Below are 72,089 nucleotides of genomic sequence, written 5' to 3'. Positions count from 1 at the left end.
TCAGTTAGGATCGTCACTTTATTTTAAGAAAGTGAAATGTCAGAATAATAGTGGAGAGAATGATTTATTTCAGCTTTTATTTCTTTCATCACATTCCCAGTGGGTCAGAAGTTTACATACACTCAATTAGTATTTGGTAACATTGCCTTTACATTGTTTAACTTGGGTCAAACGTTTCGGGTAGCCTTCCACAAGGGTCATTGTCATTGTCCATTTGGAAGACCCATTTGCGACCAAGCTTTAACTTCCTGACTGATGTCTTGAGATGTTGCTTCAATATATCCACATAATTTTCCTTTCTCATGATGCCATCTATTCTGTGAAGTGCACCAGTCCTTCCTGCAGCAAAGCACCCCCACAACATGATGCTGCCACCCCCGTGCTTCACGGTTGGGATGGTGTTCTTCGGCTTGCAAGCCTCCCCCTTTTTCCTCCAAACATAACGATGGTCATTATGGCCAAACAGTTCTATTTTTGTTTCATCAGACCAGAGGACATTTACAATTTGTCCCCATGTGCAGTTGCAAACTGTAGTCTGGCTTTTTTTATGGAGGTTTTGGAGCAGTGGCTTCTTCCTTGCTGAGCAGCCTCTCAGGTTATGTCGATATAGGACTCGTTTTACTGTGGATATAGATACTTTTGTACCTGTTTCCTCCAGCATCTTCACAATGTCCTTTGCTGTTGTTCTGGGATTCATTTGCACTTTTCGCACTAAAGTACGTTCGTCTTGCTCAGCGGCAGGACAACAATTTTTTTACCTTGTCAGCTCAGGGATTCGATCCAGCAACCTTCCGGTTACTGGCCCAACGCCCAACCACTAGGCTACCTGCCGCCCCTAGGTGCACCTTGTGCTGGGGACAATGAAAGGCCACTAAAATGTGCAGTTTTTCAGCCAATACAATGCCACAGATGTCTCAAGTTTTGGCATGCTGACTGCATGAATTGAATGTTCATTTCTCTACCATAAGCCGCCTCCATCGTCGTTTTAGAGAACTTGGCAGTATGTCCAACCAGCCTCAAAACCACAGACCACGTGTAACCACGCCAGCCCAGGACCTTCAAATGCAGCTTCTTCACCTGCGGGATCGTCTGAGACCAGCCACCCAGACAGCTAATGAAACTGAGGAGTATTTCTGTCTGTAATAAAGCCCTTTTGTGGGGAAAAACTCCTTCTGATTGGCTGGGCCTGGCTCCCAAGTGGGTGGGCCTATGTATGTTGCATATTGCGTTTATATTTTTGTTCAGTATAGTTCCACTTTGACATTATGGGTTATTGTGTGTAGGCCAGTGACAAACAATCTCTATTCAATCCATTTTAATTTCAGGCTGTAACACAAAATGTGGAAAAAGTCAAAGGGTGTGAATAGTTTCTGAAGGCACTGTATTTTGTGCTAGCACAGACTAGCAGATGCTTCTATATATTCTTTTCACTTGCTTGACCACTGAATATTTCATATTTAACCATGACCTTTACATCAAAGCCAACAGGTAACAAGAAAACCTTGTCTTGTTCCACTACAGACTAGGGAAATCATGGAGAGCTCTGCCACTGTACCACCATAGCATTGGATGTTATTTCCTCTGTCTATCTTAGCATGTTTCCATCCACAATTTTTATGCGACTAAAGTCATATTGAACAAAAAGACAGCTTTGATGGAAACAGGAAGTTTCGGTACAATTTTACAAATGCCTACATAATTTGCTCGTTTGACATGGTGGGATATTTTTGTGTCTGTAAAATGAAGTATGCGAGAAATGACGGTGGAAACTCAGCAAATATTGAATAATAACCATGATATCGAAGCAAACTTAGAGTCACTCAAAAATATGGCGGTTGGTCTATGACTCGGGAAACTATGCCATTTATTAAGCTAAAGATTAAATACATTCTGATGAACTTCACAGGGTGGTGAAAGTGGACGATGAGCTTGATGCTCCTTTCCAACAAATATCGAGGGTCTTGACATGATGAACGATGCTTGACTGCCATTTGACAAATTAAACTATTCTTGCTCTTATTCATAATAATCTCATTATGTAGACTAGCCTACCCGCACTGTATCTGCAAGCTGTTGGCTCGAACGCACGTGCCAAGACCAGAGTAGACACATTTGCTATTTAAAGCAACAGTTTTTGTGACAAATCTATCAGTAGAATTGAAAAAGCGATGGAAACACATTGAACTTTACGTTTTTATTCGGTACATGAAAACGTTAGTGAAAAAGTACATTTTGTGTGCACTATGTCATCACATACTGMTTTTTATCCGCAACAATTCAGTTTGTTGGAAACACCACTGGTGGGAAAATGTGCATATTTTCTTTATGCAGATTTTGGAATATTTGCATGAAAATCTGTCATCAATTGGATGGAAACCTAGCTATGTATACATACTATTTCATTTTCATCTATGGTTAATATTGTTGATTTTCATCACAATTTTTATCTACTTGTTCCTGCATTATATTTCCTTCCTCAGTTTTGCTAAAACAGTCCATGCAAGGGAGGGGTTAGTGGTGGGGAGGGAGGTCCATTAGTGAAAGTGTGGGAGTCTGTCATGTCAGCCTCCTCTCTGGTGACCTCTAGCCCTGCACCTCTCTCAAGTACAGATTACTGCACCACTCCTCGGGGCTCCATGCTAATCAAAACTAAGTGTGGCTTTGGCATTTATTAATGTACTGTTGTTTCCAGTATTGGACTATTTTAGGATAAATAGGAGTACCCCCCAGTACAGCCAAGATATATATAGTATATATGTCGTTAATTAGATTTATATCAATGACCATATCAGTAAAGATGTCATGTTACAATAGTTATGGGTGGCTGTTTTCCAGAATATCACCACAAAAGAAGCTCATATAAGGTGCATTTTGTGCAGCATGAACAGATCACTTAGTTGGCTAAATGAACATGGCATTGGGACAGCAGTATACCCTGCTGCAAATTAGGTTTCTGTTATGTCTCACTGTTGTTCCCATGAGATGCTGACTGGGAGGGAAGAAGAGAGTTCCTGAGTGAAAGAACAACTCAGTTTACTCAATCTGAGTCAGCATACTTGCGTACTATTGTTTGTACAGATGAACGTGGTACATTCAGGCATTTGGAAATTGCTCCCAAGGATGAACCAGACTTGTGGGAGGTCAATTTATTTTCTGAGGTCTTGGCTAATTTATTTTGATTTTCCCATGATGTCAAGCAAAGAGGCACTGAGTTTGAAGGTAGGCCTTGAAATACATCCACAGGTACACCTCCAATTGATTCAAATGATGTCAATTAGCCTATCGGAAGCTTCTAAAGCCATGACATAATTTTCTGGAATTTTCCAAGCTGTTTAAAGGCACAGTCAACTTAGTGTATGTAAACTTCTGACCCACTGGAATTGTGATACAGTGAATTATAAGTGAAATAATCTGTCTGTAAACAATTGTTGAATAAATTACTTGTGTCATGGCACAAAGTAGATGTCCTAACAGATATGCCAAAACTATAGTTTGTTAACAAGAAATTTGTGGAGTGGTTGAAAAATGAGTTTTAATGACTTCAACCTAAGTGTATGTAAACTTCCGACTTGCTATTCACGATTATCATTTGGCTGACCAATTACCGTCATCCAAAACACACACACATCTCTCTCATCAAATACCAGCTCCAACATGTCAAATGGGGTCATTTTACTTTGTTCTATTCTTATCAGAGTGGCTCTGCTACAGAACAGCAACAGGATAGCCTCTGCTGAAGGCCAAATTCTATTATGCAGATTATCTAAATTACATTGATGTCCCCAGTCATTGAATTCCTAAGACATACATTGCTTAATTACATGTGTGGAAATTGGCCTATATGGACAGGATAAATTGAAATGTTTCTTACAGAAATATGCAAATCATATGCATACCCATGGTAGCTATTAAAAGGGAACAGTTGAGATTATGGGGAAATTAATAGACTAAAGGACAACAGTTCACCTGACAAGACAATCCAAACATTACTGTTGATTTTATGTGCATTTTACATTTACTGTACTTTGACACATTTGTTGGTAATGAAATCTGAAAACACTGGATAMATTCAGTAACATAAGAAAATTCTTGGAAAATTTGGGGTAGGTGCAACATAAGACAAATAAGGGTTTGAGTGAGAGGACTAACTGGTGTCTCCAAATGGTCACACACCTCTCCAAAGTGTGCACAGTTCCTAAGTAATTTCAATACACTTATGACTAAAAGACGAGTCTTCAACTATAAGGTGCTTTTTTGTCTCCTAGATCTGCGGTTGAGGAACTAGAGCAAGAACACTTGTTTGGAACACAGCCCTGCATCCCCGCCTTTACACAGTTACTGTTAACACAATCAAAAATCAACCCATTATAAATCACAATCTGGGTCAGGTGGGCATAACTTGAAAGCTTGTTCTATTGCCAACATGACTAGCAAAATTATAAAATATGATCTTAGAGTGCTAGGCTTTCTCAAGACAATCCAAAGCAGGTCATAATTGGTGAGCATAGAATGGAGTCAAGAGTGCATTCAGATGTGTGGTAGACCGGAAATCTTCACAATACAACAAACATGGTCTCATTCTGTTCAGTACAACCCAGGGTATAACGCCATAACATCTAGTACCTGTACATCAAACAGTGATTATAAWCGTTGACACTATATTACAAGTTTCATATGGTAATATGAAGTACCCACTTGTACTCACAGGTGTTTGGCTTGCTTGTATGACATCAAAGTTGTATATATAACCCTCATCTGTATATATAGTCCTCGTAATTTACATTTTTTTCCTTCTAAAGATGCCCAATTAGGGGGAGGGATGGGGCACCTTCTTGTCCTACGCGGTGCAAGTTCAGAACAGCTGTGTCAAAACCCATAAGAAGCGCAGAGCCAGAGCTCTGATCTCATGTATAGCAGTCCAATTTAGACTTGTACGTGTCCAAATCTGCCATTTTCAACCCGTATAAAGGTAGACAGATACTGCAAATCAACAACCCAATGAAAGGGTAACCATTGTCAAGGTCCAAGAGCCAATTATTAACAATTTGTACCTCTGACAAAAAAAAAAAAACTTTTGATAACACCAGCAAGCACTTTTGTTATTTTGACACAACAGCAATTTCTCAGAATGGTTAGAACACTTAGGATGCAAAAGTTTAAACCTCTGCCATCTGAGGACAAGTACTCCCAATACCACAGTTGCAACATTCCATTTGAAGCGGGATGTGGTTAGTCAGCTGGAGAATCAACAATAACTACAGCATGTTTATTCAGCTTTATTATTCAAGAAAAAGTTAAAACATTGAAAAAGCTCTGTTCACTGTGTGGGGCAAAATAAATGCTAGAGTTTAAGGGCCAATAGCATAGTATTTTGTGCACTTATATCAAACAAAACAATAGATGATATCCTATCAGCCATGGCTCGATCAAGATCTCTGTCTAGCCAGAGAAAACCTCAATAAGCCAGCCTTGGGTTTTAATTGCTGAGCGCTAGCAGCTTCCCCCTCCCTTTACAGCTCCTCTAACGATTATGACTTTTTGCAGTTCTGCCGTCAAGGGACTCCGTAATTGGGTTCATTGATTAAAGCCCAGTTATTACTGACAACACCACCACTGTATGTAATAGTCCAGATAACATAAACAGAGACACGTCTGGTCTCCAGTGGCTGCTCAGTATCTTCAGACACCAAACTGACATGATCTATCCATTTTTGACAGACAGCTCAGTGAGAAACTGTACACTGGAGCACCATAGAAATTAAATTGTCAGTGGACCATAGAAATCATAGAAAACTTTTTTTAATCAATCTTTGCCATACAATAAGCCAAGAGAAAATAGTTCAATTTCTGTTTAGACTTGATATGAACTGAAAAACAAAAAACATTGGAAGCCACACCTTGTGTCCCTTGTATCAGATTTGTCTGAAAACAAAACAAGCCCTTATTAAACTGGGCGCGGRTAGGAGACAGTACAAAAAGAAATACCCATCCCTACTCAGAAGGGGACCATTCAAAACAGTTGAATGACAAAATGAAAAAAGTCCTTCATCACAATCACTCTTTAGTGTCCATGACCTCTTTAGCGTCCATGCTCTCCATTTCTGCATCATCATCATCATCATCATCATCCACCTCCAATTCCACCTCCGGCATCTTCTCATACGCCTTCTCAGAAGGCTTCACTGTCACTCCATCCCACGTGGATGTCTCCACCACCAGATCTGACCAGAGAGGACAGAACAGGTAAAGGCGTGTGGGGGAGAAAGTTCAATCACTAATAAAAGGGCTGTAAGTGCCTCAAGTTAAGGTGAGTTGACTTACGGCTAGCGTCTCCATCCAGACCCAGAATCTTCATGTAGCCGCCATGAGACAGCAACCTCACCAGGGTCTGAGCAGTGAGGCACACCATGTCCTGGACAGAGCAAATATTATGTTAGCATCTTGGTATGTGGAGAACACACTGAAAATGTATTGTTTGATACACTAGTATTATAAATTAGGCCACGACTACTGTCTTGCAGACTACAGTTTAGACAAGCTAAAAAAATGGAATATTCAGAAAGTTCAGGTTTACACTCTTACAAGATAAGATAAGAGGCGGGCCGGCAGATAGCCTAGTGCTGAGCCAGTAACCGAAAGGTTGCTGGTTTGAATCCCCGAGCCGACTACCTGAAAAATCTGTCAATGTGCCCTTGAGCTAGGCATTTAACCCTAATTGCTCCTGTTAAGTCACTCTGGATAAGAACATCTGCTAAATGACCAAAAATGTAACGGAGCGAGGCCAGCAAGCAAGTACCTGTTGCTCCAGGTTCATGACAGTGAATACACGGTAGTGTCCATTCTCACAGGGGTCTGCGATCCCAGCTGAACCAGGCAAGAAAAGCCCTGATGACAGCATCTGCAAGCTCCGCCTGAAGGCCACATTGAGGGCTAGCGGCTGTCTGCTGGGGTTGTTCATGACTGCAGAGTGACCCTGGACAGAGAGAGAAACTGAAAATCTTCACCACGGAAAAACAGAATAGGCAGGCAGCATCTTGTGCCAGTACACATATTGACTGTTTCGTTTCAACGCTAAAATAGCTGGGCAGGCCATTTCTTCGGCCTCGTAAAGTGCAGTTCGYGTGGGTAATAAATGACACCTAGAGACCCTTGAGTGCGTCTCCAACTGCTGAGCAGACCAAAACCTCTGCTCCAAAGGAAGCTTGTCAGGAACAGGCCCACTACATGAGGTTCAGGAAATCCAAATTAGGCCCGCACTGAAGTCTAATGAGCACACTAACATATGGGAGTACTTTTTACACCTCTTCAGGTTCAACAAACTTTCCAAAGAAGACAACCAGTTTGCTTAAATAGGGTCAGGACAGACATACAACATAAATCGATAAATTGAGTGTATGCAGACAGTTGTGCATGGGGCTCACCAATAAGTCCAACATCCAGGGGGTAAGGGGTTCAAACCCTGGGAAGCGGGTCCTCAGGTCCTTCAGCAAACGGACCAGGACTTTCACCCTGATAGGACAGAACCAGACCCCACACACACAAATTGACATGTTTGGATAGGTATATTTAACATCAACAATATTTCCATTCTCTATTCATTCCAAAATTGACCATTAAAAAAATAAACTACTGATGAAGCCATAGGTGGGTGGGTGTTCGCATTGGCAGCTCACGTGGAGTGGGAGGCATTTTCTTCAAACCAGCGAGCGTGGCGAACAGCAGCCAGGGAGTTCTGCAGGAGCTTCATATCGACTGTGGAGAAGGGAGACAGACAGAATCACTCAATATATCTGAGTGATGACATTGATGTTTTAGTCCCTCATGTCAGCTATAACAGCAATATTTCAGCGACTGGCTTCTTCGATCAGAGGATACACAGTAGAGGTGAAAGGTTAACAGCTAAACCATCTCCACATCTCTGGTTGCCTCCATCCCCCCATCCATTGTAAGAGTGCGACAGTTAATCCTTGCTATACGCACTGTGCACATCAGGCTCCAGCTTGCGCATGTTGTGGGGCACGGTGGCAATGAGGATCTTCACGGTGGCGTCAGCCGAACTGATCTCAAAGCCCGTCTCGTTGGGCAGCATGGAGAGTACTGGCGAAACATATTCAAAAATACTGTAGATTACCAATGTAATCATCTCAGAAAACCAGACCTAAAATCGCGCATAATTGCACCAGATACTTGATTAGGTTCTAAGACCGATGATAACGCAAAGAAAAGTGATGTGCATTACCTTCCGAAGGGTCCTGTGTGCGTAGGGTCTCCACCACCTTGGTTCCCAGAGCAGTCACTGTCTCCACTGGGAGAAACGGTCATATTAGTGGTCAGTTGACCGTGTTCCATCCACTACCCCATTTCCTCTGAGTAGCGATCATCACGTAATAGTGACATTAGAAATGCATTTAGGTAAAAACTTACCAGAAGGCAAAATCTTCAGAATGACAGCAAGGTCTGCAACATTGTGTCCTGTTGTCATGGTGCCTTTCTTGTAGGAGCCTACCTGTCTCATTTCCTCAATTTCCTAGAGTTAGAAAAGTATGAAAACAATGTCACATTCAACTCAACTAACTGTTTTGAAATTCCCTCATCCCTGCATTTGTGGATTCACCAAACTGTATTTCTCTGGTGAGATCAAATCTGACACTGTAGTACGTACCACTTCATCAGCCCCAGCTGAAACGATGAAGTTATCAATGACGTTGGTAATTTTGGTGACCAGTGACAAGATGGATGACTAGAAGAAAGAGAGAAAAGGTAAAGCTACTGTCTGACGGCAGTTCTAACGTGCTAGTTTAACTGGAGTCATCCTGGACACTGGTTCAAAATTGTTTAACTTCTTTGGGGTAGGAGGCAGTATTTTCACATCCGGATGAAAAGCGTGCCCAGAGTAAACGGCCTGCTACTCAGCCATAAAAGCTAGAATATGCATATTATTAGTAGATTTGGATAGAAAACGCATAAGTTTCTAAAACTGTTTGAATGATGTCTATGAGTATAACACAACTCATATGGCAGGCAAAAACCTGAGAAGAAATCCAACCAGGAAGTGAGAATTTTGAGGCTGGTCGATTCAACTCTGCTCCTACTGAAGATACAGTGGGATATTGGTAATGATGCACGTCTAAGGCTTCCACTAGATGTCAACAGTCTTTAGTACCTTGTCTGATGCTTCTACTGTGAAGTGGGGCTGAATGAGAGGGGATTGAGTAAGGTCTACCATGACCTGAACATGCGGTGACCATGTGAGAGCGAGCTCTGTTCCATCGCACTTCTGAAGACAAAGGAATTCTCCGGTTGGAACATTATTTTAGAATTATGTTAAACATCCTAAAGATTGATTCAATATTACGTTTGTCATGTTTTTACGGACTGTAATATACCTTTTTTAACTTTTCATTATGTAATATACCTTTTTTAACTGTTTGAATGATGTCTGAGTATAACAGAACTCATATGGCAGGCAAAAACCTGAGAAAAAATCCAAACAGGAAGTGAGAATTCTGAGGCTGGTCGATTCAACTCATCGCCTATTGAAATCCCAGTGGAATATGGATCTGTTTGCACTTCCTACGGCTTCCACTAGATGTCAACAGTCTGTAGAACGTTGAATGAAGCTTCTACTGTGAWGTTGAGCCGGATGGGAGCTGTTTGAGTCAGGGGTCTAGCAGAAAGCCAGGTCCTGGTCATGCGCATTCCACATGATGGAATTTCCATCATGGAAATGATGGAATTTCCATCACGCGTTCCATTACTTCTATAGACACAAAGGAATTCTCCGGTTGGAATGTTATTGAATATTTATGACAAAATCCTAAAGATTGATTGTATACTTAGTTTGACAAGTTYATTCGACCTGTAATATAACTTTTTGAAGTTTTCGTCCGAAGTTCGCCTGGACCTGCACGAGCGTTTGGATATGTGTACTAAACGTGCTAACAAAAGTAGCTACTTGGACATAAATAATGGACATTATCRAACAAAACAATTTATTGTKGAACTAGGATTCCTGGGAGTGCATTCTGATGACGATCATCAAAGTTAAGGGAATATTTATAATGTAATTTCGTATTTCTGTTGACTCCAACATGGCGGAGAAATTTTGTTTCTATCTGAGCGCCGTCACAGATTATTGCATGGTTTGCTTTTTCCGTAAAGTTTTTTTGAAATCTGACACAGCGGTTGCATTAAGAACAAGTGTATCTTTAATTCTATGTAAAACATGTATCTTTCATCAAAGTTTATGATGAGTATTTCTGTTATTTGATGTGGCTCTCTGCAATCTCTCCGGATATTTTGGAGGCATTTCTGAACATGGCGCCAATGTAAACTGAGATTTTTGGATATAAATATGCACATTATCGAACAAAACATACATGTATTGTGTAACATGTCCTATGAGTGTCATCTGATGAAGATCAAAGGTTAGTGAATAATTTTATCTCTATTTCTGCTTTTTGTGACTCCTATCTTTGGCTGGGAAAATGGCTGTGTGTTTTTTGGACTTGGCGGTGATCTAACATAATCATATATTGTGTTTACGCTACGCTGTAAAGCATATATTTTTATTTTTTAAATCGGACATGATGGGTAGATTAACAAGAAGTTTTACCTTTCATTTGCTGTATTGGACTTGTTAATGTGTGAAAGTAACATATTTCCCCAAAATATTTTTGAATTTCCCGCGCTGCCTTTTAAGCGGAATGTTGTCGAGGGGTTCCGTTAGCGGAACGTGTGTCCTAGAAAGGTTAAGGAGAAGTGCATCTAAAATTCCATGCAAAACACTTGTATTTTCATCAACATTTATAATGAGTATTTCTGTAAATTGATGTGGCTCTCTGCAAAATCACCGGATGTTTTGGAACTTCTGAACGTAACGCGCCAATGTAAACTCAGATTTTTGGATATAAATATGAACAAAACATACATGTATTGTGTAACATGAAGTCCTATGAGGGTCATCTGATGAAGATCATCAAAGGTTTGTGATTAATTTGATCTATATTTCTGCTTTTTGTGAATCCTCTCTTTGGCTGGAAAAATGGGTGTTATTCTGTGAATAGGCACTCACCTAACATAATCGTTTGGTTTGCTTTCGTCGTAAAGCCTTTTTGAAATCGGACACTGTGGCTGGATTTACAACAAGTGTATCTTTAAAATGGTGTAAAATACATGTATGTTTGAGGAATTTTTATTTAATTCTGTTTTGAATTTGGCGCCCTGCAGTTTCACTGGCTGTTGAAGAGGTGGGACGCTACCGTCCCAAGTACCCTAGAGAGGTTAAGAAACACTGGTCTATGAAGCACACAGCTGGAGTGAAGTAACACATAGGGCGCCACTAAACTATGGAGTAGGCTGCCACCAAGTGTCTGAAATCAAACTGCCATAAACACACACAACTTGTTGAGCAGTTGAAATCCACATCCCTGCCACAACAGTTCTTGCCCGAGAACATTGCAGACATGCCAGATCTTTCAACATATTAGGTATTTGTAATGGGAAATTATAGTAACTATTTTCCTGTATTTCAGTTACTGTGGATATGGATCGATAAATAAATGTTTATTACCTAACTAGGCAAGTCAGACATTTTTTATCCGTCATGTAATTTACTTGCATAAAAAGGTTGGATGGAAACCTGGTTACTGTGTGATTCTGTAGCAGCAGGTGTGTATTCATTACGACGATTCCAAACAGAAAACAAGTTTCTATTTGACAAATTCAAGTAGGTCCTTCCCCATTTCGTTCCATTTTCTTATTAAAAGGTAAACTGCTTCCGCTGCAAGACGTAATGAAAATACAACCCTGATGTTGTGACTTCCTACAAGCCTCTCGGGCTTGTGTTTAAAGAACATTCGGTACGGTGTGATTAATATAGAAGGGCCTTCTCAGAGAAGGCTTGTTAGACATTTTCTCTGCTCCTGTTCTGGAGGTTTCTCTCCTTTGCAACTTGTAATAAACCAGATATTTTATCAATGACTGCTTCCTTTTTTCTTCACATGGAAATTTCCGTTACGGTATTTAACATATCAGCTAACCACATCATATGTTATAGCAATTGATGCCCAGTCGATTGACTTGGCAGGCTACCATCGGTTGATGCAATGCTGCGCCGGTGCATCTAATTCGGCAGGAAAGCGACCATTAACAACATAAGGGGATATTATTCCCAGCTTATATTGCAGACACACAACTAAAAAAGCCACTTGCTGCTGTAGTGTCTGGTCAGGCCACCTCACTTGAATTACTCCAGTTGTACAGTCTGCTGCTTGTGAACATGTTTAAAATAGTAAATGGTCATGTGTGCACATGTGTGGTTAGTCACAGACCTGTTCAACAGAGGTGGGGCCAAGGTCCTGGTTCCTCTTCAGTAGGGCCTCACTGAAGGCTGTCTCATCGGGGGCAGGCTTCAGGCGAGGGAAGGCTATTTCACACTGAGACATGGGGAAATKGATATTTATTAACACAATGACGGAAAAAATATAATCTCAGTCATCATGTTGTATTATGTAAGTAGCAACATCTTCCCATCAGTCCAATTATCTCTAGTAGAAGGAAACTCTGCATCTAAAGAGTGCTGTGGAACAGGGTCTTGAGAACAAATGTGGAAACTCAAGGATGGAAATATTAACCACAACTTGTGTTCAATACATCAACATATGTAATTTCTTTGAAACTGAACTAAAATACTCACCACGTAGAGGTCAAAGGGGATGTGAGGGACAAATGGGCGAAATCTACAAACGGACAGGGCCATTTCACAGATTACTTTTATAAATGCATTTGAATTTCAATGCATTTCATGAGTTGGTTTGAGTTGAAATATAATTTACCTCAAACATTACTATGGGCGCACACTTTGCAATGTTCAGTGTGGTGTTCAGGTGCTTACCCTGGTACAGGTCCTCCCCCCCGAACCCCAAAACGGCCACCACGGCCTCGACCCCTCTCGCCTCTGGCAAATGAAAACATTCATAAACTTGATTCAAAGTATTGAACACAAAGCAACGTATGATGTAACATTAAACGACGCTCAAAGTGATGTATTAATAAACAAGTAAGGGGCGTGCTCTAGCACAATAGCTAGCGAGTTCCCTAAACTCTGTACACAACACGAGGTAACGTTACGCTTACGACGCTAACGTTAGCTAGCTAGAACACATCGAACGAAGTTTTAACTAGTGGTTAAGCATGGTGAAATGCGTTTGGTAATTTATTATTGAAAGCTATCTAAATCACATACGTGTAAATATATGTACTTTACCTCATTATGTGAGACGTTGTGGAAACTTCCTTGAAATCGATATGGAAAATGTGCACTTCTGCTGCTAAGAGTGTTCGACCCGGCTGCGTTGGCTTGTTAGTGGGTGTGGATTCTTCTTCTTCTTCTTTGAGGTTTAATGGCAGACTACAACCTACTGTGTATTGCCGCCACCTACTGTTAGAGGTAGTGAAACAAAAGTATTATATTGCGGGAAAGCTGTGGGGGGGACCCCGACATCATACAATATTCAGTAACTAAATCAAAAACATTCCCACTCCTAAGGTCACAGTTCAAATAACATCCCTACACAGCCCCAGGGGCATGTGAGGTCGACAGGATTCCTTGTAATGCCTAAAATCCACAAGTCCCAAAAAACATTGAGCCACTCTCACAACAATGCCTACTTTCTCAGATTTTCTCTTCGTTTACACTGTGCAGTTGATAACCAACGCAATAAACGCTCGAGTCTCCACCTTCTTAACATGCAACAGGTCAGGATCCCTCTGTTAACAATGAATATTCACTGGTGTCTCCACTCCTACTACCATTATTTCTTCAACTTCACTCCTTTCTTCCACTCTTCTCACCACCTCCGTAGAGGAGTCATGCTGGACAGCCCTTATTCTTGCCACCTCTGTCTCCTTCACACTAACAGAGCACTTCGGGAATTCAGGCCCATGTTCACCACCATAATTGCAGCATGTATGCTCTGCTGGCAAACGATACTCCTCTCATCTATACACACTTGACCAAATAAATTGGCATTTATCACACTGCATGGGTTTGGGCATGAAGGTTTTTACAGGGTCTCTCACAAATATACATGAGAAGGGAGAAACTCTTCTTCAAAAAACAATATAATGGATAGAGTGGGCTTCCTCACTCTATCAACCACGTGGGTCAGATGGTGAGCACCAACCACTTGATCCAATTCGTCACATATATCCTTTGCTTCTAGCACCACCCCAGACATACCCCCCCTTGATAGGCGCCCTGCTTCAAAGATCCACACACTAACATCCAATATCTTATTGAAGCGCAGAGTATGCTCTGTCTGTTCTACTGATAGACAGAAAACCTAAATAAATCCACTTCGTGTTACGCTCACCTTCTCCAACGCATCCACGATTTTCAGACTTAAAATGAATCTCCCAGGTAACTCCATCAATTCAAAACCCTCACTCTCACCCAAAAAATATCAGAACTAGGCTTGGATTTACCAACTTAAACTATCACTTTACTTCACTTATTTCCTTTCGTATTCCAATCCTTCTCATCTCCACTCGACGTGCCATCTGATTCAAACAGAACATCCAGTTCCACCATCTTCCCATTAGTATTTTCCTGTTGACAGCGGCTTCTGCTTCTTTGGACTTTTATGGCAGACTACATCCTATAAGGTGTATTGCCGCCACCTGCTGTACAGGTTAGTGAACGATATGTTCACTATGCAGCAATGACTGGTCCACCATGAGAATGCTGGCACTTCCGTCTCCTTGTCGTTTCACTTAATAACGCCTGATTTACATTACAAAAGGCACATCTCAATAGGGCTCCAGGTAAGTCATGAAAGCACAAGTGATAGCACTTATTTTTTCAACAAATCAATACAGAAAGTACATGGGGGAACATAAGTATATATAAATAACATACAAAGGATAATTGGGCTAGGGGGTACAATATCACATTACACAAGGACCTGAAGGGAACATACATACACTTATAATTCTAACAGCTTTTTTGTTAGTAGAGTATTTAATTGTCTTAAAATATAGTTCCATTTCTTTTTGTAAGGTAAGAAAATGTGGTGTTTTGTTTGTAAATTTGCATTTGTGAATATGAAATTTGGCCAAAAGAATAATGAAATTAATTACATAACATTTTTCAACTTATTTCTATCATCGGTAAATATTCCAAGCAGTACATCTCTCCACAATAGTGTAAAATCTTCATAAATGTGTTCAATTATAAACCTACTGATGTCTTGCCACAGTTTTCTTACATGAATACAATGCCAAAAAAGATGCAACACTGTTTCTGGGTGGTCATTACAAGGTACAATTTGAGTTGATATTTTTCTTAAACTTCRTCATATAGTGGTTGGCAGGATAATATTTATGAATACTTTTAAAGGAAACTTCCTTAATTTTGTTAACAAGTGTGTGATGTGTGTGGCAACATCCAAACTTTTTTGCAACAGATATTATCAATAAACCGTTCCAATAAGGCATGACTTAAGGTATAGATACAACATCCTGCTGAAACAAGGTTCGTATCGCTCTGTTGTTGAATAGACCAAAAGAGAAACAAATCTTTCCTACTGATGAGTCAATAGGGTTAATGGAAGGTAGGTTCTGAGGGTCAGGTCTTGACGCGTTCCTGAATAATAAAGCAACACCTGAGGGAATGGCATCTAAAACAACTGCAAAATCTTTAGGTGTTACAGGGATCTTGTAAAGTGATAAGAATTCCTTATAACTAAGTAAAAAAACATTTACAAGTTGGCTCACCAATAGGATATTATTTCGGAACCAATATTCTAAAAACAAAGAAGTATTTTTATACAATATATCCCGATTATTCCATATGTAATATCTGTGTGGAGAAAAAATATGCTTATAAATTAAGGACCATGACRAGAAAACCTGCCGATGAAAAGCAGAGTTTCACTGGAACTTTGTCAATATTACAATTGCAAACCAACATGAAGTTAAGGCCACCAAAAGTAAAGAAGACAGGAATACAATTCCACATAGAAGTGGTTCCAATTGATCCTGAAAGTATTATTTAAGGTAGTAAAGTCCAGAAAATTCAGCCCACCATACTCATAAGTGTTCATTACAACAGTTTTCCTAATGTAATGGGTATGGTTTGTCCACAGAAAGTTGAAAAGCATCTGGTCTATCCCCTTGCTTATTTTACCATCAAGATATATAGATAGAGTGTCATATGTTAGCCTAGAGATACCTTCAGCCTTGGTTATTAGGACTCTTCCTTTTAAAGGTAAGTCCCTCTGTAGCAATTGATTTAGCTACTTCTGTTTTTTTTTAAATTGAGTAAGCCTCTAGACTTCTGATCCTTAGTAATGGTTATGCCTAAATATGTAAGTTCTTCTTTCACTGGAATACCATAATATGAAGGTGTCACACAATCTTCGACAGCCATGAGTTCACATTTATTAATGTTAAGATATAGACCAGACGCTTTGGAAAAGGATTGTATTATATTGATCGATATGGGAATTTGGTTGGCGTCTTTCAGAAAAAGTGTAGTATCGTCAGCCAGCTGGCTTATAATAATTTCTTTACCAGCTATGGAAATACCTTGTACAGGACTATTATTTAAAGAATTTGTAAGAAGTTGGGTGATTAATAAAAACAGATTCTGTATCACTGATAGAGTGAACATTATTCAGTGAGTCAAAAAACATATTTGTGGATTCCTGAGAGTATGTAGACTATACAATTTTCTGTAAAAATTGCTACAGTATTTAGCAATTCATTTTTGGTCATCTGTAATAACACCATCAATGTGTAACTTATGGAAAGTGTTATTTGTAGAATTATATTTCTCAAGTCTAAAAGAAATAGGATGAATTCTGTTCTCCCTCCTCAAGCCATTTTTTCCTAGATCTAATAAAGGATCCTTCTGCTTTTAATCTATATACAGTTGAAGTCTGAAGTTTACATACACCTTAGCCAAATACATTTAAATTCAGTTTTTCACAATTCCTGACATTTARTCRAATACAATACAYGACCGAATACAAACAGTGTAGCTATTCCCTCCGCAAGGCAATCAAACAAGCTAAGTGCCAGTATAGAGACAAAGTAGAGTCGCAATTCAACAGCTCAGACACAAGAGGTATGTGGCAGGGTCTACAGTCAATCACGGATTACAAAAAGAAAACCAGCCCTGTCGCGGACCAGGATGTCTTGCTCCCAGACAGACTAAATAACTTTTTTGCTCGCTTTGAGGACAATACAGTGACAATGACACGTCCCGCTACCAAAACCTGCGGGCTCTCCTTCACTGCAGCCGAGGTGACGGGACAGTAGTGGAGAAGGTGGAAAGTTTTAAGTTCCTCGGTGTACACATCACGGACAAACTGAATTGGTCCACCCACACAGACAGCGTAGTGAAGAAGGCGCAGTAGCGCCTCTTCAACCTCAGGAGGCTGAAGAAATTCGGCTTGTCACCAAAAGCACTCACAAACTTCTACAGATGGACAATCGAGAGCATCCTGTCAGGCTGTATCACCACCTGGTACGGCAACTGCTCCGCCCGCAACCGTAAGGCTCCCCAGAGGGTAGTGAGGTCTGCACAACGCATCACCGGGGGCAAACTACCTGCCCTCCAGGACACCTACACCACCCGATGTCACCTAGGAAGGCCATAAAGATCATCAAGGACAACAACCACCCGAGCCACTGCCTGTTCACCCCGCTATCATCCAGAAGGCGAGGTCAGTACAGGTGCATCAAAGCAGGGACCGAGAGACTGAAGAACAGCTTCTATCTCAAGGCCATCAGACTGTTAAACAGCCACCACTAACATTTAGTGGCCGCTGCCACATACTGACTCAACTCCAGCACATTAATAATGGGAATTGATGGAAATTATGTAAAAATGTATCACAGCCACTTTAAACAATGCACTTAATATAATGTTTACACACCCTACATTACTCATCTCATATGTATATGTATATACTGTACTCTATATCATCTACTGCATCTTGCCATCTTTATGTAATACATGATCACTAGCCACTTTAAAACTATGCACTTTATGTTTATATACCCTCACTTACTCATTCATATGTATATACTGTACTCTATACCATCTACTGCATCTGCCTATGCTGTTTCTGTACCATCACTCATTCATAATATCTTTATGTACATATTCTTTATCCCTTTACACTTGTGTGTATAGGTAGTAGTTGTGGAATTGTTAGGTAGATTACTTGTTGGTTATTACTGCATTGTCGGAACTAGAAGCACAAGCATTTCGCTACACTCGATTAACATTTGCTAACCATGTGTATGTGACAAATCAAATTTGATTTGATTTGATTTGATTTAATCACTAGTAAAAATTCCTGTCTTAGGTCAGTTAGCATCACCACTTTATTTTAAGAATGTGAAATGTCAGAATAATAGTAGAGAGAATGATTTATTTCAGCTTTTATTTCTTTCATCACATTCCCAGTGGGTCAGAAGTTTACATACACTCAATTAGTATTTGGTAGCATTGCCTTTACATTGTTTAACTTGTGGTCAAACGTTTCAGGTAGCCTTCCACATGCTTCCCACAATAAGTTGGGTGCATTTTGGCCATTCCTCTGATAGAGCTGGTGTAACTGAGGCAAGTTTGTAGGCCTCTTGCTCACGCAAGCTTTTTCAGTTCTGCCCACAAATTTTCTATAGGATTGAGGTCTTTGTGATGGCCACTCCAATACCTTGACTTTGTTGTCCTTAAGCCATTTTGCCACAACTTTGGAAGTATGCTTGGGGTCATTGTCCATTTGGAAGACCATTTGCGACCAAGCTTTAACTTCCTGACAGATGTCTTGAGATGTTGCTTCAATATATCCACATAATTTTCCTTTCTCCCGATGCCATCTATTTTGTGAAGTGCACCAGTCCTCCCTGCAGCAAAGAACCCGCGTGCTTCACGGTTGGGATGGTGTTCTTCGGGTTACAGCGCCCCTTTTCCTCCAAACATAACGATGGTCATTATGGCAAATAGTTCTATTTTTGTTTCATCAGACCAGAGGACATTTCTCCAAAAAAGTACGATCTTTGTCCCATGTGCAGTTGCAAAACGCAGTCTGGCTTTTTTTTATGCCGGTTTTGGAGCAGTGGCTTCTTCCTTGCTGATGTAACGATCGTCGTAATCCTCCTCATCTGGGAGGAGCAAGGATCAGACCAATACGCAGCGTGGTATGTATCCATATTTATTAGATATACTTTTCTAGACGAAAAAACAATAACAAAACGAAACCAACGACGCTAACAGTCCTGAACATGTGACAAAATGAAAAACAATGAACGCACGAACAGGAACAATCCCCCAAACAAACAGTGAGAACAGCCTACCTAAATATGGTTCCCAATCAGAGCCAACGTAAAACACCTGCCTCTGATTGAGAACCATATCAGGCTAGTTAGACAACCCTAAACCAAACATAGAAACAGATAACATAGAATGCCCCACCAGCTCACGTCCTGACCAACTAAACAAAGACTGAACAAAGGAAATAAGGTCAGGAACGTGACAGTACCCCCCCCCCCCAAGGTGCGGACTCCGGCCGCAAAACCTGACCTATAGGGGAGGGTCTGGGTGGGCATCTGTCCACGGTGGCGGCTCTGGCGCTAGGACGTGGCCCCCACCATAGTCACTACCCGCTTTCGTGGCTCCTTTTAACTGCAACCCTCCAAATGAACCCCACTGGACTGATGGGCGCCTCTGTGGAGGGGAGCTCCGACTGAGGGCAGCTCTGGACTGAGGGGCAGCTCCGGACTGAGGGGCAGCTCTGGACTGAGGAGCAGCTCCGGACTGACTGACGGCTCTGGCAGGTCATGGCTGACTGACGGCTCTGGCAGGTCATGGCTGACTGGCGGCTCTGGCAGGTCATGGCTGGCTGGCGGCTCTGGCAGCTCCTGGCTGGCTGGCGGATCTGGCAGCTCCTGGCTGGCAGGCGGCTCTGGCAGCTCCTGGCTGGCGGGCGGCTCTGGCGGCTCCTGTCTGGCGGGCGGCTCTGGCGGCTCTGTCTGGCGGGCGGCTCTGGCGGCTCCTGACTGACGGGCGCTCTGACGGCTCCTGACTGACGGACGGCTTCTGGCGGCTTCTCTGACTGACGGACGGCTTTGAAGGATCAGGACAGACGGGCGGCTTTGAAGGCTCAGGACAGACGGGATGCTTTGAAGGCTCAGGACAGACGGGGCTCAGACGGCGCTGGGCAGACGGACAGCTCAGACGGCGCTGGGCAGACGGGCAGTGCAGGCGGCGCTGGGCAGATGGGCAGCGCAGGCGGCGCTGGGCAGACGGACAGCGCAGGCGGCGCTGGGCAGACGGCAGACTCTGGCCGGCTGAGGCGCACAGTAGGCCTGGTGCGTGGTGCCGGAACTGGTGGTACCGGGTTAAGGACACGCACATTAAGGCTAGTGCGGGGGCAGCAACAGGGCGCACAGGGCTCTGGAGACGCACAGGTGGCTTGGTGCGTGGTGCCGGAACTGGTGGTACAGGGCTGGAGACACGCACCACAGGGCGAGTGCGTGGAGGAGGAACAGGGCGCACAGGGCTCTGGAGATGCACAGGAGGCTTGGTGCGTGGTGCGGAACTGGTGGTACCGGGCTGGAGACACGCACCACAGGGCGAGTGCGTGGAGGAGGAACAGGGCTCTGGAGACGCACTGGAAGCCTGGTGCGTGGTGTAGGCACTGGTGGTACTGGGCTGGGGCGAGGAGGTGGCGCCGGATATACCGGACTGTGAAGGCGTACAGGAGCTCTTAAGCACCGAGCCTGCCCAACTTACCTGGTTTAATGCTCCCCGTAGCCAGGCCAATGCGGCGAGGTGGAATAGCCCGCACTGGGCTGTGCTGGCGAACCGGGGACACCATGCGTAAGGCTGGTGCCATGTACACGCCCGAGGAGACGTACTGGAGGCCAGATACGTTGAGCCGGCTTCATGGCACCTGGCTCGATGCCTACTCTAGCCCGGCCGATACGTGGAGCTGGAATGTACCGCACCGGGCTAAGCACACGTACAGGAGACACCGTGCGCTCTTCCGCATAACCGGTGTCTGCCCGTACTCTCGCTCTCCACGGTAAGCACGGGGAGTTGGCGCAGGTCTCCTACCTGACTTCGCCACACTCCTTTTAGCCCCCCCAAGAAATCTTTGGGGCTGACTCTCAGGCTTCCAGCCTCGCTTCCGTGCTGCCTCCTCATACCACCGCCTCTCGGCTTTGCTGCCTCCAGCTCTTCACGAGGGCGGCTATTCTCCCGGTTGTGCCCAGGGTCCTCCGCTGTCCAGAATTTCCTCCCAATTCCATAAGTCCTGCGATCGCTGCTCCTGCTGCTGCTGCCGCTTACCACGCTGGCTTGTCCGAGTGTGGTGGGTGATTCTGTAACGATCGTCGTAATCCTCCTCGTCTGAGGAGGAGCAAGGATCAGACCAATACGCAGCGTGGTATGTATCCATATTTATTAGAATACTTTTCTAGACGAACAAAACAATAAACAAAACGAAACCAACGACGCTAACAGTCCTGAACATGTGAACAAATGAAAAAACAATGAATGCACGAACAGGAACAATCCCCCACAAAACAAACAGTGAGAACAGCCTACCTAAATATGGTTCCCAATCAGAGACAACGTAAAACACCTGCCTCTGATTGAGAACCATATCAGGCTAGTTAGACAACCCTAAACCAAACATAGAAACAGATAACATAGAATGCCCACCCAGCTCACGTCCTGACCAACTAAACAAAGACTGAACAAAGGAAATAAGGTCAGGAACGTGACAGCTGAGCAATAATCTATATATATTATCAAGTTTATTTAATCTATATTTATTATCCAGTTTATTTAATCTATATATATTATCCAGTTTATTTAATCTATATTTATTATCCAGTTTATTTAATCTATATATATTAACCAGTTTATTTTGTAACTCAATTAGTTCCATCTTCTCCTCCCCCTGGAGGCCGGCTGGGGACCTCTGAGAAAGGGAAGTTATCTTAATGATCACCTTGTCCTCCTCAGCTCTTCTGGTCTTAGCAAGATTACTACCATATTTTCTAAGGAGTTTGGACACCTCAAATTTAAAGAGCTCCCAGTTCTTGCAACAAGATTTTTCTTCACAAGCCCTTTCCCAAAAGTGTGAGAGCAGATCTTTAACCTCAAACTTAACTATATCATTATTTAACAACAAGCTATTTAGCTTCCAGTAGGATGCTCTACCAAGGTTAGAGTCAGGGGTAAATATTATGATATCAATGTAAATGCCCCTATGATCTGTGAGGGGAGTAGTACAAATATTTGTAGTAACACACTCACTATCAATACATTTGGATATAAGCCACAAATCTATTCTGGACTGTCTGGAACCTGTTTTGTTACGCCAAGTGAACGATCTGTCGGCCGTAAACCTCTCTCTCCATATATCAGTAAGATCAAACTTTTCAATAAAAATGATTAAACCCAAATTCTGACTGGTTGGCCTACCTGGGGGCCATCTATCAGATGAGTTATCTTTTGTAATGTTAAAGTTCCCTACTATCAATAATAACGAATTAGGAAATGTAGATAATCAATGAAGTACATGTTTCTCTATAGGTTCAAGCAACTCATAATTTTCATGTTTGGTGTTTACAGTGATGTAGCGTAATGTCATTGTAACCAATCACAAGACAAATAAAGTGACCTAAGGGGTGTTGGGGATGAATCAGAATTAGTTGGGTAACATAGATAAATAAGATGTTTTATTTACTTACATAATATGCTTATGTGAGATACCTTTGGACTATACTGTTGGCAGTTGCACTTTTCCCTTCTCTGTTAGGGAAAAGTCACTTAAACCCAGAGAGGGGAGAGGTCAGGCTTGTCTTTTACATGTCTGGTAATATGCAGAATATCAGAAAGGAAGAGGTCAGAATGGAACATTGTCTTCATATGTGAATGTATCTCTTAAACCATGTCTCATGTCTCTTGTATCTGTTAAACCATATCTCTTGGCTCCACAATGTCTGTGCACAAGTCACTCCCCTCAGTGAGCTTGTCCAGGAGTGGGGAGAAGAGGGGGTGTATTTGAGATGGGGGTATCTAGAGTTGACAATTGATATATGCCATTGGATTAGGTAATGTTTTGGTACTATGAAGTACCAAGAACGAGATTAGAACCTCGTTTTAGAGACCAAACTGAACGATAATGTATAGCTAATGCTATCTGGCTATGGGATACTCCTATCTCAAGTAAAAGTCTTTCTTTGTGAACTGTTCCTAAGATCTGTGGTTCGTCATGTAAGTTGAGAGGGGTGTATCTTGGCTATAAAAGATCTTGGTATTCTCTTATAGGCACTCTCAGAATGAATTTATAGACACTGAATTGATCTGAGAGTCAAAGGGCTATGGTGAAGCTCATATAATTAAAGATGAAGTTTAAGTATAACTCTGACTGGTGTGTGGTTTGTAAACTCTCCTCATTTAGTAATACAGGAAATTAGCACGACAGGGGTCACATTCCGAGTGTAGAATATTACCACCAAAGGTATTTTTCATTGTAGTGACACCAGCAGAGCGTTCAGGCCCATGGGAAAGCCAAATATCATTGCCCCACTGTGACCTCCAGAAGTTGGCATCAGCAGAAATTTTGTGAGACTCTTGAAAAAAGCAAAAATCTGTTCATAATTGTTTAGCAAATTACAAATAAAAATTGTTTTGTAACCCCCTAGCATTAAGATCAAGTATAGACAAAGACAAAACAACAAAGATAATATAAAAGTATAAATTGTAGGATGAGTCAAAAACATAGGAGCAGTGAACGTAAGCGATAAGGAACCGAGATCTGCACCATTTAAGTCAACTTAAAGTGAAAATAGCTTATACCATAGACTTTGAGCTAGTTGTTATCCGGCTTTTGAAATTCAACTCAACAGAAAATTATGTTCAAGACCAAACCAAGGGTTCTCTGTAGTAATAGAGACTAAAAACACTCTTTATGTCACAACATCCGCTGAAGTCGGGTCCTCTCCTTGTTCAGGCGGCGCTCGGCGTCGCCGGTCTTCTAGCCATCATCGATCCACTTTTCATTTTCCATGTGTTTTGTCTTGTTTTTCCTCACACCTGGTTTCAATTCCCTCAATCACTTGTTGTGTATTTAACCCTCTGTTCCCCCCATGTCTTTGTGTGGGATTGTTTATTGTAAGTGCTTGTGCACGTGTTTATTGGTGCGCGACGGGTTTTTGTACCCAATATCTTGTTATTTTTATGCCGTTGCTTTTGTTATTAAACTGCTCCGGCTATTACCAAGTTCTGCTCTCCTGCGTCTGACTTCCCTGCCACCGGTTACGCACCCCTTACACTTTAATGTAATCATGGACTATTCTAAGAAATACAAATAAAATACAAAATAATGATWAAAAAAATAAAAGGGTACTATTTTATGTAAATATGAAAACTGACCATACATTTTTTTGAAAGTTAAAATGTTTTACATATACACATTCTAAGACCCATTTTACTTGGAAATAAGTATTAATCACTAAATAGAACAATAACTGTGTAAAGTCAGAGCAGAGCTGTATGCCCCATTAAAACAGTATCTTAGTTACTGTATACATAAAAAATAAGTTTGTAAACACAATAGGGTTTCTTCTGGTCTGGTCATACAAGAACAAGCTAATAAATTATTGAGGTACCGGAGTGTTCTGAAAAATAGTCACCTGAGGCTTGTTAGGTAATGTTAATCAGTACAAGGAAAATGAGAATACCATGGCTGAAACCATCAATCTGTTCCCTCTGGTGAGATTCTACGAAGGAATATCAATTTTCGAACCGTTGATGAAGCCTCGTCCTCCGACAAAGTAAGCAGCCTTTCCCTCATTTCGTGCTTTCTTGATTGTTGGCCACAACTTGTTCCTTCTTTCTATGTCCTCCGGGCTGAAATGCTCAGTGAAACGCAGATTATGACTCTGAAGGAACGCCTTCTTCCTTGCAGCTTTCCAGACAGCATCCCTGTAGAATCTGTCAGTCAAGAGGATGATGATACCCTTTGGTCTTGAATCGTTTTGCTGTTCCTTCTTGCCGAGACGATGCACAACATCGATGGTATCACCAACTTTGTTCTTCTCTGCAGGCATAACTTCTTGGCAGATGCGGATAGAAATCATGGATTTCTTCAATGGTCTGAATAGTCAAACTTCAGGTAGGCTATATAATTACCATAAAGCAAAAACAGTATTGTTCCATTTAATAAATATAAAGTAAAGCACATAAAATAGGACACCAGCAACCACTAAAATTAGGATAGCAAGTTTTGTGAAGAGTATACATTTTGGACCACAATGTCATGCTTAAGATAAGGACATGTTTGGATTGTACACACTGTTTATCTCTTAACCGAATGAGGGCCAAAGGACATTTTTAAGTACACACAAAAGATATGCCAGTTTGCTTACAGTGCAAAATGAGTCTCTCAGCATTCAGTTATGGGAGCTGCAAACTACATTGAGCACAGATGCCAGTCAGAAACTAGCTAGGCAGTTTCACAAACATTTTAATGTACACACGAGTAAGGTAGTTAGTCAAAAACATAATCCATCGGTGTAGGCTCACTTTCAAGGAGTGTGTGTGTTGTACACTAAGACTTACTTAAAGTATGCATAACCAAAACAATATATTCATATCTGTGGTGTTTTTGAGGCTACAATCTAACAACCTTCATCCTTCCCACAGGATGTACTAACTAACTCCTCGGAGTTCAAAGTTAGAAATGTACTGAAACCTTTACCATACAAACATTAAGAAGTGGTACTTAAATAGAAAAGTCAAAAATGTTTAACCCATTTTGAAGACCATTCCACCTAATCCCAGATTAAACCTTGTTTGCACCACAGCACCAAAAAAGAGTAAGGCAATGGTTAGACATTGAAGGCACCCAATGGGGTCTGGTTGAAAACCAATGTTGTGATGGGGCAGCATATTGGACTGCCCCAGCATATTCCTCCCATTGTCCATAATGAATGCAAGGAGCTTTGAAGAGCTCTATAAAGCAAATGGAATGCAGTCAAACTAGTTAATCAACACTGTCTACATCTCATCAGCGTGGGCTGGTTTGGTGGGGTCAAGGCTTGTGCTCCCTTTTCCTGTTGCTGACACCAGGCCCAGGGCCAGAGGTTCAGTCTGCCCGTCAACCAGAGTCGAGCTGTTCCCTGGTTGGCTCTCCTCCAGGGCCACACCCTCAATATCAGTGATTTCGGGACTTTCTATTGGTTGCTTTAGTATTCTGGAAGCATCCGGGGGATCTGATTGACTGAGGTCACGGGAAACGGGTGGGGAATCTGGCTGAATGATATGGTTATCCACATCCTCAGAAGCTTGCAAGGATGAAGCAGGATCTGTGAGGATGTTTCTGGAGATAACTGAAACGGTAAAGAAGAGGGAAGGCTATTTAACTTTCATAGTTTTCAGAAGAAAAATAATCCATTATTAATTCCTAAATGGATAACTAACCCCCTTTTGGTGTATAGTCCTCTTCTATGGATGAGGCGCCCCAGTTGAAGGGGCTGTAACTTGGGAAGATGATGAGGCCCAGAGAGAAGAGGATAATCTGATGGGAAACAACAGACACACGTTCAATTCACTTTTTTTAAGATCACCCTGAAAGTACACAAAGGCATGGAGGAGGGACATGTTGATCTCACCATGACGCAGGTGCTGGTCTGTGCTGCTTTAGTGACCGTCTGCTTGATCAGCGACTGTAGTCTACGCAGCTGAGCCAGGAGAGACCTGTGCATGGAGATATTATAAAAACACCAGAACTAACAAGACACAAACATCATCATTGAGCATCATCAGTGCAAAAAGGTGATAGCCAATTTACTTACATGTTGTGTTTCTCCAGCTGTTCCACGGTCCTCTGCAGCTCTTTGTTTTGCGCTGAGCAAGCCSCTGCCCTGAGACACAGAAAATACCTAGGGTCACTGACAGAAAAGCATTCCTACTGTCCGACAGCGTCGCCCCATTGAGGAGAGTCAACAATAACTCAGTGGCAAAATAGAACATAAGGACCGATTGTCAGGACTTCCTACTGCACATGCCTCACTGTTGTACCACAAATGAAAATGCTAAGGAAATGCAAGTGACTTGTTATAGAGGTTATCCACCATGAACTACATAGTGGGTCCAATTTTCATGGAGCCAAATAGAAGCCTCAGGCCTCACCTGCTCTCAAGCCCATCCACATAGTCCTTCTTCCTGCGACGGCTGTCCTGGGCTGACTGTTTGTTGCGTATTTTGCGTCTCACTTTTTTCAGAATCCGTTCCTCAGCCTAGAAGGGAATTCAGTCCAGTACATTTAGATGCAATTCAATTAAGAGCTAAACAATTTCAGTCAGTTTCAGTCAAATCATAAAAAATATACAACAAAGTCATTTGTCATGTCAAAGTTGTTATGCAAAAGTAATGTAATCCTAGCGCATGCAGGGGAGTAATAGATTTGGGGTACATAGAATAGTGTAACATCTACCGTGCGTGTGTGTCTGACCTTGGTAAGGGGCATGTTGTTCGGCAGAGAGATCCCCTCTTGGTTCAGCAGTTTCTGCTCCTCCTCAGTCAGCGTGAGGTCAGGGTAAAGCTGATCAAGAGAAGAGGATATTGTGTTTATAATCCTCACCGCCATAATCCCATAGAGAGACACTTGAACAACCACCGGGGTCTCAGACTAACTATCCCCCTCCCCCACTATCTTCATATTGTGCCCATCTTGTCCATTCATTAGGGACTGAGGCCTATGGATTTCACCACATCTTTACAATACATTTGCAGGCCTCAATTATAAGTAAGCAGGAAAGATTGTCACTGTTTACATCTAATTAGATGGTAAAAACATTCCCTATTCATTTGCGATTGAGCCCTGCAACTTTGTCCTAATGCATATGGCGGGATCTTCACAACAGATGCCATTGAATATGGACTTATCTTGGCATTAGACCACTTTTGTGGTGTGAAAATATCTGAAAATTCAGATTTTTAATTTTTAATTTTTACCCCCTTTTCTCCCCAATTTTCGTGRTATCCAATCGCTAGTAATTACTATCTTGTCTCATCGCTACAACTCCCGTACRGGCTCGGGAGAGACGAAGGTCGAAAGCCATGCGTCCTCCGAARCACAACCCAACCAAGCCGCACTGCTTCTTAACACAGCGCGCCTCCAACCCGGAAGCCAGCCGTACCAATGTGTCGGAGGAAACACCGTGCACCTGGCCCCCTTGGTTAGCGCGCACTGCGCCCGGCCCGCCACAGGAGTCGCTGGAGCGCGATGAGACAAGGATATCCCTACCGGCCAAACCCTCCCTAACCCGGACGATGCTAGGCCAATTGTGCGTCGCCCCACGGACCTCCCGGTCGCGGCCGGGTGCGACAGGGCCTGGGCGCGAACCCAGAGACTCTGGTGGCACAGCTAGACCACTGCGCCACCCGGGAGGCGAAAATTCAGATTTTTGAGTCAACTTGCCCCTTTTAAGTCTCACCAGTGGGCTGTCTGGACTGGTGGGGCCTGAGGTGGAAGCAGAGTGGGTAGAAAGGTGACCATGGTCAAATCTCCCAGCGGATACTAGGGGTAACTCGTTGACGATACAGGACTCCGAGATCAACATCTGAGAACTCCACTCATCTGTAGCAGAAGACATAGGAAAAGAGAGTAAACTCCCACCCAACACACATAGACTCACACACACATATGCGTGTGCGCTAGCGTACACACACACACACACACACACACACACACACACACTCACCCAGTTCTATGGAAATTACATCAACACTATGCTGCTCTGGCTCCGTCTTGATGTTGGCCAGGGTGCTGATGTCATAGACCACCTGATAGATAGTTGTGGGGACCTGAGAGGGGTCCACCGTGGCAGTTAGGGGGCTCTTGGAGCAGGGTTCCTCAGAGATGCCACTGTCGCTCTCTGAGGAGGTCTCCACTGGGTCTCTGGTAGGGAAGACGTCATTTGGATTGATGGCATAAAGCACATCCTCTGGCTCGCTGTCGTTTAGACCCTGTAACATATGGAGAGGAATTTGGTAATACTTTAAGCAAATGGGTATAATACATTATTACATATTAATAATGTGTTAATAAATAAAGTTGAGTAAATATTGCCCCAGGTCTTTACAACTTGGCTCACTATATTGTACAACTAGTCATAATGGGAAACCATCCGCACACTTTGGGGGTCTACCGTGCATTCATCCAGGGGTTTTTCAGAGCCAGCATAGATGACATCAGAGCAAGAAAATGTCCCTTCCAGTCCCCAACTCTCCTCTGTCATACTGTCCTCGTGTCCGAAAAACAGCTCTCCATTCTCTACATCCATGTCCTAGAAGAAACAAAACAGCAGTTAGAAGTATTACAAAATATTTATCAATTCAGTTCACTTTTGTGTACTTCTCTTATTGCACTGTCAATGTTACAACTCTTTGTTATTAAAGTGTTTGAAACTCATATCTATGTTTTTGTAAGTGAAGATTTATAAAGCATGAAGAAGGTGTGGCAACTGCTCAGAGAGCTGTTAAAGGGTGGAGCTATATCTATTATTACTGTTTGATCAGTGGGAGTCCTTTCGCAAGAGGATATCAGCATCCTGGTACACACACACRCACACACACACACACACACACACACACACACAGTTGCAATTAAAAGTGATAGGCTTTCTCAATAGTAATTGTACCCCTCATAAAATCACAACCATTAGACTTTTTCGGCCTCAAATGTAATATGTAGACCTACAAGTTAGGCTAGCAGAAATAATAATATCACGTGACCCACACCAGAAGTCTTTAATAAACTATAGTCAGTCTATACGTATGTTTTCTAAGTTGTAGGCTATTGCCTGCATATTTCTGCCAAGTGTTCAGATAATGATCTCACACTATTAAATGGCGGAACTTGAATAAAGTTGATCCATTAAAATTCAACATTCGTAAACGATTGCCTTATTGTTGAGTTTGACACTATACCTCGATCATGTGTAGGATTCCCTTCCCTGTCAAGCCGGATAAACAAGAGTTACATTGTACTCTCCGACTATAGTCCTCATGTCACCACAAACAACTTACTTGTCTGCTGCTGTTTTCATAAGCGATAACTGTTCCGAATATATATATAGGTCTACTTCAAGAGCATTACAACAATAGTAGGCCCAAAGTGTGGTGAAAAATGCAGACGAGTAGTATTTAAAGATCAACCAGTGTAAAACGCATTTCTCCCAAAAATCCAGCTGGCAATTCTTGTCAATCATCTCGTTGGGCGAATAACCATACTAACACGGCGGATGTGCGTCGCCTACGCGCAACCTGTTGGCTCTAAAATCACTAACTGATAGAGTATGTAGATTTCGCTCTGTTTCTTACTTATGCCATAATGCAAAAACATGTCCTTTTATAAATCAGTACATTTATACCGACGTTGTGCAATTCATAATCGTCAAGTAACCCCGAAGTCCCTCCCACTTTACGCATTTGATTGGGCAGGGCAATTTACCAATAAAAAAACAAAAGAGGGTGTGAATACTTTGGAGGCAAAATGCAGCAGTGAGTTAGAGATGATACTGGACATACTGGAAAGGATCAGTTACAGTATCGTATTGAGTTCTGAAGTAGGCAAAGGCCTATACTTTTGCCAACATTCTCTATTGAGGCGTTTTTGCAGTAGGAAAGTCTGAGCAAAACCAGGGGATCATGGCAAAATCTAAAAGTGTGTCACACCATCTGGAGTTCTGACTTTGAACAGGTCATGGATATGTCAAAGCAGTTTTGATGGTTTGGACTACATGGCTGGCACGTCAATCATGGTTGGAAGAGCCTGGTCGGTTGGTGTTCCTTGCAAAAATGGATAGCAGGGTGGTGAGTCAATCTTTGTATGTGTTCACTGCTCTCTTTGCACTTATCCATTTCCAATAGACACTGATCTTTTTGTCTGACTATTCTTTGTAGTTGATTGACTGATCAACAATGGAAAAGGCAGCCAAATGTTGCGATCTTGAATGCAACTTTGTGAAATTGTGTCATTCCCTTTACCCTGTAGGTGGCGTTAAAGTCTGTCCTGCTGGTGGATGGTGGGGAGACCATTGTGGTGCAAGGGCTGGGGGTGGCTCCTAGTGTGCGTGGCCAGGGAATTACTGGTGCCATCCAGAGACATGTGACAGAGTATGCCTGCAGTCACTTTCCACAGCTCACTTGCCCGAAAACTGTGCCCAGGACACGACCCATCATCTGAAAAACTGTCTAGATATCGCCTGTTGGCCTACATAGCTTGCATGCCAGTGCGGTTTTAATGAGCAGGGATGTGCACAACTGCAGTCCTTGATGGCCACAGTTCTGAGGTCCAGTCATTTGACATATAACATTCTCTAGTTGTGTTATTTATAATTATATGTATGGACATGCATCATGCAATGTATCTTGAGCTGAAATAGCCTACTCTCTTGAATCACCTATTGTGTCTGTGTTAGGGCATTCTTTCTTTGTGTTGTGAGGTAGGTGACATAGGATCTTTCGTTGAGGAACTACAACAGAGACTCGACCAAAAGTACAAGGCTGAGGCCTTTAACCCAGTGACCCTGAGCCAAGCAGGCAGAAAAAGCAGTGCTGAGCACACATATGGTTGAAAATCTCTCTGTTGTGTGGCACCATTATCAATGACTGGGAGCCACTGAAGCTAATGGAGGSTAATCTGGAAGTGCTTCGCAGGAGGGGGCTGAACTGGGTAGCAGACTGCCCACTCAGCCCCAATGCTCTCAGTCTCTGCACCATACCCAGTGCCCTATTGCCCTCCATTTTAACATCAACATTTTTGGTCACAGCCTTGATTCAGTCTGTGCTCTGTTCCTGGCACAGCTTAGAAACCTACTCTGATGCTTGGTACTTACAGTACCAGTCAAAAGTTTGGAAACACCTACTCATTCAAGGGTTTTTCTTTATTTTCACTATTTTCTACATTGTAGAATAATAGTGAAGACATCAAAACTATGAAATTGTAACGCTCTGGGCGTAGTGGGTGCGAAGTCAGGCGCAGGAAGCAGAGAGTACAGGGTAGTGCTATTTATTGCACACACGGCGAAACATACGCCACCCCACGAAACACAGGGCGCACACAAAACAAATGCCCCAAACACGGGGACTCAAACAGTCCGGAGAAAAAACCCACGAACGAAACACTTCAACATCGAAAGTGCTCAGAGCAACACAAAACAATCCCGCACAAAGAGCAGGCGGGCCTACTGGCTAACATAGCCCGACTAATCAGCCTACACACAACACAGGTGAAACCAATAAACAGAAAGGGGAAAAGGGATCAGTGGCAGCTAGTAGGCCGGTGACGACGACCGCCGAGCGCCACCCGAACAGGAAGGGGAGCCACCTTCGGTAGGAGTCGTGACAGAAATAACACACATACTCTGCGTCTCACAAAGACACGGTGGTTGGAACCAAAAATCTCACATTTGGACTTTCCACCGGTCTAATGTCCATTACTCGTGTTTCTTGGCCCAAGCAAGTCTCTTCTTCTTATTGGTGTCYTTTAGTARTGGTTTCTTTGCAGCAATTGGACCATGAAGGCCTGATTCACGCAGTCTTCTCTGAACAGTTGATGTTGAGATGTTTCTGTTACTTGAACTCTGTGAAGCATTTCTTTTTTGGGCTGCAATTTCTGAGGCTGGTAACTCTAATGAACTTATCCTCTGGTCTTTCTTTCCTGTGGCGGTCCTCATGAGAGCCAGTTTCATCATAGCACTTGATGGTTTTTGCGACTGCACTTGAAGAAACCTTAAAAGTTCTTGAAATTTTCCGATTGACTGATCTTCATGTCTTAAAGTAATAATGGACTGTCGTTTCTCTTTGTTTATTTGAGCTGTTCTTGCCATAATATGAGCATGTTCTTTTACCAAATAGGGCTATCTTCTGTATACCCCCCTACCTTGTCACAACACAACTGATTGGCTCAAATGCATTAAGGATGGAAATTCCACAAATTAACTTTTAACATGGCATACCTGTTMATTGAAATGCATTCCAGGTGACTACCTCATGAAGCTGGTTGAGAGAATGTGCCAAGAGTGTGCAAAGATGTCATCAAGGCATCAAGGTGGCTACTTTGAATAATCTAAAATATCAAATATATTTTGATTTGTTTAAAAATATATATATTACTACATGATTCCATATATGTTATTTCATAGTTTTGAGGTCTTCTATTTTTCTACAATGTAGAAAATAGTAAAAAATAAAGAAAACCCCTGGAATGAATAGGTGTGTCCAAACTTTTGACTGTGCATCCCAGTATCCATCCTGGGCTAAAGCAGTTTTGTTAGAACCCTTCCAGTGTCATGTTYTTCAAGGATTATTGAGAGGAGCTTTTGCTGGAGACCTTTAACAATATCAGGAGCTGGAGGAAACACAAAGTGTCGTTGAGCATTCATGTACATATAATAACACCATAAATACAAAAGCTACATGCTGAATTCCAAACCAGGCATTTAGCCAAAATGTCAGAGAATGTATTTAATATATTCATGTCCTTTATACTGTGTTTAATGGTTTATTTGTTTTATGGTTTTATTATGGCAAATATAAACTGGATAGGATCTCCTGTATACTATGGCAAAATAGGGCAGTTATATATGACTCGTGGAACTCAGTTTTTTTCTTTTTATACAAGGCAAGGTTTGCCTCTTTATGATCTCACATAATCTCACCTCATAAGAACTGGGTTGTGGCATCAGCAATTTCTGCCTCTCTCAATAAATACATAAAATAATTGTGTTGGTGTTCTTTTGAAAAACACAGATGGGMCTAAATTCTAAACAATATACTATGCAATCAAGATATTTTTATTCTATACAGAAAGTAATAACATACATTACCTAGTAAGAAACATTTCCATACGTTGACATTACGTGCATTTCAGGTGCTGAATGAAAGGTTACAGACGTGAAAAACATGTATTTTTCTGTCATTGATTCTATGGACAAAATTTCAACTGCACATACATTCTCAATGAAGTAAGCGTTCTATCACAAAAATATAGGAAAGACTGCAACTGAAGACGGCAACAGAATATTTATTATTGTTCCCATCTGTCACATGCACTTAAGGTTAGCTTTTTCAAAATCTTTAAAACTTGTGGCCATGATGTTCAAAGTAGTCCAACCTCCAGAATAAACCAACAGATCACTTCAACTACAATAACATTCTTAGTAACGGTTATAGATGGTTTTTTTTTCATGCTATGACTGTGATATGTTCTTTATCTACCTTAGTTGAATGCCCTGACTGTCAGTCTCTCTAGATATGAGCGTCTGCTGAATGACCAAATAAAAGACTTGGATTGATGGCAGCCTTGTGAGGAAACTGAAAGAGAGAGATGCTGCTTATAAACACGGCAAGGTGACCGGGCACAATTGCATGGTTAAACAGAATAAATATGATTAATACAGATTGATTAAGATGACAAGACACAAGTATAGGGACAAAGTGGAGGGGCAATTCAGCGGGTCTGACACGAGACGAACCTCACCCACCTGGACAAAAGGAATGCATATGTGAGGATGCTGTTCGACTACAGCTCTGCCTTCAATACCTTCCTCTGCAACTGGGTCCTGGACTTCCTGACCAGGTGGTGAAGGTAGGCAACATCACCTCCTCCACACTGATCCTCAATACAGGGGACCCACAAGGGTACGCTCTCAGTCCCCTCCTGTACTCCTTTTATACCCACAACAGCGTGGCCTCACATAGTTCCAACTCCATCATCAAGTTCACTGACAACAGGACAGTAGTAGGTATGATTACCAACACTAGCAAGACGGCCTACAAAGAGTAGGTAGGCACTCTGCCGGCGTAGTGCCAGGTAAACAACCTCTCCTTCAACATCAGCAAAACAAAGGAGCTGATTGTGGACTTCAGTAGGAACCAGTCTGGGCACATCCTCATCAGCACATCCTCATCAACAGGGCCACTGTGATGTTTAGCGGACCCCCAATCTTGAGGTGAACTATCGACAGCTAAAACGCAGATCTGACTTGAGATCAGATTTCACTGAGAGTTGATGAATCCGGGATATGCCCCTCCCTCGAGGTTGTCCCAGCCTCATTCTGATCAGCTGACTGTGGTGGCATATTTCTGCTTTACCAAATGAGGAGAGTTACAAACTACACACCAGTCAGAGTTATACTTAAACTACATATTTTATAATAATAAGCTTTGCAATAGCATTTGACTTTCAACAATTCACTATTTCTAATGAACCGTTGAGAAGTACCAACAGAAAAGTACAAAAATMTTTTATAGCCAAGATACACCCCTCTCAACTTACACTGACGAACCACAGATTTTAGGAACAGTTCACAAAGGTTAAGATTTGTATGAAAGATATCTATAAACCATAGCAGACAGTTACTGCTGTTTCAACAGTTTTCATTGTAAAGACCAGTGTCTGGCCCTCCTACTGCAAACTAGAACCGYCTCTCCCTGGTACGGCATAGAACAGAACCATTAGCTCATGTTCTCTGGAATGTTCTTTAGGTTTTATCACCTAAAGACATCGTAAATCTCCTCTGTCAGTGCTATCTCATAGAGGCCCATCCTCAGTGGATCACACACACAATACTCTATTCTGTCGAATAAAACAACCATTATAATGCAATACAAGCATTATAACATAATCTTGCAATTTTCCACGACATGACTCATCATTTACATTTACATTTAAGTCATTTAGCAGACGCTCTTATCCAGAGCGACTTACAAATTGGAAAGTTCATACATGTTCATCCTGGTCCCCCCGTGGGGAATGAACCCACAACCCTGGCGTTGCAAGCGCCATGCTCTACCAACTGAGCCACACGGGACCAGTGACCTCATCACTTCCCGTACGGAGTGCAATTTTTTGGAATAGCAGTAATGTAATTTTGCTGCCTTTTTCCCCACTTCTTATTAAGTCTGTGCCAATACAAGCTGCTCACCAAGGCTGTTCTTTTATGAGAGAATACGACAGAAGGTAATACATGATTTATTGCTTGCGATTTGTAATGTGAGAGATGCTATAGGCAGAAAGCTATACGTTTATTCAAATTGTTGAAAACTTTTGATGGAATAGCTATAGTTTTTAAAACTTTCTAACCAGCTATACAGGATATTATAACAGTCCCAGTAAAGCAATTTAATGTTATCTGATGTTAGATCAGTCACATGCTTTCTATGCCCCCCTTTCCTACACAAACTTTACTTTCCAGATCATTTCACATACTGTATCTGGGAATTCATATTATTTGTTTGCCAAGATCCCAGAGCAGATGTTACAATGTGACATTGTCACAGAAGTCTCTCACCCTAAACCATGGGCACTATGAAAATGTTTGCAATAAATGTAAAACTGTGTTTATTTGTATTGACTTGAATGTAGGCAAATGTTCCTCAAACTTCTCTGATGCAGGTGGTCTCCCCTCCCCATTCAACTGTAAGCCAATGGAGAGCATCTGAGAGCTACATTTTGCTGTTTTACTCGGACGTGAGAGAGAAGCAGGTTGTGCAGACATGGCTCTCAGAAAAGGATCTTCTTCTGTTGCCCTCTCCGGGTGGCCATCTGAAGTGCAGATGAACCCAGCTGATATCCCTGGCCTGGAGGTAAAGCTGGGAGCACTGGTTGTTCTTTTCTCCATCACACTGGTTTGTGGCTTCGCCCCTTTGTGCTTAGTCAGGGGGGCAGGGAGGTGCAATGTAGACCAAGGTAAGTTGCACTTTAGATAAAAATGTATKTAGAGAATGTGACTTAAAGGTAAAGCCATTTGTATTAAATCACTTTTTGACAGCACCCCTTTTGAATTGAATAGAACCTTCCTTACATATTTTCCCATTGTAGAAGTGCTCAGAAAGTTACTTTTTGGACTTGAATGCCAAAATAGTCAAGAGATAAAAGTCCTCAAAGTTGACCTATTTTGCATACACACCATACCATGAGACATCCATCTCTTCATCACTGGAAAAGATAAACAGTTGAGATTTATATATTTAAAAGCTTATGAACAGGGTTTTTAAATTATTTCATAATTTCTTTAAAAATATGTTTTTTGAATTAAAAAAAACGTGTTTCCTTCTTAAATGTCAATTACACACAATGTTGACTTGTATGGGAATATCAGTTGTTTCATATTATACTGTCAATTCTCCATAGGAAACCTATTGAAATCATAGAAATATAGATCATAGAATATACATGACCATTTAAGTTGACATTCGACAATGGGTGGACCAACGGCAATCTTTGTGTTAGTAATTAGAAGCAAAAATTTCAATTCAATTAAAATGTCAATGGTGTACCAGCTAAATTGGAGAGGTCTGAAGGGATATAAATATATTTCATAGAATGGACCTATGATTGAAATGACACCCACCCTGTATTTAAGAGAATGTTGTGTCTCAACCGATGGCGGGCACAACACAAAAACCTCAGATGATGTAAAAATAGGGTCTAAGCTACAACATACAGTACCAGTCAAAAGTTTGGACACACCTACTCATTCCAGGGTTTTTCTTTATTTTTTAAAATGTTCTACATTGTAGAATAATAATTAAGAGATCAAAATGATTAAATAACACATATGGAATCATGTAGTAACCAAAAAAAGTGTTAAACAAATCAAAATATATTTTATATATGTATGTGAATATGAAGAAATAAAATCAGACTTTTTAGATAATTGATGTTAAACGGTAAAAAATGTAATCTTTATTAAAAAAACATATTGTTCAAGAAATTATTAAATAGTTTGATAAACCTGTTTGTAAGCTTTTAAATGATATCAAACTCAACCGTTTATCTTTTCCAGTGATGAAGACATGGATGTCTCATGGTATGGTGGGTATGCAAAATGGGTAAACTTTGAGCACCTTTATCTCCTGAATATTTTGGGATTCAGGTTCAAAAAGTCACTTTCTGACCACTTCTTCCATGTGCAAACATGTAGGAAAGTTTTGTTTAAATCAAAAAGGATGCTGTCAAAAAGTGATTCAATTCAAATGGATTTACCCGAAAAGAAGTCCTGACTGTAAACTTACTTGTTGACTCCTATGTGTTCCTTCCTTTCACAAACCCTACACGAAACAGAAAGACCCCCAAATCCATGTAAAGACAGTAGAATGTAAGTGGGTTCAACTTCCATGCACATTCGATAACTTTGCACAGGGCTGAATAATTAAGTGCAGGTAAATTAGTAAAAAGAGGACATACCTACTCACTTTTGTGTAATCTGTTCCCGGATGTTGTCAAGATGTAGTCTGTCAACTCTGTATATCTTTTCCATGGAGACCAGACGAAGACCAACAGGTTAAAACATTGACCTTACTTGTTGTAGAGCCTTTCAATAAACTTGCATGACTGGCTGATACATTTGTGGCTGAGTTGTGTCTATTGAATTCCACAGAAATGCGTCACAAGGTAGTGAGCTTGGTGAGCTGCTTCGCTGGAGGAGTGTTCTTTGCTACTTGCCTTCTGGACCTGGTGCCTGACTACCTATCTGGGATCAATGAAGCATTTAGTAGCCTGGGCATCACAGTAAGAATTTGGGGAAGTCCCCATTAGCTGTGTCTTTTTTTTGTTTCTGCCCTTCGGTTAGTCATTTCACATCTGATTAGTATTTAGGAAGTACAGCGTTATCTTGGCCTGCCCTGTATTGCTTGATGTCAGAATTACATTTTTAATCTCTGTGTCAAAGTTGAATGCTGAGAAAAATACAGATGAAGGACTTTCTGTGAAGACTCATCAATTTCTGTTTGCAGTCACTTTTTTAAATGTATTTTTAATGTTACATTTGTCAGCTTAATCTGCTGACTGATTAGGCTAGCTTTGTGGTAGTTAATTCTGCCAGGTAAATTATAAAGTGTGTGTTATCCTCTTATCTGTCAATCTACCCCTTCCAGCTTCAGTTCCCTCTACCCGAGTTTATGATAACCATGGGCTTCTTCTTGGTCCTGGTGCTGGAGCAAATAGTCTTGGCCCTCAAAGACCGATCGGCGGGCCACTCTGAAGAAAGACGCGCACTATTGGTGGACTCCAGCGTCCAATCACATGACAGAATTGGCCAGAGATACTCCCACCACTCCCATGGTAGGGAGGAACTAGGGGGAGAGGATGCCTACTTTCATGTGGACTTTAACTCCACCTCGTCCATCCGGGCCTTCATTCTAGTATTTTCTTTATCTCTGCACTCAGTGTTCGAGGGCCTGGCTGTGGGGTTACAGGAGGACAGTCAAGAGGTGCTGGAGATCTGTGTTGCTCTACTCCTCCACAAGAGCATCATCTGTTTCAGTCTAGCCCTAAAGCTGGCCCAGGGCAAGCTGCGGCGGGCAGCCGTGGTAGGTTGCCTCCTGCTCTTTGCCCTCGTCCCCGTTGGGCATTGGGCTGGGCATTGCCCTCACCCAGACCAAGTCGTCCCCCCAGCACTAGCTGGCCAGGTCCACATTAGCAGGCCTGGCGTCTGGCACCTTCATGTATATCACCTTCATGGAGATCCTGCMCCATGAGCTGAGCTCCCCGCAGAACCGCATCCCCAAGGTGGCCATGATTCTCACTGGKTTCGCAGTGGTCACTGGGRTGCTGTTCATCAAAATGTAAATATTCTGTAGATCAATCCTTAGGGTCTGATTCTATGAAAAACTGACAAACCTTCTGGGATATAAGACAAAAACAAATTTCCTCTTGCGTCGCGAGAATGCAATTTGGACTGATAAGCATTAAACAATGTTTACAGCATGAGACCAAAAGATACTCAACTGTATCATTAATTCAAACATGTTTCCTTAAGGTGCAGGGAGAATGCTGGTTTGCCTTACACTGGAAACTTTTGATTCAGTAGAGGTCTTTTAGTTTTATTATGTAGATGAASGTTATTCATTCAGATTTTTGAACAAGGGATATATGCTAATCCTGCCATGCTTTTAAATTAACATCATATAACATTTTCTATTTTAAATATTTGAGAATTTTAATGTATCTATATTTTTATATAAACAATRACATACTTCACAAACAGCTTTCTGTATACCGTGATGATGTGGTCAAAATTACCGAATTAAAAAAGGAAATATGAGCACTTTTAAGTAATTTATAACTCCTGGTTTGATATTATAGCAATCCTAATGTTWTSCTGGCTGTGAAATCTGACTAGCAGTGTCCTGAATTGTACACAGMACATTTGTTTGTTCAGTAGTATGACTGCCTAGCCCCTGCAAAAACATAATAAGAGCATACAGCTGGCTATTACTTTAAATGCTTAAAAAGCTAAATGGAGTGTTTGCTCTTTGTCAGAGCCTTGCATTGAGATCAAAATATAAGTCTTTATTTCACTGCCATGTGGTGAGAAAGCTTTGAATTAGTCCTCTATTCTCTTGTAAAACTTGAGTTTGAATAATTGAAATGGCTGCTCTTGTTTTTATGTTCACTTTTAAATCAGGACTTGTTTATCTGTACCTGGTTAACTGATTAAAAGGAATCTGAAATAACTTTCAACATGTTGCCTAGTTATTTTTCCCCTGGAGAGTGATAGGATTTGTGATGAGTACGATCGTGATCAGACAACCAGTGTGGCAGTTTATTTTACTACTGAATAATCTGGTTTATATGCAGCCCTTTTATTTTGAGGTAACCAACCAATACAATAGTTGTGTTTTGGATTATTATTATATATATTTTTTATCAATATCCAAAATATCCATTATACAGAACTGTAATTTCTGTTGACCTAGCCTTATATTAAAATAAACTACATGCCCCATATTGCGTTTGGGCGCTCTGACTTTCTCCTCCCCTCTTGTTCTCCCACAAGTCAGATGGTTTCGACTAGCTAGTTACCACAGCCATAAAGTAAAAATTGGCAATATTGTACAAATTCATGAAAACAAAAAATWKMTTTTTGTTCTTCATTTAAAGTTAACTGTGTTGTTCATGTTAGGTTTAAAATAACATTTTAATTAGATACATTGTAGAAATAGGCGGCCCGTATCACTTTGTGGCTATGGTAACTAACGTTAGTGAAGACCAAGTCAGATCATCCCACTGCGTGAAGTCGTTCGGCAAAGATGTCTGCTACGGATGTAGGCGGTTGTGGACCCGGAGCAGGACCCAGTTCGGGTGCTGGGTCTGGGGCATCGAACCCCCGAAAATTTAGCGAGAAAATAGCTCTACATACCCAACGTCAGGCTGAAGAGACTGCTGCTTTTCAGGAGGTTATGATGGACATCACCTCTACCAGGGTAAGTCGGAGGGGGAGGCAGGAGAGGAAAGCTGGAGTAAGTACAGGCCCGGGGCTTGTCAACAAAAAATACGAAAATTATAAACTAATATAACGTTAGCTAACTAACTCTAGCCAATAATGAACGTTATCCACGACTTGCCTCTCATCTGTTGGAGTTTGAATGTCTAGTTATTTCACCTACTTAACGTCAACTAGCTAACTACGATGTTGATTGCTATCTTATCTAACTTGTCAAAAGTGGAATGCGAACCAGCTAGCTAGTTAACTAACGTTAGCGTAAATAAACTATCTAGCTAGCCCCGAGTTAGCCACCTGTGGCTAAATAGTATTTCAAATTCAGTAGCTAAAGTTAACTAGTTCRTTACGTTACTTATTTAACGTTAGTTAGCTAACTACCCGTAGTGAGTAAATGTTAACGAGACATTGTAGTTATAATTAACTTTTTAATATTTTCGTTTGTCCCACATTTACAAACCAAACTACCTAAGAACTGCTGAACTGTGTGATTGGTTGATAACGTTAGTTACCAGCCATGTTTTGGCTTAACGTTAGCTTTTCAGTGCTGAACTAGTTTGTCAAATAGACTGTGCATTAAGTKAAGTTGTTCATAGTGGCTGCTGTTAACCACCACAGCAGAACAGATTGCAAACTCTTGGCATACTGCAACCAACTCAATTATTTTTCCACTGAGTTTAAGATTCACAAAATGGTGTGTTTTTTGGAACTCCACGGCTGTATTAATTACGCCGATTCTGTTGCAAAACGTTTAGCAACACTAGCCGTTTACTCCAAACATAAACTTTTTTTCAACGAARACGAGAGTTTCTATTGGTCAAATTCCGGTAGGTCGCCCCCCGTTTTTCATCGTTTGCTCTGTTTGTGTACGTTTGGTTTCTTAATTAAACGGGTTTCCGTTGCAAGACAATGAATACACCCCAGAGTTTATTCTAAGGATCTTTCAATTTGAAGTAAATAAGCTTGAACTGATTTTCAAACGGATACGAATTATTAATTTGGTTATTAATGAATTTATTAACATATTTTTTTAGCAAATTCAATCTTTTAGAAACATTTTAATGCCCCCAATTTCCCCCCTCTACGAATAGCCTATACATTTTGAGGTGAATGTGATGCAGACTGAGAAGGAGGAGTAGAAAGAAGAGGGCAAATCATGCTGATTCATGATTAAATTTTTTAAAAACTTTTATTTAACTAGGCAAGTCAGTTAAGAACAAATTATTATTTATGGCCTACCCCAGCCAAACCCGGACGACGCTGGGCCAATTGTGCGCTGTCCTATGGAACTCCCAATCATGGCCGGATGTGATGCAGCCTGGATTCGAACCAGGGACTGTAGTGATGCAGTGTCTTAGACCACTGCGCCACTCGGGAGCCCAAAGACTCACCCTCTCATAAATTGCATTGTTGGGCAGCACATTCAAGGGCTCAAGTCTTGGCTCATCCCAACCGCTCATAACACCCCACTTCCTTCATTCACGGTAATTCCCCTTTGCCATCTCAACCACTGCCCTTTCTGGGAATTCCGTTGAGTCTTGTCCTTTACAACCTCCCCATCTAATATACTTTTTGTCAGGGTGGTCCAATCAGCCTAATAGCAAGGCAGGGGCGCAGTTACCGGTAAATGGAGACGGAGCATGCTGCGAAACTGATGTGTGTGTGCGAGAGTGAGCAGGCACGAACTATGCAGTAAAGTAGTACAGAATTACGCTGAGACTTCACTTTAAAATGTATGTCAAACAAAAACCATTGATTTCAAAGTTTAACAAACCATGCAATTCTATGCACAATGACTACTTTGAACAATTTACTCAGTAAATAAAAAACATTTACTGCAAAAACTGTGCAGGTGCAAAGTTTGATAACAGAATTTTGGTAAATTCTCACTCAGTTTTATTCTGTTTCCAGACTTTGTATCTGCACAGTTCTTCCTGCAAATGTGCTTTTGTAAAATGTTCAGTGGAAATTGTTAAAAGTAGTACTTGTGAATAGAGTTCTATGGTTTGTTAAACTTATAAATCAATGTTTTTTTGTTTGGTCTAAATCTGAGTCTGTGCAAATGTTACCATGGATTTGCCCACTTCCATTCATTTATTGTATTTATTCATCAGTTTGGTTGTACAGCCTGTATATGTGTGAAGAATTCATATTGTCATCAGTGTGATGAATACTGAAAGCTCTAGCTACTGTAATCGTATTGGACTGTGGCTAGGCCTATGTAAAAGAGAGGGGGTTGAATCCACAGTAGGGGAAACAGCTTCACCTTCCGCCCCATGGCTGTTGTTATTGCATTTGTTTTGTTGACGAAGTGAAGGTGAGGAGCGTCACCCATCATAGTAAAAATTGTAGCACATATTCTGCTGTTCTATCGCTGGTGCAATGATGTCAGAGCGGGAAAAAAGTGTTCTTTAACTTCTTTGTTGTTGTAATATCCCAGTTTCACAATTAAGGATTCAAGCTTTAAGGCTTTTGGACATTTTTAGATGGGTTTGTAAAATATGACACAGTCTGGTTTGTAAAATATGACACAGTCGGTCTATCTTATCTCTATTCTGGAACAGTAGTGGTTCATATGAATCCATTTTAGAAGGGAACTTTGTAAGGGCAGATTTAATCTTATGTCATATGAAGACTTTGTCTCAAATTCTTCTGCTGTCATAATGATATGTTACACTGCCAAAGTCACATTTGGGAGGTACACAAAGCAGTATTTTCTCACTGTCACCTCGCTGGAAATGTTTTGTCCAACTTGAAATGTATTAGTCAACTCCTGGGTGTTATTAGCAATATCCAATATGCTGGTGGGGGATTTTGTTGCTTTGTGACTGTTTTCAAAGTTCTTMTTTTTCTTAGAAATAATAATTTAACAGCTTTTCCTCAATACGTGTGGTTTTCCCTGTGAATGATTATCCATATCTTTTACAATGATGAACTCACTGCCCTCTGTTTTAAAGGTTGAGAGACTGCATGAAAGATGTCAGAGGCAGGACAGCACATTATAACATGTCAAGTTCTTACTCAAAAGAACAAGGTCTGAAAAGACACCAAGATGTTTGGCTGTGTCATTAATGAAAATGGCCAGACAGTGTCTTACTAAAAGAACGGGCCAGCTCATTTCAAACATTCTATTGTGACATAGGACAACCACAGCTTTGCAGGTGATAAAGCACACTACAACAAACTCTTGATGATCTTGTTACCCATTTGATTATCTCAGTCCACTGATGTGGCGTCTGTCTCTGTGTAGGCTATGCAGCAATCCAGCAGTGAAATATTTCAAGGACACAAGTATTGCAGTTTGTCTTACAAAAGACATTAGGTATTCATAAAGTCTCCATTGCCTCTTTGTTCTCCAGATCCAGGCTCAGAAAGTGCGTCTGGCTAGAACCCAGGGCCCGTACTATGGGGGCTCCCTACCCAACGTTAATCAGATCGGCAGGAACCCAGGCGACTTTCAGGTGAGGGAGGCTCACTTTTTTTTTTATCCTCAGTGTGTGTGTGGGTCCACATTAATATATAGCCTAAAAATCTATCCATACAATCACTTGACACCAATTTAAACACCATGGTGTCTCTCCCTCTTCTCTTGCACCCCTCTTTATCTTCTCTCCCTTTCTGTTTCTCTGTTCTCCTACTTGTTTCCCTCATCTTTCCCCCTCTCTTAGGGTTTGTTCCACTCTAACCTGGACTCCAGCCGCTCCACACGGCACCACGGCCTGGTAGAGCGGGTCCAGAGGGACAGGCGCTTCATCTCCCCAGTGCGCCCCTACAGGAGAGTAAGTATTCTTCACAATACTTCTGAGACCAGAGTCTGGGGGGTATTCCACAAAGCACAATCTAGGAGCTAATCCAGAGTTTTGCTCTACTTAGGCAAAGGACTGCTTTGATAATATATTATTTTGTCATTTTCTATGTTGTGCTGACCAAATCCCTGGTTGTAAATCCCTAAATGTGGATGAGAAGAGTAGATTTAGTTGTTGCCTTGACTTGTGTGCTCCTCAGGTGGACAGCTCTCCATACAACTCAGCCTATCTGTCCCCACCTCCGGACACCAGTTGGAGAAGGTAATGTTCTGGAGTGGACCCCAATCTGCAGAGACATGGGTATCCCCGGGAAAGCCTGTTAATTTTTTATGTATTGTGCTTAGTTGTTTTTCTCTGCAGCATTATAGCTTGGTCTTAAGGTAACAATGCATACTAACGCAATTGGGACTGACTAACAAGACGCCTGATTTTAGCTTTCCTTCATAGCCTCGAATTCAGTTGCTTTTCAGAACTTTTAGTTTTATTTTCTCCACTTTCCTCCCTTTTTTCTGGCATCTGAATACACTTACTATTTTTTCTTCAAGTTTTGGAAAGAAACTCCCAYCTTTTTCCCTTCTTGCCAGTCTTCTTCTTTCTTTTCTTTTCTTTCTTTCTCTGCTAAATGGAAAAGGACATACTCTTTGAGAAAGGGAAACTGGCTTTGACATGAAATTATGACTCTTACACACCTCCCAACAGTTCCACTTATCTTAATCTCTGCAAAAAATAAAGGCATGTTGAGATGACATATAAATTTGAGTTGACACATGAATAAAATGAAGGCCGCTCTAAACCAGCGTTTCTCATCCCTGCTCGCTTGGATGCTGCGCTTTGGGGAATGGCCTCCATTAAACCGGTTGAATGGAGGGTGCTGCTCCTGATGTTTGTTTGTGGTGGAGTCGGCACAAGTCTGTCCGATTCTTTCCAGATCAGCACTGGGGTCTGGAAACACTGATAAACAGCCTCGTAAGTTCTACTGACGTGAACCGATCGCTGCGAGACCCCGTTTTAGCAGAGAATTTAAGAACCTCTTAATACCTCATAATAGCCAGTCTTACAGAAGCACATGAGCACACACACGCATGAGTGCAAGCTCACTCTTGTGAATGCATACATTCGTGCACATGAGCATGCAGTAACACACACCCACAAATGCACTCAATTCACTCAATATTCTCTGTATCCACCTACATGAGTGAAAAGTATCTATTGGATGGGCCATGTGTTCTGTAGAATGTCAATCTCCCTCTCTTCCTCCCTCTGTCTCTGCATCTCCTATGCTCGCTGTTCGTCCCAAGCCTTCTCTTTACATTTTTTAAAATGTATTATCCTTCTCTGGAGAATAATGGCAATTTTTGTTGTTGATCACGAAAGGAACTGTTCGRGCAACTTCCCAGGAGACAAAAGCCAGTTATTTCGCCTCCCCACCATGGCACTCAACAGGTGAATCCCACCCTCTCCATCTATCTTCTCTTCTCCCCCTCAACATAGGGCATCAACTTACTATCCTGGGGCAGACATGAACAGACGATTGTGCCAGTGCGAGATATGGCCGTTCAAAGATCTTCCAAGAGCTTGTATTTTTTATGTGTTGAACCTTTTTATATTGAATGAATTGATATTTAAGACTGAGTTCCAATATATCATGGATCGACTTAGTTTGTGGCTGAGTAGAAGTAAAAGTCAAGTGGTGATTGTCATGATGTGGTTACCGGAGGAATTTTCTAATGAGTCATGGATTGACTTGAGTAGTTGTTTCCTGTTTGGAGAATGTGTTTGTGGTTGATGTGACAATGGAAAGAGACCCCCTGGATATATCTTTCTCCTCTCCTGATGCCTTTTCTCTATGCAGGACCAACTCAGACTCTGCCCTCCACACCAGTGTGATGAACCCCCCTGCAGGAGACCCCTTCAGTGCTGGACACACACTCACCCCTCAGGGCAGACTCACTGGTGAGGACTCACTAAAGACTAAACCAAGAGCATATATTTTTAGTTAAGAAATCGGAGTGGGAGTTGAGGGTTTGCCACTTAGATAAGTATCTGCTAAGTGACCATATTGTTATAATTGCTTTAGTGTGATTGTGCCTTAAGCCCATTGTATCTCTCTGTGCTCCTCTAGGTCAGAGTGAAGGAGAGGGGAGAAGAAGTGAGTCTAAAAGTCCCATTCGCTGGACACTAACAATTCGGTCCTACTTTAAACACACCACAAATAATCTTGACAATGGAAAGAAATCCTTGTGACCAGGAGACAGTGAATTGATTTCCTCAATCATGTTGTTTGTCACCCACAGTGTTTCCGTACCCAGTTCCCCCCATTGAGGAGAACGTTCTGGATCAGGGCAAACTGCTCAAGCCCTGGGACACCAAGAAGTTTCCCCTGCTGTCTTCTCGACCCAAGTCCTGTGAAGTTCCTGGTATCAAGTAAGTCAATCCTTCTAAAACACATCCAAGTCATTTCTACAGCTTTTCTCACAGGAGAGAATAACTTATGTGAAAATGTCTTTGGCTCTAGAAGTTTGCACACAATTATCTACAGTAATTTGTTTCAGTGGAGACACATGGTTATAAAAACCTGCGATGTTGTGCATTAATGTAGACCTAATGTAATTTGTCGTTGTTGCTTACATTTAATGTAATTTGTTTAATTTAATGTGAAGCAGCGATATATGGAGGGGAGTCTGATAGGAGACACAGTATTGTACTATGGCTAGCGTGTGCCCTCAGGTATGACAAATTAATCCATGGCTGATTTTCTGTTGAACACTATCTGTTGCTGTAAAAGCCTCCGCTCAATCTCCATTTGTTCTCCATTGAAACAGCCATTTGAAATATCTTCCTCCGTTTTCAGCCTCTGTCTATCCTCCTCTTCTTGGTCATGACTAGCAGTCAGTGTAACCAGGGATGCAGAGGGTTGGTTGACATGACGTTACACTCCCCCGTAGCCTTTCTGTTGCACATTCTTTTATCTTTCTCTCATAGCTGGGGTTTAGATTGGAATGTGTGTGTGTAGTGGACTTTCTTTTTCCCTCTCTCATTCACTTGCTCTTTATCTCCCATGTCTTTTTTCCCCCTTGTTCTCTCTGTAATTTATTCCCTCGTTCGCTTTCTCCCCTCGTTCTATTCTTCTGTTCTTTTTCTCTCTGTCGTTTTCTCTTTCTCGCTGCGTGTGTCTGGAGGCTGATGTTGGGTGTGAGTCAGTTTAGTTCTGGGACGCTGAGGTCACCCTGTCTGTCTGGAAATCACACGCACCCCAGTGTCTAATTCTTGCCGAATGTGAGACACCACTGTGGTTTCTCTTGTTTTTCTAAATAGTTTCTCCATCTCCTCCTCCAGTATCTTCCCCTCCCCGGACCAGCAGTCCAGCACCCCCCATGCCCCCTCAGCCCTGAACACGGGGGGCTCCCTGCCCGACCTCTCCAGCCTGCACTTCCCGTCGCCGCTGCCCACCCCGCTGGACCCAGACGAGCCGGGCTACCCCTCGTCCATGAGTGGGGGCAGCAGCACGGGCAACCTGGCCTCCACCCTCACCCAGCTGGGTATTAATGCCAGCAACGCCTTCCGCCACTCGCCAGGTACAGGGAGGGGCTGCGGGACAGAGGCTGAAGAGTGTGTGTGCTATTTATTGTATGCCATGTTGATCTTCAGCACCTCTCTCTTGCGTGTATGTTAGTGTGTGCGCTCATGCAGGCATGCTAGGAACAATACAACCCTTTCTGTCACACAAGTTAAAATGTTTAAGTTGTGAATCAAACGGAGGAAGCTAGTGGGTGTTGGTGCAAGAGGGAGACAGGCCGATATTCATTTAGGTGGGTGCATGTAAGATTTATTTAGAAAGTGAAACTAGAGGTTAAGTGCAGGGCTGTGCATTCGGAAAAAGTAGCTGTCCTAGGGCCCTAAAAAATCCCTGATGCAGAGAACGTGGACAGAATCAGATAATCTAGACAATAAAATGGAATTCAACAATGTAAAAAAAAAATGTGTTGAACTTAGTAGGGAATCAATGAAATGTAGTGAAAATGAATTAATTTGCCCAGGTTTATCATAAGACATAACCAGAATGCATCAGTGATTTGTATTTCCTGCAACTTTCTGAAGAGGCAACAAGAATTCCCCCATCTGTGTACGTGCGGTGCATGCAGTTACCACTTTGTGTAGCTGTTAGCGTTGATGCTAATGAAAACAGTCTTCTGGTAGATGGAAAGGCTTTCCCAAAAACCTTCTAAATTAAATGTTAACTGCAAAGCCTATGCCTACCTGGCAGAATGATATGATTATTTGCATCAATCCAGTGGGTGTTTGTTTGCAAACTCTATCATAACAAAAACACAGCTGAACAGCCTCTTGCTAGGTGTGCGCTGGATTTAAAGGGTAACTACACTCAAAAATTCCCAGACCTCAAAAGTGGTCTCCTTATGTGGTTTAAGCATTGTTGTGGACTAAAAAAAACAATTTAGTTGTTGTTCAATTTAAGTGTCATTTTGAGAGTGAAAGCCTGAAAAAAACCCGGGGAAAACGGGGACCTGGAAAAACTCTACGGAATTTGGGTAAATAAAACTAACCGGAATCAGGCAAGAAATTAAACAGATTTTATATGGCCCTACTGACCTTAGCTGTGTTGAGGTGATTTGGCCGACCACACACAGGAAATGTTAACTTCAGTCTAGAGGCAAGGCCTAGGGTTCATGTCAATAGTCTGAGGTGGMTTGCTCTTCTCGTCTTGTCTCTTCGTCACTGACGGAAACAGGTGATAACAGTATGGTGAATGCTTACCAGATATTTGCTGGTGCAAATTAAGGATAGGAGACAATGAAAGGAAACCTAGTTTGACTCTTGAGATGCACCCTGTAGCTCAGGGCCTCTTCAGGGGACTGAGCTAGCGTTATACCTCCTGATATGATCGCCAAGAGACAAACTGTGTTTGCAATTTGTCAAAGTAAATGTTAAAACAATGAAATGTTGCAATACATTTTCATAGAATKTTGATGTTTGTGGTCTTCTACACGGAACAAAAATATAAACGCAATATGCAACAATTTCAGAGATTTTAGTTTACAGTTCATATAAGGAAACCAGTCAATTGAAATAAATTCCTATCAATGGATTTCACATGACTGGGAATACAGATATGCATCTGTTCCTCACAGATACAGTACCTTAAAAAAAGGTAGGGGCRTGGAACAGAACCCAGTCAGTATCCGGTGTGACCACCATTTCCCACATCTCCTTCGCATAGAGTTGATCAGGCTGTTGATTGTGGCCTATACAATTTTTGTCCCACTCCTTTTCAATGGCAAACAAATTTGTTCGCAAAGTTTGAGAGACATAAGCTTTTTGTGCATATGGAACATTTCTGTGATCTTTTATTTCAGCTCATGAAACACTGGACCAACACTTTACATGTTGTGTTTATATTTTTGTCCAGTGTATTATGTACGCATTACCACAACTTTTCACACCAGGACTCAAAATGCGTGTTTTATTTTATGTAGCTATATATTCAGATCTGTTTATCCGTCTTGTTTATTTGAACAGGTCTCCTGGCATCTCTTCAGGACACTCTCAGTAACCCCTCCTTGCAGTCCTCGCTAAGCAACCCCAACATCCAATCATCTCTCAGCAGCCACTCCTTCCCCAACTCCCTCAGCTCCACCTCCTTGCACTCGTCGCTTAGCAACCCTTCCCTGCAGTCCTCCCTTAGCTCCTCCCCCTCCCTTCAGTCTTCCCTGAGCAACCAATCCCTGCACTCCTCCCTCAGCAACTCCTCCCTGAGTGGCCAGTCCCTCCAGACCGCAGCCAGTAACCCTAGTTACAGTAGCGGGGTGGGAGGGTCYGGCTCGTGCTCCTCTTATTCGCCATTGCTAACTAGCCAGGGGCAGTCGCCTCTCAGCACGTCGCCACGGAGACGAGCTCAGCTCTCCCCTCTGATCCTACCCATGGGAGGGGAGTCTCGCCGGCACCACTCCAAACAGTTCTCCCCCACCATCTCTCCTAACTTGTCCTCCATAACACAGGTAATGTCTACCTACGTTCTCCTTTTACCATGATTTAATCACAGGCCAGAATAAGCACTGCCCTGGGGTTGGGCGGTATCCAGATGTTCATACCTTCATGCCGTTCCTGTGCTGCACACAAAACAAATAGTAGACGTCAGGGATCTTGATCCAGGTGGGGATTTGTCTCTGCTGTAACCAAGAAGATTGATCTTGCAAGCTAGCCACTTAGTTAGCCAAAAGAACCTGACTAGACGTTAATTACTTCTCTCTGGTTGGAACTGTGCTATGCCAGAATGTGGACACCATGGAGCCGGCGCGAGATATGGCTCGGAAAACATACCTCAATCCAGGGATGGGAGATGGCGCTGTGCTTCTAATTATGATGAATCGAGAAGATTGAAATACTGCTAGTTTTTAAGTAAACTTCCCTTTTCGTCAGCGTGCAAGGGTAGCTAATGCTGTTTTATCTATTAATCTAGTGCACAAGTTGACTAGGTATTTATTTAAAAATAACAAATATTCAAATTTATGAAAAAACTAGCTCAATTGTTTTGACGTATTGAAAATCATGTCATGGKTATTTCAAAAATACCCCAGTATATAGTTTATACTGTATCCCGCTCAAGCCTACATGGCACCATAACATTGGCTGACCTGCATGCCAATTGAGTTTGTATTCCATTTCYAATCAATGTGTTTATTTCCTCCCAGGGCGTCCCTCTGGACACCAGCAAACTGCCCATGGACCAGAGGCTCCCTCCCTACCCCTTCAGCCAACCCCAGCAGCAGCTTCATCAGTCGGGTCCTCCAGCATCCCAGCAGGCCTCTCAGGCAGGACAACAGCTCTCCCAGCCGTCCGTGATACTACAACAACAACATCAACAACAGCAGCTTCAACACCAACACCATCAGCTGCATTTGCAATACCAGCTGCACCAGCAGCAACGTGCCCAGTCTCAGCAGGCCCTCCAGCAGCTGCACCTGCAGAACCTGCGCAATGTCCAGAACCAGCAGATGCAACATAGGGTGTCAGTCAAAATTGAGAAGCAGGGTGAGCAGGGCCAGAACTCCCAGTGCCTGCAGACGCAAGACCCGCAGTCGACTCAGCAACAGCAGCAACAGCAGCAGCAACAACAACAGGACCAGCAAGACCAACAGCAGCAGATGGAGCAGCAAAGGCAGCAGGGAAGTCTTCCCCAGCTGCAGCACATCAGCCACTCTCTGGCCACAGACCTGGGCCTCTACAACGTGAGTGGAGTCAGTGCCAGCCCATACAACACACTCCCGCCAATTGGCCGAATAAAGCCACAATTTCCTCTGTCTTCCTCCTATCGGTCCGTCACGGTTAACCTACCTCACCTCTGAGGCAGAGGGGCATGACAGCCAGCGTGGTTTGATGTCTTTGTAAACGCATGGTTTTAAAGCAAGTGTAATGTTGTAATCGTTGGTTGTGATAGAAACTGAGGTCAACTAGAATGATCCGGATGATGTAATCATCTGCACATCTATTATGAAGACCATAACCAGTGTCAGCCTGATGGCTTCTGGGCACACCAGGACATATTTTAAGAGTTCACTCTGTCATCTAACTAGAATTAGTTCACTATTTTGTATTGTATAATCAGCTGATTTATTTATACATTTGGCCATGCAAATTGGTCACTGTTCAGCCTCTTAGTGTGTGACATCCTCAAGTATCAAATAGTATAATATCTTTATCTCTTTACACATGACACATTACTCTGCTGTCATGGGATATACAGTACCAGTCAAAAGTTTGGGGTTTTTCTTCATTTTTACTATTTTCTACATTGTAGAATAATAATGAAGACATCAAAATTATGAAATGACACATGGAATCATGTAGTAACCAAAGAAATTGTAAACAAATCAAAATATATTTAAGATTCTTCAAGGTAGGCACCCTTTGCCTTGATGACAGCTTTGCACACWCTTGACATTCTCTCAACCAGATTCATGAATGCATTTCAATTTGTTAAAAGTGAATTTGTGGAATTTCATTTCTTAATGCATTTGAGCCAATCAGTTGTGTTGTGACAAGGTAGGGGTGGTATACAGAAGATAGCCCTATTTGGTAAAAGACCAAGTCCATATTATGACAAGAACAGCTCAAATAAGCAAATAGAAACGACAGTCCATCATTACTTTAAGACATAAAGGTCAGTCAATATGGTACATTTCAAGAAATTTGAAAGTTTTCAAGTGCAGTCGCAAAAACCATCAAGCGTTATGATGAAACTGGCTCTTATGAGGACCGCCACAGGAAAGGAAGACCCAGAGTTACCTCTGCTGCAGAGGATACCAATAAGAAGAGACTTGCTTGGGCCAAGAAACACGAGCAATGGACAATAGACCGGTGGAAATCTGTACTTCGGTCTGATGAGTCCAAATTTGAGATTTCTGGTTCCAACCACTGTGTCTTTGTGAGACGCAGAGTAGGTGAACAGATGATCTCTGCATGTGTGGTTCCCACAGTGAAGCATGGAGGAGGAGGTGTGGGGGTGCTTTGCTGGTGACACTGTCAGTGATTTTAGAATTCAAGGCACACTTAACCAGCATGGCTACCACAGCATTCTGCAGCAATATGCCATCCCATCTGGTTTGCACTTAGGGAAAAGGGGATATCTAGTCAGTTGTAAAACTGAATGCATTCTAACCTAAATGTGTCTTCCGCATTTAACCCAACCCCTCTGAATCAGAGCGGTGCGGGGGGCTGCCATAATCGACATCCATGTCTTCTGTGCCCACGGAACAGTGGGTTAGCTGCCTTGCTCAGAGCCAGAAAGACAGATTTTTACCTTGTCAGCTCAGGCTTAGTGGGACTATCATTTGTTTTTCAACAGTACAGTGACCCAAAACACACCTCCAGGCTGTGTAAGGAATATTTCACCACAAAGGAGAGAGATGGAGTGCTGCACCAGATGATCTGGCCTCCACAATCACCCAATTGAAATGGTTTGGAATGAGTTGGACCGCAGAATGAAGGAAAAGGAGCCAACAAGTGCTCAGCACACAGTTGAAGTCGGAAGTTTACATACACCTCAGCCAAATACATTTAAACTCAGTTTTTCACAATTCCTGACATTTAATCCAGAAAACAAATCCCTGTCTTAGGTCAGTTAAGATCAACACTTTATTTTAAGAATGTGAAATGTCTGAATAATAGTAGAGAGAATGATTTTATTTCAGCTTTTATTTCCTTCATCACATTCCCAGTGGGTCAGAAGTTTACATACACTCAATTAGTATTTGGTAGCATTGCCTTTAAATTGTTTAACTTGGGTCAAACGTTTTGGGTWGCCTTCCACAAGCTTCCCACAATAAGTTGGGTGAATTTTGGCCCATTCCTCCTGACAGAGCTGGTGTAACTGAGTCAGGTTTGCAGGCCTCCTTGCTCGCACACGCCTTTTCAGTTCTGCCCACACATATTTTCTATAAGATTGAGGTCAGGGCTTTTTGATGGCCACTCCAATACCTTGACTTTGTTGTCCTTAAGCCATTTTGACACAACTTTGGAAGTATGCTTGGGGTCATTGTCCATTTGGAAAACCCATTTGCGACCAAGCTTTAACTTCCTGACTGATGTCTTGAGATGTTGCTTCAATATATCCACATCATTTTCCTACCTCATGATGCCATCTATTTTGTGAAGTGCACCAGTCCCTCCTGCAGCWAAGCACCCCCACAACATGATGCTGCCACCCCCCTGCTTCACGGTTGGGATGGTGTTCTTCGGCTTGCAAGCATCCCCCTCTTTCCTCCAAACATAACAAATGTCATTATGGCCAAACAGTTATATTTTTGTTTCATCAGACCAGAGGACATTTCTCCAAAAAAGTACGATCTTTGTCCCCATGTGTAGTTGCAAACTGTAGTCTGGCATTTTTATGGCGGTTTTGGAGCAGTGGCTTCTTCCTTGCTGAGCAGCCTTTCAGGTTATGTCGATATAGGGCTCGTTTTACTGTGGATATAGATACTTTTGTACCTGTATCCTCCAGCATCTTCACAAGGTCCTTTGCTGCTGTTCTGGGATTGATTTGAACTTTTCGTACCAAAGTACGCTCATCTCTAGGAGACAGAACGCGTCTCCTTCCTGAGCGGTATGACGGCTGCGCGGTCCCATGCTCAATTTGGAAATTGCTCCCAAGGATGAAGCAGACTTGTGGAGGTCTACAATTATTTTTGAGGTCTTGGCTGATTTCTTTAGATTTTTCCCATGATGTCAAGCAAAAAGGAGTTTGAAGGTAGGCCTTGAAATACATCCACAGGTACACCTCCAATTGACTCAAATTATGTCAATTAGCCTATCRGAKGCTTCTAAAGCCATGACATCATTTTCTGGAATTTTCCAAGCTGTTTAAAGGCACAGTCAACTTAGTGCATGTAAACTTCTGACCCACTGGAATTGTGATACAGTGAATTATATGTGAAATCTGTCTAAACAATTGTTGGAAAAATGACTTGTCATGCACAAAGTAGATGTCCTAACTGACTTGCCAAAACTATAGTTTGTTAACAAGATATCTGTGGAGTGGTTGAAAAATGAGTTTTAATGACTCCAACTTAAGTGTAGGTAAACTTCCAACTTCAACTGTATGTGGGAACTCCTTCCAGACTGTTGGAAAAGCATTCCAGGAAAACCTCATGAAGCTAGCTGTTTGAGAGAATACAAAGCTGTCAAGGCAAAGGTTGGCTACTTTGAAGAATCTCAAATATATTTTGATTTAACACTTTTTTGGGTTACTACATGATTTCTTATATCATAGTTTTGTGTTCACTGCAGAAAATAGTAAAAATTTAGAAAAACCCATGAATGAGTAGATATTCTAAAAAACTTTTGACTGGTACTGTATTTATTAAACAGATCTTGGGCTATTCAGGAGGCCATATTGTTATAACTGTGGCTCAATAATTTCCTTGATGCTTCACATTTCCTGGACTTGTATAGCTTCTCAATACATTTCCAATGCTCACTCAAGTCTCATCTTGGCTCCATAACTTGCCACTGGAGATTGTTTCGCAACATCCTTCTGACAGATGATGTCATTGAACATGCGCACAGGTTTATTTAGCTGCAGAATGTGGTGTGTGAAACTTGAGAGGGGAAGCTGTCATGCCCAAGTGAGGTGAAATGGATCCTGGGCTCTGTTGTTGAATGGCTCTATTAATAGCAGTCCAGAGAGCAGACTATCTTTGTGTGCTGGGGGGTTGTGACATTGGCACCATAGTGAAATTGGCCTGTAGGATGTAGCATCAATGAAGCCCCACTTCACTACTACAATACATATTGTAGGTGATGTTACTCAACATAACTTGGTATGACGTGTTGTTCTGTCTTTACACTAAAGTACCTGTGTTTTGTGTTGTAGGACACATTACTGTTAAACTCTCTGTTGGATGATCCCTACCTGGGCCTGCAGATCGCCTCCAGACAGAACCAGCAGGTATASCATTTCTGCAGACACTTTATTTCTCTCAGGCTCATTTGTATTGACTACTGTACCTCTGCTTTCATTGCGGAGTTCTGTTGTACTGTATTTGTCTGCCTGAATTCACGTTTGGTGTTTTGTCCCCGTCTCAGTTCAACATGGAGACTCCGGGAGACAGCCTGTCGTTCAACCACGGTGGCTTGGGCTGTGGGAGTGGTGGAAAAGGCCAGGAGGAATCCTACCACCCCAACCATGGCTTCCTGGAGCTCCACGACTCAGGGGATAGGCAGCACCTTAACAACCAGAACTTTGGGGGAGAGGGATGCCACAACGTCCCTAACGTCATCCTCACAGGTGAGATTTGGGCTACCACTTCGGCTATTACTCGCCTGTAGGAGAGGAATGCTTTCCAAGGACATAATTATAACTACAACTAACACTAACCCTGAGTGGCTCAGTTGGTAGAGTATGGCACTTACAATGTAAAGGGTTGTGGATTTGGTTCCCGCTTGGGCCACCCATTCGAAAACGTATGCACTCATGACTGAAAGTCCCTTTGGATAAAAGCGTCTGCTAAATGGCACATTTATTATTATGTATTACTTGCCCTTTTTTCTTTCTTCACCAGGAGACAGTTCGTTGGGCCTTTCCAAGGAGATCGCCAGCGCCCTGTCCCACGTGCCAGGGTTTGAGATGGACTCCTTTGCTCTGGACGACCCCCTCAGGATGGACCCCCTGGCCCTTGAGGGGCTGGGCATGCTGGACGGGGACCTCATGCTGACCGACCCCGCCGTGGAAGACTCCTTCCGCTCCGACCGCCTCAAGTGATCCCCCCCCCCCTGCCTGGAGTGGATACTGAGGAGTGAGGAGGGAAGGGGCTTGGAACAACCCGGGCTGAAGTGGAACAGGTGGGGTTGAGCCCTGCTTTGCTTCCCCCTCCTTGGTGATTGACCCAACCACAGGATCTGCGACTAAGAGGTCAGGTGGGAGGTTTTGGACAGTCTAGTGCATGGATCTCTGACTGGTCCAGGAGAGAAACTGGGGAGCAGGCTGTTCTACCACAGCACTAATACACCTGTCAAATAATCAGCTAATCACTGTCTTAAATCTGGACCTTGATTATTTGAATCGGGTGTGTTAGTGCTGGGCTTGAATAGAATTCTACATGCTCTCCAGGACCAGAGTTGGAGGCACCTGGTCTAGTGGGGACCTCTCCACATGCTTTTTGTGAGGTGATGTGGTGGTAGGGAAGGTTGGAGGACAGGACTGACATGTCAGTGGTGGAGCAAGTTCGTTTACGGTTCTTTCCGCTACATCCAGGCAGTTATCGAAAATGCACTTGTGATGCTTAAGAGAAAAAAATAAAATATAGGCATTAGCTTGTACGAGTCTTATCTGCATGTAAACAAATGCACTTCRGATAATGCATAAACGCAGGGATCACGCATGAGGTCAGTTGCACTTGAAAATGCCGTCTTAAAAACCATACAATATGCATTCTATGAGACAGGACTTTCCCGACTGGTCTTTCGGCTTTGTCTGTCGGTGTTCCATCATTCCAACGCCAGTATGGGGAGGCTGGAATATCGGCCATGTTCGCCATCTTTCTACTGCAAGAACATACAGTAGATCTGGGGTATTTTATGGATTACATCAACCCTACCAGAGACTGTTCAACCAATAGTTGCCAATTGACATGTCATTAAGTGTTTCTATTTTATTTAAGTTTGGTGAAGGTAATTCAATGGCGGACCTTGCTAGCTATAGTTCAGATATAGTTCAGTCTTTCAACGGACAAGAGAAGAAAGTGTCTTTTTGGAGATGTGACTTTCTCAGTCCCTCAGGACAAGTTGGCACTTACGGGGCCATTTTAGTGTCTGGAYGGCATATTCGTCTGTAAGATTATCACTGTGTCTGTGTTCAAGACCCAGCTAAATTGACCATTCTCATTTGACGTCTGTTAACTTGAATCGTCTTGATGGTTCCGAATCTAAAAAAATTACTAAATCAATCGTCTAAGGATATTGTCCTCATATTGAACCAAGTAGTCTACAGAATCCATTATCCAACTCTCCTGTTTATAAAAACAACACAGAAAATAACACATTTCATTGCACCTGTCTGGTGTGTGACAAAATATTTTTGTATTCTTTTTAAAAATGTTATATGTCCCAACATGGCAGCTGTTGTCATTCTGCCAGCCTGCTTCTATACCATTGAGCTTCTCAGTAAGTTTAAGCCGAGGACCTTTTGCTATGTACCACCCCTGTGTGCCTGCTACCTCCCCCTCAGATCTTAGACCTACCCTCTTCTGCACATTCCCTTTAAAGCAACTAGGGACTGTTTGTTTTTAAATGTGTGCTATTGACAAAGTGTCTGCCTTTCATCAAGAGAATTGGCGTTGTTGATATGGAAAAGGAAAAGCCCTCAATACATTTCAATTACATGAATTGGAGTTGTATTTTTTTAATCTTTGAGTAATTGGGAAACGGCAAGGCCAAAACCAAGTAGACTAATGCATAGCAACATTTTTGCCATAGTATATATTTTAACTGCTACTACTAAGGCCTTGGAGCTTTAGTGTCCGTTTTAGTCAGGTAATTCTAGCCACTGTGATTGACACCTCTAACCCCTCCCACCTGCTGCACCTGTCTTGCCACAGCAAGGGCCATAGCCAGATTATAGTAACATATTTTTATGTAACAACGTAGTTATTACTATGAAGTTTTATTTTTTAATTAAAGGTGGTCTATGTCTTTGTATATAAATGTATAAATAACTGAGAGTATATTTAAGAAGAGAAGCCTTTTGGTTCCGCAACACCCTTAAACCGGTTGCATGATTTGAAAAGCAACAGGTTCTGAACAATGTAGTCCATTTGCTATGCAAAGTGTTCTTGTGCATGTCTCGTGTGACTGTCTGGGAGTTGTCAAATATTTTTTTTAATTTAGTACATTTACAAATAGTACATTTGCATTATACTATTGTATTGAAAATACATTGAAAAAAATGTTTTTGCTTTTTTATCGGTTTTTAAATGGTCGTATTTTGCTTTGGTGACAATGTTTGATATTGGTGTCTGACGACTACTGTAAGTTTGACATTGTGTGGTAGCAACAGGAAGTTAGAGCGCTTGAGATAATATCGTTTAACTTTCATAATGACAAAGATTATGGAAATCAGCCCTTCTTTCCAGTGTGGACTGAAAGAGGCCATGTTTGACAGACTTAATAAAACACAAGCGTTGCAATTTGGATATAGAAAGCTGTATGCAACTGTTACATCATAGATTGGTAAAACATCATCCTAAAATGAAGTAGTGCTGTTCTGAAGTTGTGCTAACATAGAATTTAAACCCCTTATTGACAGATATTGAAGTACCTCTAATTACYGGTATGCTTTATTTCAACCATATTGCTTTTACACTGATCATATGAGCCAAATGCAAATCTGTTTTGACAGGAGTGGTGGTTGAAGTGGTTTGAGTATCAAACCTATGGTAAAACCCATTCACTACTGCCCCCTAGCCAACAGTAATAGTGTGGGTTTGCAAAGTCCCCTTTTACCACTGTGAGCCAACTTTGTGCCTCGGTGTATATCTTGCTTCTTACTAGGCTGGTGGTGTTGGTAAGACCACAAGTCGTTTTGAAGAGTCATAATAATGCATTTCCAATTTAGCCATAAATGAGGAGGTATAAAAAATAAAATAAAAGTTAGTGTGAAAATCATATTTAAGTGTTACAAGTTTTTCTGCATTGCTTAGTCCTGTGTTCCCTATTTTCTGTGGCAGGTTTCCTGTATTTCTGATTTGGTTTAGTTCTGCACTGTGGACCATTCCCAACCAAAACTGAAAATATTATTTTGAAGTGATATTTGAATTGATAGGCTATTTAATGGAGATTTGAATGAGGCCTTTTTTAATTTGAGAGTGGATGAAATGTCTTGTCTGTTTAGAAGGAATCATGTAAGTGTGGCTAGTATATTTTGGATTGGATCTGAAGGGTATTCTGATGAAGTACCAGTTCATTTCAGGGTCAGCGCTGGCAGTTGACTCGAGAGGTGTGATGATTATATGATCTCTATCTTCACCTGGCGTGAGAACAGACTTGAAATGCAGAGAATGTCATTTTACTGTTATTCTGCACTTTGTCATTTGAAAACACAAGAACACGCCCGCCATTGGTTGTCCTGCTTGATTAGTCCAGGGTGAAGCATGTTTGCTCTACCAGTTGTTTGATTTAGAATCTTTGACAATGTTACGCAATGCCTCAGAGAAATATCGGTCACTTTTCTTCAGGTAATTATTATATATATATTTTTTTAAACTTTTTTTTATTTAACTAAGCAAGTCAGTTAAGAACAAATTCTTATTTACAATGACGGCCTACCCTGGCCAAACCCGGACGACGCTGAGCCAATTGTGTGCTGCCCTAAGGGACTCCCCATCACGGCCGGTTATGATACAGCCTGGAATCAAACCAGGGTCTGTAGTGACGCCTCAAGCACTGTGAAGCAGTGCCTTAGACCGCTGTGCCACTGGGGAGCCCAAAATTACCATGTTTATCCAAAAGTTTGAGTATGTTCACTGCAGKTTTTTTTTACTGTGAAAAGGAGCAATATTTGCTCATGTTTTCCCCCTCTGTATTAGTTATACTAAGTGAATTTGTCTCACATCTTGGCAATTCTTCACAGCTGCAATTTGATGCTTCAGCTGTCATGCCTATAGAAAGCAATAGTAATGTGGTCGTTTTGTAGGCACTAACARAGCTAGGCTATGGAGAAATTATTTTGGGGTTTGTTTTGATAAACACAAAAAAKAAGGTCTGTGTGTAGAACACAGGCTTTGTTTTGTTCTATGAGATCATCTATCACCTAAAGTTACTTTTTTGTTTATTTTGAAGCATTTGTGTAATCAAAATAAGCACATAAAGGCTTCATAATTCATAAAGGTCATGTTCATAGACATATCTCGTTGAACAAAGCATAGAAAATCATCAAAGCATGTGTTAACCTCGGACCTTATTTGCGGCGTTTATCCCCAAACTACATTAATTTCCTCCATAGGAACGGCTGAACGAACCTGAGGTTTCATTTCTGATTTTTAGTACCACAAAGAGGCTGCGCTTACAACTTCATTGATCTCAGCATCTGTCTGTTATGTAATAACGTTAACGTTGTAGTTGAAGACCATGCACGGCAATAACACTGCCAGTAGGGGCTGCTGTTGAACAGTGAAGTTGTGTGATAGGGATCAGTCAGATGGCCATATTAATTGCTGTGCTATTGTTCAGTGTATTTTACGGTTGTAGTGAACATTTTTGCTTCATGTTTATGGTCAAAATCATATGTATTTTGCGTTTTCAGAGTAATTACATTTAAATGTATAATATCCAGGGAACCCATCGATGTTGTAAATAATATTCCTAAACCACTGTGCATCTTAAACCTAACAAGAAAATATTTGTACCATCACATTATTTTACAAAAAATAAAGCATAGAAAAAATCCTGTCAAAGACTGTATTATTATCATCCGGGTTGTCATAACAGATTCACTGGTCTCCAGTACAGTGACCGCTGTAAACAAAACCCAACAGCTGCATGCACGCGGGGGTGTCCACCAATTGTTTTTACTCTCGCAATTTCCTTTCCTCTAGTTTTATAATGAATATTACCACAGCAAACATGTTTTTAAATGCATAACAATAGACGGCAGGGAGTTTCACAAATTAACTAGTTTGTATGTATTAGTGAAATAGTAGCGCAATTTTCTGTGTTCTGAGAGCTCTTTCGGTCTGTGGCACTGGAAGTACGACAGTGTTTTAGTTTCCCATCTCGACCGCAGGAGCTGTTGGCAGCTAACCTCCCGGCCAGCAAGAAGCGGACTGATACGACAGACATCTGCGCTGGCTCAGAATTAGAAACCGACTCTATGGTGCACACGACCGCAAACATGGACGTTAAATGTCTAAATATGACCTAAGCAGGATGATATCCAAAGTGAGCAATCGGAACTGCCAGCAAGGATTACAAGGTAAATAGATTGCTAGTTAAAAAGTGGTAGTGTCCCAACAATATTTTGTTAGCTATCTAGGAAGCTAAGTAACGTTAGCTAGCGAATGCTTGCATCTGCTTTGGATTAATGTCACACAATTCAGGTATGGTGCGCCAGCGGTGACAACTCAAACCCAAATCCTCTGTCGATTTGTTTTATTCGAAACCCACAATAATAGTTGTTAGCCATTATACGAACGTATCTGTGGCCGTAGTGCTTCGCTAACCGGCTAATGTGCGAAGCGATACAACAGTAAGGTTAGTGTGTAACGTTAGGCTATTTCTGTGTGTAACGTTAGGCTATTGTCGTGATCCAATGAGTGGTACCAAGCATTGACCCAAATGTATATGGTACAACGGATTTTAAAGCAATTAAAGGTTGGTAGTTATACTACATTGCCTGGTGCTCCCTGCCCCTAGTCCAACATGTTAAAATATGTTGCCAGCGCGGACATTGATCAAGGATATTTCACGTTGCACTGCGCGTGCATCACGCTTTTCATTAGAACGCATTTGTCTACATTGGCCATCTCATATACTGTGTTGTCCATTCATTTTACTTTGTGGATTAGGAAAATGCATTATGCGCATTTATCGTGTTTCTGCTTGAGTATTCAGCATACATAAATCCTGCAAACGCCTCATTCCACGACGATATTGGAATACCAGTTGCGTAGTTTAGTGGGCCCCTCAAGGTTCGAACAATATTTAATCAGAATATTGACCAGGAAAAATATTGACTTCAATCATTGACGGAGTTGACAACAGATACCCAAGACAGACATATTTGTTTCTCTTAACTTTTTTAATTTGTAGAAAATTTAAATACATTTGTAAAATACAGAAAATTATTCATTTGAAAATACCCTATTTAGAATGGTTGTTTTATCAGATCTTCAGGCATTCTGATGGAATTTGTTTTACGGAGTTGACAAAAATAGTACATGTTTCGTCTTTATTCAAGTGGTATACACAGACAGTATCAATTTTGTTTGTCAACAGTTGCTTTATGATTCTAAAACCTAACTAAGTGAGTTTCAGGCAGATGCAGTTGACAGTTTATGGTTTTGACCATGGTGATTCCAATATTGTTTGTTTAAACCTGTCAAGTTGATAACTTCTTGTTGCACTACATGTAATGAGGATATGAATAAGGGGTCCTTATGCTGACCTTGCTCATTCCTGATTTTAATTTAGGATTTTAGAGAAATCTGACGGAGTTGACAAAATCCTCGGACACAACTTTTAAGAATCACAGTTTTGAGAGATTTTTTAAATTTAAATTAAACACCAGTTTGAAATGGGTATCCTTTGCTCCGGACAAGGGCATTTCCAGGCGCAGAGCCGACATGGAAATGAATAATATTGAAAGTATTTCGAAAATCCTAAAAACAATAATTTCCCCAAGTGGCACAGCGGTCTAAGGCACTGTATGTCAGTGCAAGAGGCGTCACTCCAGTACCTGGTTCGAATCCAGGCTGCATCACATCCCGCCGTGATTGGGAATCCCATAGGGCGGCGCACAATTGGCCCAGCGTCGTCTGGGTTTGACTGGGGTAGGCCGTCATTTGTAAATAAGAATTTGTTCTTAACTGACTTGCCTAGTTAAATAAAGGTTCAATAAATAAATATAAAGATCCCCAAAATGTTATTTTTAAGCTCAAATAACTAAAAAATAAAGTTTCCTTGCCGGCAAGAATCTGAGCCCGTGGGTCCCCCTCGCTTTGGGTGGGTGCTCTGCCAGTGGGGAATACCTCAGAAAGAATGATACTCAATGCCATAACGTAACTTTTTTGACAGCATCATGCATCTTGCCCCAAGTCTGTCATTGATTTGATTTATCTTATCATTTTGGCAATAAGGTCGTTTGAATATTCTGCCCATTTACAATGTTTCAAACAAATGTTAATCCCATGTGTTTCATGTTTTCACATTTTTTGTGTTGCCCATTCACCCTCTGAATGGCACACATACCCAATCCACGTCTCAAGGCTTAAAAATTCTTCTTTAATCTGTCTCCTCACCTTCATCTACATTGATTGAAGTGGATTTAACAAGTGATATCAACAAGGGATCATAGCTTTCACCTGGATTCACTTGGTCAGTCTATGTCATGCAATGTTTTGTACACTCAGTGTATAGTGTCGGTCTCATGGCATGGTCTCACTATCTGTTCCTGATGTTTAAACATTACTGTGTTACAGACCCCTGTTGTTAAAATAACAATTCGCACATGTCATATTATTATTATTTAACTAGGCAAGTCAGTTAAGAACAAATTTTTATTTACAATGACGGCCTAGGAACAGTGGGTTAACTGCCTTGTTCAGGGGCAGAACGACAGATTTTTACTTTGTCAGCTCGGGGATTCAATCTAGCAACCTTTCGGTTACTGGCCCAACGCTCATACCTCTAGGCTACCTGCAGCCCCTGAGCTCAATATCGACATGCTGTCAGTAATCATCACCATCTATTCTTGCCCTTTCATTCCTTACAGATTACTAAATTCCAGACAAAATATAATAAATACAATTGTAACTTGACACACCTAGATTTTTTTGTAGGGGAAAATAAGCTGTAGATGTGTGGGCCTACTTTGTTGTGGTGTACTGAGCTTGCACAGAGAAGCACGCTGTCTAAATCTATCTATAGATGTTGTGGGCACAGGTTTGGACAGATGGTTTAGACGATACGTTTCTTTACACTAATTTCTAAAATGGAGATAAGCTATTCTAAGTAGTAGAGGAACTGAGCCTACCTGACATGAAATGAGTAATATTACAATTGCTATTCGCTGCTGGCTGGCCTACTTAGCTACTCCTCTGCATAGACAACGGAGGCTTGCATTGTTGATTGTTCCATATCTTCACCACTTACTTGTCACTCATTTTCCACTAGTGTAAGGTTAGATTAACCATGCGCCAACTAATTAATCAGCATTGATTTAGCAAAACACATTTGGTACAGTACCATCTTAATTCCTCTACCTAGTTTGGGATCTTCATAAAGAATAGCCTCTAACGACTTTGTAACACAAAAGTTTACCCATACATTTATGAACAACGTCATGCAGGAAAATGTGTGTTTCTTTGGGGAAGTCTTTTTGTGACACAACTAAAAGTCTACTGACTATGTTTCCACCCATCGTCACAAAACCCATAAGGCATGGTGACAACTTTCTCAAAACCCCCATGCATCTAAAGCACTCAATGTAGCCTAGTAATAGAATTTGGGACATAGTTTCCGGAGTGTACTCTGTCCTCATTTAGGCCTACCTATCAGCTTTTGCTAAATATACCTCTCTATGGCTCTCCAGTGTTCTTTCACAGACTCCTCCTCCTCATGTCAGTAGACATGTCTGCATGATACCTGAGATTGTGATCACACCTGGGTCCTGTCACCTCTTGTTAGGGGTTTGCTACAGCTGGGGAATGTTTCTTGAAGAAAGGCACCTCAAAGCAACACATTGTCAGTGTTTATAACTTTCTGCCCACTAGGGTTGGGGGTCATTAAACATTTCAATTCAGTCAAGAAATTCAAATTCCAGAATTGAAGGTTGCTTTTTACTTTGAATTATGATTTATCAATTTCTGAATACAAGCTGAATGCTCAAAGTATAGTCTGATCATGAAGTGTTAGAGCCTAGTCTCCAACAGTCTGTGCCTCACTTCTTACCTACTCTCCTCAGCATTCCACCTTTAGTGTTTACACTATCTCCCAGGACTCCCAGTTCCCTTTCACATCACATCTCATTGCAGAGGTAGGCTATGCTTTGTGCATGAGGGATTGCGTATGTTTCTGCTTAACCTTTCACACTAGTGCTACATTTACATAAAAGCCTGTAAGTTAATGCAAAATATAATGGTCCATGTCGAATGTCATAACAATGAAGTGGAAACGGAATGTTTAGAAGGAGGAACCAGGGTTTGTCTTAAGACATGTTCAGTTGGCTAATACAGGGACGGTGTCTCTATGATGTCATCATACCAGCCAGTGGCCATATTCCATTTCATCTCAATAGTGAAATTTGGCCTCATTCCTCACCAAGTTTATCAAACCACTGACCCTTGCTTTATGACCCAGTGTCACACAGATTCTCCCTCGCCCTCCATTTGGAAAATCTGACCATAATTATATCCTCCTGATTCCTGCTTACAAGCAAAAACTAAAGCAGGAAGTACCAGTGACTCGCTCAATACGGAAGTGGTCAGATAACGCGGATGCTACGCTACAGGACTGTTTTGCTAGCACAGACTGGAATATGTTCCATGATTCATCCAATAGCATTGAGAAGTATACCACCTCAGTCACCGGCTTCATCAATAAGTGCATCGACGACGTCGTCCCAGCAGTGACAGTACGTACATTTCCAAACCAGAAGCCATAGATTACAGGCAACAGCCACACCAAGCTAAAGGCTAGAGCTGCTGCTATCAATGAGCAGGAACCTAATCCGGACGCTAATCCCGCTATGCCCTCAGACGAACCATCAAACAGGCAAAGCGTCAATACGGGACTAAAATGTAATTCTACTACACCGGCTCTGACGCTCGTTGGAAGTGGCAGGTCTTGAAAACTATTATGGATTACAAATGGAAACCCAGCCGTGAGCTGCCCAGTGACGAGAGCCTACCAGATGAGCTAAATGCCTTTTATGCTCGCTTCGAGGCAAGCAACACTGAAGCATGCATGAGGGCACCAGCTGTTTCAGACGACTGTATGATCACACTCTCCGTAGCTGATGTGAGCAAGTCCTTTATACAGGTCAACATTCACAAAGCCGCGGGGCCAGACGGATTACCAGGACGTGTACTCAAAGTATGCACGGTCCAACTGCCAAGTGTCTTCACTGACATTTTCAACCTCTCCCTGACCGAGTCTGTAATACCTACATGTTTCAAACAGACCACCATAGTCCCTGTACCCAAGAAAGCAAAGGTAACCTGCCTAAATTATTGCTGCCCCGTAGCACTCACATCAGTAGCCATGAAATGCTTTGAAAGACTGGTCATCAAATCAAGTCAAATTTATTTATATAGCCCTTCTTTCATCAGCTGATATATCAAAGTGCTGTACAGAAACCCAGCCTAAAACCCCAAACAGCAAGCAATGCAGGTGTAGAAGCACGGTGGTTAGGAAACTCCCTAGAAAGGCCAAAACCTAGGAAGAAACCTAGAGAGGAACCAGGCTATGAGGGGTGGCCAGTCCTCTTCTGGCTGTGCCGGGTGGAGATTATAACAGAACATGGCCAAGATGTTCATAAATTACCAGCATGGTCAAATAATAATAATCACAGTAGTTGTCGAGGGTGCAGCAAGTCAGCACCTCAGGAGTAAATGTCAGTTGGCTTTTCATAGCCGATCATTAAGAGTATCTCTACCGCTCCTGCTGTCTCTAGAGAGTTAAAAACAGCAGGTCTGGGACAGGTAGCACGTCCGGTGAACAGGTCAGGGTTCCATAGCCGCAGGCAGAACAGTTGAAACTGGAGATGCAGCACGGCCAGGTGGACTGGGGTCAGCAAGGAGTCATCATGCCAGGTAGTCCTGAGGCATGGTCCTAGGGCTGTCTCTTATACACATCTAGATGTGTATAAGAGACAGGGTCCTAGGGCTCAGGTCCTCCGAGAGAGAATTTTAGAGAGAGCATACTTAAATTCACACAGGACACCGGATAAGACAGGAGAAGTACTTCAGATATAACAAACTGACCCTAGCCCCCCCGACACATAAACTACTGCAGCATAAATACTGGAGGCTGAGACAGGAGGGGTCAGGAGACACTGTGGCCCCGTCCGATGACTGTCTCTTATACACATCTAGATGTGTATAAGAGACAGCCTAGGGACGGCATGAAAGAGCACCAGTAAGCCAGTGACTCAGCCCCTGTAATAGGGTTAGAGGCAGAGAATCCCAGTGGAGAGAGGGGAACCGGCCAGGCAGAGACAGCAAGGGCGGTTCGTTGCTCCAGAGCCTTTCCGTTCACCTTCACACTCCTGGGCCAGACTACACTCAATCATAGGACTTACTGAAGAGATGAGTCTTCAATAAAGACTTAAAGGTTGAGACCGAGTCTGCGTCTCTCACATGGGTAGGCAGACCATTCTATAAAAATGGAGCTCTATAGGAGAAAGCCCTGCCTCCAGCTGTTTGCTTAGAAATTCTAGGGACAATTAGGAGGCCTGCGTCTTGTGACCGTAGCGTACGTGTAGGTATGTACGGCAGGACCAAATCAGAAAGATAGGTAGGAGCAAGCCCATGTAATGCTTTGTAGGTTAGCAGTAAAACCTTGAAATCAGCCCTTGCCTTAACAGGGAGCCAGTYTCATGGCTCATATCAACACAATCATGCCAGAAACCCTAGACCCACTCCTAATCGCATACTGCCCCAACAGATCCACAGATGACGCAATCTCAATTGCACTCTACACTGCCCTTTCCCTCCTGGACAAAAGGAACACCTATGTGAGAATGCTGTTCATTGACTACAGCTCAGCGTTCAACACCATAGTTCCCACAAATGTCATCACTAAGCTAAGGACCCTGGGATTTAACACCTCCCTCTGGATCCTGGACTTCCTGACGGGCTGCCCCCAGGTGGTAAGGGTAGGCAACAACACATCTGCCACGCTGATTCAACACTGGGGCCCCTCAGGGGTGCGTGCTTAGTCCCTTCCTGTACTCCCTGTTCACCCACAACTGCGTGGCCAAACACGACTCCAACACCATCATCAAGTTTGCTGACGACACAACAGTGGTAGGCCTGATCAATGACAACGATGAGACAGCCTATTGGGAGGAGATCAGAAACCTGGCAGTGTGGTGCCATGTCAACAACCTCTCTCTCAATGTGAACAAGATAAAGGAGCTCCTGGACTATAGGAATAGGAGGGCCGAACAGGCCCCCATTCACATCGACGGGACTGAAGTGGAGCGGGTTGAGAGCTTCAGGTTCCTTTAGTATCCACATCACCAACAAACTATCATGGTACAAACACACCAAGACAGTTGTAAAGAAGATTGAAAAGATTTGGCATGGGTCCTCAGATCCTCAAAGTTTTACTGCTGCACCATCGAGAGCATCCTGACCGTTTGCATCACTGCCTAGTATGGCAACTGCTCAGCATCTGACCGTAAGGCACTATAGAGGGTATTGCGTACGGCTCAGTACATCCAGGACCTATATACTAGGCGGTGTCAGAGGAAGGACCAACAAATTGTCAGACTCCAGTCAGCCAAGTCATAGACTGTTCTCTCTGCTACCGCATGGCAAGCGGTACCGGAGCGCCAAGTCTCGAACCAAAAGGCTCCTTAACAGCTTCTACCCTCAAGCCATAAGACTGCAGAACAATTAATTAGACTGTCTACACTTTGTTTTTATGCTGCTGCTACTCGCTGTTTATTATCTATGCATAGTCACTTTACAAATTACCTGGACTAACCTGTGCCCCCACACATTGACCCTGTACCCCCTGTATATAGCCTCGTTATTGTTATGTACATTTCTTGTTACTTTGATTGTTTTTTTTTTGTTTTTTTTTCTTCTTTACTTTAGTTTATTTTGTGAATATTTTATTAACTCTTTCTTGAACAGCATTGTTGGTTAAGGGCTTGAAAGTAAGCATTTTAGTGGGGTGGCAGGTAGCCTATTGGTTAGAGCGTTGGACTTGTAACCAAAAGGTTGCAAGATCAAATCCCCGAGCTGACAAGGTAAAAAAAWWWATATATATATTTCATTTAAAAATCTGTCATTCTGCCCCTGAACAAGGGCCGTCATTGAAAGTAAGAATATGTTCTTAATTAACTGACTTGCCTAGTTAAATAAATGTAAAATAAAAAATAAATCACGGTGATGCTTGTTGTATTTGGCACGTGACAAATAAAATTTGATTTGATTCTGAGGAAAGGCTAGAGTCCTTCCCAGATGTGTATGGCCCTCCCTCGTCATCATAAGAGAAGAGGAACGAGGTCTTACATTCGCGTGTTGAAAGTGCTTAGGCAGCTGTCACAGCTGCCAGAAAGAAATAATACAATCTGAGGAAGTGGCATGTCATCAAACTACTGAATATCAGATTAGGAAGTGGGGGTAGTGTTGGGAGAATATGATGTGAGTAGGTTTGTGGGATGATGCAGGTTGGGTCTACTTCTGGTGGAGTCCAGGTGCAGCCTACTCCACAACGAAGTCAGGTTGGGAGGCCGTTGAAACTCATGCAATTCCTCTGTAAGCCTGAAACTGTGTGTCATGTCAGCCCCTCTCCTCTCATACAGGGTCTAAAAGCAAACCTGATGTTGTTGAAGAAACAGCCTTAGTAACCGTCACCTGTCCAATAATCTCTCCTTTGTACTGCTGTAACAGCAGCATTATACACTGTGCTTTAGGGCCTGGTTCACAATGCTTAGCCCTGTATTGCAACTGTTGGGTTGTCTGCACTCGCATACACTCTGATTAGCTCTGAGAACAACTCTATAGCCTTCAGCTCCATTGGCAAACGGCCAAGTCAAGATTATGTAACCATCTGCGATGGATGTCTCCTCTTTTCACTTGCACCCTGTATGGCTAACGCAGTGCAAATTACTGTTTTCAAAACAGAGCGTCACTTAAGCCTCATACCGTGTGTAATATGTAGGACTACTGTATGCTGTATTATGCAACACAAAGAGGAGAAATTATGTAAAGTTTTAGTAGGGAAATGCATGAATATCAGTTATATGCACACACTCACACAGCTTCAAACACAAGCAAACACTGCACCAGCCAGCCACATTTATAGTCCACCTCGTTCAACGTCAGGGAATATATTGTCCACTGTAATGTAATGATCATCCCGCTTGTGCTTGCTAATTCAAACCTGGCGACGCCTCAAAATAAACTTCTCTACGCTTCCTTCCTCTCATTTTCTCTTTCTGTCTATCATGCTCTCTGCCACTGCCCTGTCATCTGTCCCTTCAATCCTCTCCCTCTGCTCATACTTTCTGTCAGCCCTAGCTGACTTGGCAACCTTCAGTGTGTCACCAACACAAATACACACACACACACTTTGCGCCTATCCCCCCTGTCGTACACACAGAGATCCAGTTCTCTTGCTACAGCCTGTAGTTCATCCCTCCTTCCTTTCTCTTTCCGAACTCCATCTCTGTCAGCTAAAGGCACAGTCTGTCCCTCCGTCCTCTATCCACTAAACTAGCATAAACACTTTAGCCACATTACCATAGGGGTTAGGTAAAATCCCAGTGCATCACAACAAGGAAAAGATAGGCATTTGGTCTTGGTAGAACAATCACAATTATTGGCAATTGCCCACACCAACATCTCTAACATTGTCTAGTACCCTACCTACTGCTAAATGTGGATGGATACATCTTGGTTCTAGCGTCTAAAAAAAAATACGGACACTTTTAATCTTCATGGATAGTATCCAAAATCGAGATAATGAGACAGTTGGTTGGTGCATCATATT

General features: G+C 42.1%; 3 protein-coding genes, 1 long non-coding RNA gene and 2 pseudogenes across 9 annotated transcripts; 3 read left to right on the top strand and 3 right to left on the bottom strand.

Moving 5' to 3' along the window:
* Window positions 1-5,783: 5,783 nt before the first annotated feature.
* Window positions 5,784-14,620, bottom strand: LOC111950275 (interleukin enhancer-binding factor 2 homolog). The gene is made up of 14 exons (XM_023967718.2): window positions 14,376-14,620; window positions 13,268-13,441; window positions 12,896-12,958; window positions 12,698-12,740; window positions 12,333-12,437; window positions 8,663-8,740; window positions 8,425-8,527; window positions 8,240-8,305; window positions 7,981-8,097; window positions 7,674-7,752; window positions 7,422-7,509; window positions 6,797-6,973; window positions 6,322-6,412; window positions 5,784-6,221 (listed from the first exon to the last, which is right to left on the bottom strand). Exons 1-14 carry the CDS (start codon window positions 14,387-14,389, stop codon window positions 6,055-6,057), a joined length of 1,365 nt encoding a protein of 454 aa, XP_023823486.2. The 5' UTR covers window positions 14,390-14,620; the 3' UTR covers window positions 5,784-6,054.
* Window positions 14,621-25,238: 10,618 nt separating this feature from the next.
* On the bottom strand, window positions 25,239-30,479 carry LOC111950274 (cyclic AMP-responsive element-binding protein 3-like protein 4). 5 transcript variants are annotated; one of them, XM_070434493.1, is made up of 10 exons: window positions 30,128-30,479; window positions 29,248-29,385; window positions 28,801-29,065; window positions 28,534-28,676; window positions 27,531-27,638; window positions 27,227-27,333; window positions 26,890-26,958; window positions 26,707-26,791; window positions 26,516-26,612; window positions 25,239-26,424 (listed from the first exon to the last, which is right to left on the bottom strand). In XM_070434493.1, exons 2-10 carry the CDS (start codon window positions 29,380-29,382, stop codon window positions 26,093-26,095), a joined length of 1,341 nt encoding a protein of 446 aa, XP_070290594.1. In that variant the 5' UTR covers window positions 29,383-29,385; window positions 30,128-30,479; the 3' UTR covers window positions 25,239-26,092. The 5 variants fall into 5 exon arrangements, with proteins under 5 accessions (XP_070290594.1, XP_023823483.1, XP_023823484.1 ...); XM_023967715.2 differs by having other exon boundaries at window positions 29,233-29,385; window positions 30,128-30,478; XM_023967716.2 differs by lacking the exon at window positions 30,128-30,479 and adding an exon at window positions 30,029-30,098.
* Window positions 30,480-30,562: 83 nt separating this feature from the next.
* On the top strand, window positions 30,563-34,330 carry LOC139022903 (histidine N-acetyltransferase-like; annotated as a pseudogene).
* A 1,577-nt stretch (window positions 34,331-35,907) lies between these two features.
* LOC111950290 (uncharacterized) lies at window positions 35,908-38,498 on the bottom strand. The gene is made up of 3 exons (XR_002875476.2): window positions 38,303-38,498; window positions 38,123-38,158; window positions 35,908-36,756 (listed from the first exon to the last, which is right to left on the bottom strand). It is a non-coding gene; the product is annotated as an uncharacterized lncRNA (long non-coding RNA).
* LOC111950287 (zinc transporter ZIP1-like) lies at window positions 36,602-39,961 on the top strand (annotated as a pseudogene).
* A 1,142-nt stretch (window positions 39,962-41,103) lies between these two features.
* LOC111950269 (CREB-regulated transcription coactivator 2) lies at window positions 41,104-60,311 on the top strand. Of its 2 annotated transcripts, XM_023967710.2 has the most exons (14): window positions 41,104-41,314; window positions 44,691-44,792; window positions 45,000-45,110; window positions 45,337-45,398; window positions 46,512-46,580; window positions 46,990-47,090; window positions 47,260-47,286; window positions 47,432-47,561; window positions 48,474-48,712; window positions 50,673-51,151; window positions 51,845-52,381; window positions 56,524-56,598; window positions 56,736-56,937; window positions 57,212-60,311. In XM_023967710.2, exons 1-14 carry the CDS (start codon window positions 41,141-41,143, stop codon window positions 57,409-57,411), a joined length of 2,508 nt encoding a protein of 835 aa, XP_023823478.1. In that variant the 5' UTR covers window positions 41,104-41,140; the 3' UTR covers window positions 57,412-60,311. The 2 variants fall into 2 exon arrangements, with proteins under 2 accessions (XP_023823478.1, XP_023823479.1); XM_023967711.2 differs by lacking the exon at window positions 46,512-46,580.
* Window positions 60,312-72,089: the final 11,778 nt, after the last annotated feature.

This window comes from Salvelinus sp. IW2-2015, linkage group LG23 (genome assembly GCF_002910315.2).
Source record: "Salvelinus sp. IW2-2015 linkage group LG23, ASM291031v2, whole genome shotgun sequence".
NCBI classification, from domain to species: domain Eukaryota; kingdom Metazoa; phylum Chordata; class Actinopteri; order Salmoniformes; family Salmonidae; genus Salvelinus; species Salvelinus sp. IW2-2015.
This window is presented reverse-complemented; position numbering and strand designations above follow the sequence as displayed.

Coding starts and splice junctions, on each gene's coding strand:
- LOC111950275 (XM_023967718.2), bottom strand. Junction 8,528..8,662: donor CAGCTGGGGCTGATGAAGTG/GTACGTACTACA, acceptor TTCTAACTCTAG/GAAATTGAGGAAATGAGACA. Junction 6,974..7,421: donor CCTGGATGTTGGACTTATTG/GTGAGCCCCATG, acceptor CTCTCTGTCCAG/GGTCACTCTGCAGTCATGAA.